This window comes from Lissotriton vulgaris, chromosome 5 (assembly GCF_964263255.1).
Source record: "Lissotriton vulgaris chromosome 5, aLisVul1.2, whole genome shotgun sequence".
Lineage (NCBI taxonomy): Eukaryota > Metazoa > Chordata > Amphibia > Caudata > Salamandridae > Lissotriton > Lissotriton vulgaris.
The window spans coordinates 578,054,440-578,126,528 of record NC_141693.1 but is presented as its reverse complement, the minus strand read 5'-3'; positions in this window follow the sequence as shown (position 1 = coordinate 578,126,528).

The window sequence follows — 72,089 nt, the reverse complement described above, 5'->3', positions numbered from 1 at the left end:
TACAAAATATGTTAAAAAAAATGTTTACATTCTTTAGTTGAATTGTGTATGTATATATTAAATGCAATATTTGATATATGCTTTTGATATTTAATTTGTGGGTATTTTAATGTTATGTGTATGTTGTTATGAACTTTCATTGAGTTTATATAGGTTGGATTGGGAATAGTAAATTATATATGTGTAGTGTTGTGAGTAACTATAAGAATGGTGCCAGTAAAAAGGATTATCCAAGTTGTACTTTTGTGTTCCAAACTTTATTTCAGATTTTTAGACATAACCATAAAGAAAATCAGGTAGTCTTAAAGTCTTTTCTTTCTTCTTCTTTCCCTCTTTCTGCAGGGTCTTCTGAAGTGGAATAGTAAATTATATATGTTTAGTGTCCAGCACCTACAATGATTTATTTTTGATTGGAGTGGGAATAGTAAATTATATATGTTACCCCCACAGACCATGTCAGAAATCTTGGCATCGTGCTCAACTCCTCCCTCTCCACAAACTGACAGGTCAATGCCGTCACCTCGAGCTGCTTCAACACCCTCTGCATCCTCTGTAAGACTTTGATATGGATTCCCCCAAGTCGAGGAAGACAGTTACCCACGCACTCATCACCAGCAGGCTGGACTACAAAAACACCCTCTACCCTTCGCCATCCCTCGACACGAGCAGATCAGCCAACACCTATGGGAGCTCCACTGGATCCCCGTTAAGAAGAGAGTCACCTTCAAGATTCTTACCCACTCGTACAAATGCCTACACTACACCAGACCCCATTACCTCAATGAAAGAATCACCCTCCATGAACTCAAAAGAAACCTCTGATCAGCCAACCTCCTCCTCGCCGAAATCCCATGCATCCACAGAGCAAAAGCAAGGGGAAGGTCCTTCTCCTACAATGCAGCCAAAACCTAGAATGAGCTCTCAATTGACATCAGATGCGCCCCCTCCCTGAACACCTTCAGGGAGACTCTCAAGACCTAGCTTTTTGGCTGAACGAAACTGCTGACCCCCCCCCAGCACCTTGCCACCCTCACGTGTGTGTAGCATGCTTACAATTCCTAGATTGATTGATATGTTCAGTGTCCAGCAGCCTTCATTGAGTTAATATGGTTTGGGGTGGGAATAGTAAATTATATATGTTTAGTGTACAGCACTTTCTCTAACTTATGTTTAATTGGAGTAGGTATGGAAAAATATATATGTTCAGTGTCCAACACCTTCCCTGATCTAATAATTATATTGGAGTGGGAATACTACATTATATATGTTTAGTATCCTGCATCTACCCTGAGTTAATATTGTGTATAGTGGGAATAGTTACAAATGAATTCTTTATTTTGGAGTAAAGTTATTGATGTAAATTTACATGTGTATCAAAAAAATATAAAAGTAAATTAATGTTTAATAAATATTTTATTAGAAATAAAGGAATTAAACAATTATGAATTAAAGACTCAGGAAAATAAATAATATGCTTTGAAGTTTATTTACAATTGTTTTATATATATATATAGAGAAAAAAATAAATGTTTTATTTTTTAATTCATTGCATATTGTGTACATATTTGGTACATTAACATTTAATTTTTACAAATAGTTAGCGATGAACATGTTTCTGTTTTATATACTATTGATGTACATTTTTACAAAGAAAAGATGTAGTTATCCATTGGTTTGTATACAATTTTTTAAGATATTTTTTAGGTAATAGTTGTAGATTATTTATTTATAATATAAGTATCAATTACTTAATTACATAGAGGACCCAATTCCGATGCGGTTAGAAAATCTTCCCGATCAAATCCGTTTAAAAATGGGGTCTGACCAACTCGATCAGGAAAATCCGACCGCTCAGGTATGATGCATCCGGATGCTTCCAGATACAATTTGGTTGGACTTCTATTGGAGCCTAAAGGGTCTATTACGATGGCGGGCGGATTTTGTCCGCCCACCATCGCCATGGGAAATGGAACCGCCCGCTAGGTGTGAGGCGGTCTCGCATTTGCAATTAGGATGCTCCCACCACACTGGCGGGCGCATTCCACATTTTTTGCATTGTGGCGGGCAGTGCTGTCACAGCACCCGCCAAATGCAAAAAAGACATTTATGCATTTGCATGCACAATGTAACATGCCCCGCTCGGTGCCTGCCACGTCATCCATGCAAATGCAGGGGGTACCATAGGTACCCCCAATGTGCCCCCACCGCCCAACATCCTGGGGGCCCGCAATGGGCCCCCAACTAAGGAATCTGAATGCCTTCACCATGGAAAGGCTGCTTTCCGCTGACATCGTAATATGGATGGCGCTGTCTAGCAAACACCGCCACCTTATTCATTGCTTTTCCACCTGGTCGACTCGTCGATTGGGTGGAAAAGCAGCAAAAGGTCTTCCCATTCACAGCCGTACCATTGCCATCATATTATGGCGGGGGAAATGGGAGGCGGGCAGGGGATGATGTCGGGCTGATCGCCATCACCATGCAGGGGTTGGCGATCGGTGGTGATCCGGCCGACATCGTAATAGACCCCTATGTTCCTAACCGCATCGTAGTCTGGCCCTCAGTCGGAAAGACACATTCCAGATCCGAGTCGGAAGTAGCAGTTAGGAGGACTTCCAGACAGCATCATATTCGGGCTCTTATTATTATTATAATGTAACATTTTAAAAAATATCTTAAATTTTTTTTATACATCACTATTATTAATTAATATTTTTAAACATATTTTTATATTGAGTTTAATAAAGGAAACTATAATTATTTTTTTAATTAAGGCAGGTAATTTTTAAACTAAGGAGTCTATTAGGACAAAACCGGCAGTCTGATTAGGACCAACCGCCATAAAAAAAATCTGCGGTGGAACAATGCCACAAAAGACTGCCGGTCGTGGGCGGAGCCGGTGAAAATCCATCCGCGGTGGTCGAATTCATGGCGGAAAAGCCATACCCCCCATATGGCCAGCAGATTGACAGCACTCACAATAAGGTTACCGTTGAGGTGACATCGGAATGATTTGCTGTTTCTGACTGCCGCAATTGCAAACAGTGATGAATGGGAGAGCCAGTGGAAGGGCTGTTGCATACACATGGCTGAGGCCGCTCCGGAACTATTATGGCGGTCGACAGAAAAAACACAACACAAGGCCACCAAGTGTACACATCAAACTAGCCCAGCCCCCAGAAAAACCTTACACACCCCAATGACACATCCCCATGGCAACTAAAAAAATACTAAGCCAAGGACAACGCACACAACACACCTGACAGCAATACTCCATTTTTACACAGCCCCTTCCCTGTCCAGAATCCTTTGCAATACTCTACCCCTGAAGGAACTAACCCTACAGAGCAAGGAAGAGGCAAACCACCACACATCTCTCCATCACAACAACATACACACACACATCACTAATTTCACAACCACCACTCACACCTGCACTTCAAATGTTTTTCACATAACACACAATGGCACAAAATAAAATGCCCAAATTCTCTGACAACGAGTTTTAATTCAAGGTTGATGATATAATCAGAGTAGAACCACAATTGTTTGGTAACCCGGTCCAACAGACACCATTAGCTACCAGAACACAAATTTATGAAAGGATAGTCAACAAATTCAATTCAGTAGGGACCACTCCGCGCTCCAAGAAGGACTTCATGAAGCGGCAGCATGACCTCAAGAGGCAGGTGAAAGAGAGGAACAACAAGCACTTTAAGCAGGCTCAGAGGACTGGCGGTGGCCCTCCCATTCCACCAAGAACATTCACTTCATGAGAGGAGAAGGTGCTTGTCATACTGCACCCAGAGAGTCTCACAGGAATAGCTGGGGGAGTTGAGGCTGGTTATTACAAAGAAATGTCTACCATCACACTGCTATTTACTGTCTTGCAAAACTACAAAGCTACACCTCCTAGGCCCCATTCCATTCATGCGCACCACATACTCCCCAACACATGTTTCACAGATCCAACATTCACTCCCTCTCATTCACCCCAAAGGTAGCTAGCAACATTCCCTGGGTTGCATGGGTAAATACAGCAAGCACTACAACTCCCACCAGGCCCCTTGTCCCACAGCTGAGCAAGAGGGAACACTCCCCCACCCAAGAGCCATATGTAACCATTTACTCTCTCTTCTCCACAGGGGGCCAGCACTCTTGAAAGGGAAGGGTGTCTGTTAATAGGCAGCCAGCACCACAACTCCCACCTGGCACCCCTGTCCCACAGCTGAGCAGGATGGAGCACTTCCACTCCACCCAGAAGCATTTGGCAGCTATTGTACTTCAACCACAAAACTTACAGGTAGGTAGCCATCTTTACAGGGAGGGGTGTTGGTGGGTGTTGGTGGGTGCGAAGACTGCACTACCACTACTATCAGGCCCCCTTGTCCCACAACTCAGCAGGATGGAGCACTCCCACCCCCAAGCCAGAAGCATGTGTCAACCATTGCATTGCTCACTGCAAAGTAACAGATAGGTAGCCATTGTAACAGAGAGGGGTGTTGGTGGGTGGGAAGACTGCACTACCACTCCCACCAGGCCCCCTTGTCGCATAGCTGAGCAGGATGGAGCAGGCCCTCCCACCCACCCAGCCAGAAACAAGTGTCAGCCATTGCATTGCTCACTTTAAAGTAACAGGTAGGTAGCCATCTTAACAGGGAGGGGTGTTGGTGGGTGGGAAGACTGCACTACAACTCCCACCAGACCTCCTTGTCCCACAGCTCAGCGGTATGGAGCACTCCCCCCACACTCAGAAACATGTGTCAGCAATTCCCTTTAAACCTTGCCACAGAACAGGTAGGTAGACAGTGCATTCACCCTGCCATTCTTCTCAAAAAGCATAGAGCCGTATGATCACACCAGCCCTCACATCCCAACAAACTTGGCATAGATCCAATAGCTAATTCCAGTGTGCAGACAGCTAAGCATATGTAACTGTCACCGAAACCAAAGTGTGACTACACAAATCACGGGCTGATAACATTATCGCCGTTTAGTGTTTTAGGGGCATTGATTTTATCGCAATATCATCAAGGACTTAGCACCCGTTTTCAGCACGCCTAACTTCGCATTTCTAATGAGATGCAAAGTGGGTGTCACTGGGTGTACCCCTGATGGACTACCTTGTAAAATATTGCAAAATGTACATTGCGTTATTTACAAGGAGGCCCACGCATTTTTGCAGACGTTATTTTTTTGGCAAAAACCGCGGTTTTCGCTAAAAACTAACATCTGCTAAAATGCAGACTTACCCATACCTGAAAATGGGGGTGGATTGTGCTGATACAACCACAGGGTCATATCAGCAAGGTTATCTCCATTTTCCATGGAAAACACCGCAATCACTGGAAAATTATCGCCATTGTGAAATGCTTTGTTAATACAGCGATAGCATGGCGATCATTGCCAGCGATAGTCGGTGATAAAAAAAGTTATCGCTAAGAGCAGCCAGCGATAATTATCGCTGCCACTTGATAATATGCCCCACATGTTTAAGAAATTCAGGGCACAATCATGCACAGAATGGAATACCATCTATAAGTGCCATGGGGGCAGAGAGTCAAGACCCACATGAAAACCAAACAAGCATGGTCAGTAGTAAAAAGAATGCAAAGCACATGATATGACAAAGGGTATGCATGAGATTACAATGGCTAGTTCATGTTCAGATGTAATGCCTTCCATGCAGAGTAAACAACAAAGATGTTTCACATGAAGTTATTGTGCTGCTAGTCGTTAGATGATGACATGTCCTTGTATCCACACAATCTGTGCAAGGTGCAAGGTATCTATTGACATGTCACACCATGGACAAGTAATGTATGTGCCTCCACATCATGATGCTCAGTACCGTGCAGCCATACAAAGTGAAATTAAAGTAGACTGTGTGGTATATAACATTTACCATCCAAACATCTAACACCCAGAATGTGGGGTGCACTTGTATTTGTTATTTATATAGCGCATATATCACCACAAAGGTCTCATAGAGCTTGCTAGTGCTCAGGGCAGGACAAGAAAAAAACGTGACAGACAGATGTAGAGGACTAGGCAAGAATAGCCAAGTCTTAAGGAGTTTACGGAACTTCTTGTGGTCTGTGTCCAGGCGGAGGGATAAAGGCAGTGTGTTCCAAGTTTCAGGGGCCACCCGGGAGAAAGATATACCACCATTTCTGACTGTGCTGATTTTCGGCACTCTCATAAGGTATTTGCTATTTGACCTAAGGGTTCTAGCCTGTTGGTGTATAGTGACTTTTTTTAACTAGGTAGTGGGATCTGTCATTTTTGAGCGTCTTATGTACTAGACAGCACAGCTTGAAATGGATCCTCTTTTTGAATGGAAGCCAGTGTACAGTCCTTAGGCTGGGCACAGAATGAGAACACGGGGCAGATTAAGGACCAATCTGGCCGCTGTATTCTGCATGACCTGGAGCTTCGCCAAGAGTTCTACATTAGTAGAGGCAAGAAGAGAATTACCGTAGTCCAGGTGGCTAATAATTAGTTCCTGTACAAGGGGCACGGGGAGTAAAGTGGGATCCACTTGAATATTTTTCTAAGACTGCTCATAAGTCCATAGCAAATGCGGACCAGATTGTTAATATGGTCGGACATAGAAAGTTTGGAGTCAAGAATTACACCAAGGTTACGTGCAGCTGTCTTAGGAGGAGGGCAAGGTCCTAGGATGGGAGGCCACCAGTCGTTTTTCCATAGTTTGGCTGCGCCCCAAAAAGCAGAATCTCTGTTTTGTTGGCATTAAGGAGAAGGTGATTATTCGTCATCCAGATGTTTATGGCTATCATACAGAGTTTGAAGCGCTTTTTGGTCTCTGTGACATCTGATCCCATGGTGATTAACAGTTGAGTGTCATCTGCGTAAGACACTGTTTGAAACCCAAAAGATTTAATAAGTTTGGCTAAAGGGGACACGTATAGGTTGAATAGCGTAGGACTCAAAATAGTTCCCTGGGGACACCGTTGTTGATAATTTGGCTATCCAAGGATAAATCTCCTATTTGAACTTTAGAGTCCGTCAGATAGTTCCTGAGCCAATTCAGGGCTACGCATTCGACACCAGATACGCGTAGGCGATCAAGAAGGATGCCATGCGAGATGGTGTCGAAGGCAGTCGCCAGGTCAAGTAAGACCAGTATAGCTGATTGCCTTGCATCCAGAGAAAGTCTGATATTATCGACCATTTCAAGCAGGGCCGTCTGGTGCTGTGGATTGCACTAAATCCTGGAGGGGAGGGGTCGAGCAGTTTATTATTTTCCAGGTAATGGGAAGTTGGCTATTAACCAAAGACTCCAACTTTTTTCCCAAAGAATGGTAGAAGGGATATTGGTTGGTAGTTGGATAACTGCTTGGGATCAGCAGAAGGCCTTTTTAAAATGGGTCTGATGATAACCTCTTTCCAGAGGGTGGGGACTATGGACTGCGACAGGGAATGGTTAAATAGTGCAGTAAGGTGGGGAGGAAGACAGGGACAATTTTGTATAGGACTTGTGCAGAGGCAGGGTCGGTAGGAGAACATGATTTTATATGATTAAGAGCTAATAGTACTGCGTCCTCTGAAACTGCATGGAAGTCAGTGAGGGTGACAGTATGGAAAGATACGGGGTCAGGATTACTCCCACTGGGTGTGATGTCTGATGATTGGGGAAATATTTTTTGAATATCCTTGATCTTTTCGAGAAAAAATGTGGAAAGGGAGTTCACCCACGCCTGGGAAGCAATTAGCGATTGTCGACAGGAGGGAGGGTTGGTGAAATCCTTGATGATAGTGTACAGTTCCTTCTGCGAAATAGCTGCAAGGATGATTCTGTTGCCTAGGTATTCTTTTTTGGCCTAGGCTATGTGATTCATATATAGCCAATGAGTTGTCTTATAGTGCTGTTTGTCACTATTATCCTTTGAGGTCCTCCACTTATGTTCTGCTTTCCTGATGGAAAGTTTGTCAATCTTTAGTTTAGGGGAGAACCATGGGTAGAATTTAATGAGGCATTTGGTTTGTTTCATGGGGGCAATGCGATCAAGAGTAGTCGTAATGGCAAGGTCGAGACCTCTGGCACCATTATTGGGATTGGCTAACTCAGACAGAGGGATGGGGGAGAAGTTGGCAGAAAAAGAATCAGAATTGATCTTGTTCAAAGGTCGACTTAATTTGATTGATTCAAAGGTGGGGTACGCTGAAAGAGTCCTGAAGGCGGAACCTTATCACATAATGATCCGACCATAGAATAGGGAACGGAAGGTCGGTTTCTAGTAGGGGGGAGTTGGTCAGGAGTATATCCAGGGTATGTGCCGAGTGAGTAGGGCCCGTGATACGTTGAGAGAATCCTAAGGTATTGAGACTGTTTATAAGATCATTTGTGTGAGGGTCAGATAGAAGCTCTGCATGAAAGGTAAAGTCCCCTACTAAGAGGAAGTTGTCTGCAGCCAGGACATGGGGACAATAGCCTCTATGAGATTGCTGGAAAAGTTAGCTCTGTTGCCAGGGTTCCGATAGATAAGGGCGCACCTCCAAGATTTGTGATTGGTACTCTCTATGGAGAAAATACAAATTTCTCCCCAGTCTGCCTGAGATGTCTCAATGACATGAATTTTAATGTTGGCCCTAAAAGCAATAGTGATCCCACCCCCTCCTGTTTCTTTTCCGTCCAGCCTGGATAGTTGGCACTCCTGGGGGATGGCAATGGCTATATCGTTACGTTCGATACGATTTCCCATACCATCCTGATCGAACGACTGTCTGTGAGTGGAATCGGCGGTAGAGCACTGGACTGGATCAAAAGCTTCCTCTCCAACCGCACCCAATCTGTCACCATGGGTGAGTTTAGGTCGGAAGAGGTTAACATTACCAAGGGGGTCCCGCAGGGTTCTTGTTTGAGCCCGACCTTATTTAATACCTATGTGGCTTCCTTGGCAGATGTTACTAGAGCTTTTGGACTCTGCCCAGTGTCCTACGCTGATGATACACAGCTGCTCTTCCCTTTTAAACAACTTACCCCGGAAATTATACAATCCTTTTCCGATGGGATGAAGGCAGTTGCAAGGTGGATGTCTTCCAACTTTCTTCAATGTAATGTTGGAAAGACAGAGGTGATGCTCTTCGGGGAAGCCAGGGTCCAATGGTCCCCCGATTGGTGGCCTTCTGATTTGGGCCCAGTTCCTGAGCCCAAAACAATAATCAAGAACTTGGGAGTTAGATTGGAGCCGGAGCTGACCATGAAGCAAAATGTCAATACTACTGAGGGATCCTGCTTCCATGTGATTGGTCTCCTCCGTAGAATTTTTCCTTTCCTCCCTGACTCCCATAGGAAAACCTTAGTTCAGGCTTTGGTTATCAGCCGCCTTGATTATTGTAACGGTCTTCTGGCAGGTGCAAATGAGGAGGTTTTGGATCGTCTGCAGGTGGTGCAAAATACAGCAGCTAGGTTGGTGCTAAACGCACCCCCCAGATCCTTCTCCAAACCGTTACTTCACAAACTTCACTGGTTACCAATACGTCAACGAGTGAAGTTCAAGACCTGCTGCATCATTCATAAGGGCTTCAATCAATTGGGACCAGAGTATTTGGCCAGCAAATTTGTTCCTTATGTCCCTACCCGTGCCCTTAGATCCAGTGACCAGTTGTTACTGAGTGTTCCTAAGATAACTAAATCTAGGCTAGGTGGCAGGGCTCTGTCCGTAGTAGGTCCCAACCTCTGGAACTCACTCCCGCTCTCATTGAGGCAATGCCATAACCACCTTCAATTCAGAAAATACCTGAAAACCTTTCTGTTTAGTTCATTCTAACTAGCACTTTTGTTGGTTTATAGGAGCTTCACAGCACTTTTAACTTCAGTGCTTCCTTTATCAGTTTCCTTACCGGTTGTCATCAGCGCGGAGATACTCCTACGGGAGTTTATTCACAGCGCTATATAAACACGCAAATAAATAAATCGGGTTGAGAGGTTTCATGTAGCCAGGTCTCTGTAATGAGAAAGAAGTCAGGCTTCTCAAAGTTCAGTAAGGCCCATATTTTTATGGCATGCTTTGGGAGAGAACAAGCATTACAATAGAGGCCTGTCAGATGTTTATTTATGGATGCTGCCTGATTAGTATGGCTAAGTTTGGTAACATCTCTAGCTGACAAGAGTTTGCTATAGCAGGGAGATTTGAGGATGGGGAACCATCATTAACTGATGCAAGGAAAGGGGCTATCATGCTTTGGCCGAGTGCTGTGATTAACAAATGCAGATCCTGACTAGAGTATTGTATGATAGCCATGGGGAAAGGAAAATTCACAAAAATGGGCAGCATGGCTGGCAGCGGTCTGGCATCGACGGGCGCAGATGGGCCTGCCTTCCATCGTGCCTTCGGTGCACCATGGATGCGCAGCTGCGTGCGTCCGCTTGGCGCGCCTCCTTAAGTGAGACAGGAAGTGAGCCGGACCGCTGCAGGGAAAGTGACCTCTGGTGTTTGCCCGGGTAAAATGGCAATGCTAACTCCCTCCACTCAAACGGCATTACCATTTCCCTTCTGTTCCACAGGTGACCAAGAACTAACAGCTGCTGATGAGAACACCAACCTGTAGAACCAGTCTCCCCCTCCTCCGGAACATGGACTCTCTGATGCGGACTCCCTGGATTCATTGGATGCAGAACCGGAAGCCAGCCCATTAGGTATGCCAGGGCGCAATCGGTCCCAGGAGCCCACTGTCCCAACTGCCACCACCTCAGCAACAATAACGGTGCTGACGGGGAGGAGCTACGCGGGCATCCAAGATGGTCGCGTGAGCAGAGAGCTCCCGAGACCCGCGCCGCCCTCATCGTTCTATCCTTCTGATATCCTGGTTACTTTGATAGGCTTTTGAAGTACTACTCGTGCTGATGCTGCCGCACTTTTCAGGGCCGGGAACCATCTCTACATCGTCCTTAGTTTCCTGGCCTAACCCCAGACGGGACCGGGGACTCTGCTGCTCTGGATGGCCGAGCAGTAATTCAACAACAACGGTCGCCTGGCATCTGCTCAACCGGTGGTGTTGTCACTTTCACTTTTGGTTTCCATTCCATCTCCGGACTAACTACCTACAGGTACAGTCTGCATTCCTGGCTTCGGTAGTCTCATCAGCTCTACGTCCTGCTCATAGCCCTGGGCCGGCAGTCTGTGATTTTTCACGAAAGTGCTGCTTTGGAGACCAGCGGGTCGCTGACATTTTATCAGGACTGGGAAGACCCATCGGGGTGCTGATTCCAATATGGCGACGAAACCCGAGTTGGAGAAGCGCAGAAAGGTCACTAATCGTGGGGGATCAGTCCAGTCTAACATAATAGATCACTATACTCAGCCGAGGGGCTCCCCCAGTGCTGCTGGCCGCAGTATTGAGGACCCGAGGACAGACCTAATGGCTACATCGGAGGTGTCCCTTCAAGACCTTATGGCCGCCATTACAGGACTCAAGGCAGAGATGGGTCAACAGTACGAGGCCATCGTGTCCAAAATAGACACGGTGGCGGTTGATGTTACCCTTATTCGAGCTGACTTGGCTAAGACCAATGAGAGGGTCCACCACCCCCCACTTCTGAATCGTTTTTGGCCACTATAGGTGTGGCAGGGTATACTCCGACATGAGTCCCTTTCTCACTGCTCCATCAGGATTCAAGCAAGCCGGGCCGAAGACGGCCGAAATGCCAGAAACCGGTCCCCGGTAGCTTGACTCCCTTCTGGTGAAGAATTGGCTTGGTAGTTTAGTCTGCCCTGTTCCCATGATGCACTGGGACAGGGACAGACTGATTTGCATATAGCCAGGTTCTGAGCTGGGATGGGGCAGTGAGATAAATAACGGTGATGGATCAAGCCCTGATCTTTGGACTGGGTAAGAGTGGTCTGCTCAATTCAGACACTCTGTTCATCACCACCCCCCACTTCTGAATCGTTTTTGGCCACTATAGGTGTGGCAGGGTATACTCAGACATGAGTCCCTTTCTCACTGCTCCATCAGGATTCAAGCAAGCCGGGCCGAAGACGGCTGAAATGCCAGAAACCGGTCCCCGGTAGCTTGACTCCCTTCTGGTGAAGAATTGGCTTGGTAGTTTAGTCTGCCCTGTTCCCATGATGCACTGGGCCAGGGACAGACTGATTTGCATATAGCCAGGTTCTGAGCTGGGATGGGGCAGTGAGATAAATAACGGTGATGGATCAAGCCCTGATCTTTGGACTGGGTAAGAGTGGTCTGCTCAATTCAGACACTCTGTTCATCACCACCCCCCCACTTCTGAATCATTTTTGGCCACTATAGGTGTGGCAGGGTATACTCAGACATGAGTCCCTTTCTCACTGCTCCATCAGGATTCAAGCAAGCCGGGCTGAAGACGGCTGAAATGCCAGAAACCGGTCCCCGGTAGCTTGACTCCCTTCTGGTGAAGAATTGGCTTGGTAGTTTAGTCTGCCCTGTTCCCATGATGCACTGGGCCAGGGACAGACTGATTTGCATATAGCCAGGTTCTGAGCTGGGATGGGGCAGTGAGATAAATAACGGTGATGGATCAAGCCCTGATCTTTGGACTGGGTAAGAGTGGTCTGCTCAATTCAGACACTCTGTTCATCACCACCCACCACTTCTGAATCGTTTTTGGCCACTATAGGTGTGGCAGGGTATACTCAGACATGAGTCCCTTTCTCACTGCTCCATCAGGATTCAAGCAAGCCGGGCCGAAGACGGCTGAAATGCCAGAAACCGGTCCCCGGTAGCTTGACTCCCTTCTGGTGAAGAATTGGCTTGGTAGTTTAGTCTGCCCTGTTCCCATGATGCACTGGGCCAGGGACAGACTGATTTGCATATAGCCAGGTTCTGAGCTGGGATGGGGCAGGGAGATAAATAACGGTGATGGATCAAGCCCTGATCTTTGGACTGGGTAAGAGTGGTCTGCTCAATTCAGACACTCTGTTCATCACCACCCCCCACTTCTGAATCAATGAGAGGGTCAAAGCATTGGACCTTAAAGCCACCAGTCTGGTTAACGACATGGGGGAAGCACAATCGGAGATCGGGAATTTGCGGTCCTCACACGATCTGCTGGCCAGACGCATGGAGGAGTACGATAACAGGGCCCGACGGAACAACATCCGCCTGGTCGGGGTACCGGAGGACAGTGGTGCTGCTTCGATCGATTTACTGGTCGAGGAATTAATTGTGACCAAACTTGCTCCCGCAGGCCTTAGTAAGTTTTTTGCGGTTGAGCGTGCGTACCACTTCCCAGGTGGACAGACCAAGCCGGGGGCTCCCCCGAGGCCTATTATTGCTAGGCTATTCCACTTTCGGGACAGGGAGGCCATCCTTCAGGCCTCGCGCAGGCACGGTCCGCTGAAATTTGAGAACAGTTCCATTTCCATTTACCCGAATTTTACTCCTCAAGTGCAGCGGCAACGGTCGAGATTCCTCGGAGTGAAACGTCGACTGAGAGACTTGGGACTTAAGTACGCGATGCTGTTCCCTGCTCGCCTTCGTATCGAGTACAGAGAACGTACTTTCTTTTTTGATCGACCGGATAGTGCTAGTGACTGGCTGGATTCATTGCCTAAGGACGACACTGAGAGCAGGGGCCCCGGAGGCGCGGACGGAGGTGCATCGGCACAGGAATGACATTGGGTCCTGAGGTCCGATTCTGGGTCGTAACTATTTGCGGAGTATTTTCTATATGCCTTCATCGTTAGGCCCAGGGGTGGGGCGGGATGGGTTGTCTCTCCCTTCCTCCTCAGGGGTTCTTTGTGTAGATTTTCTGAAAGGGCGACAGGCACACTGCAGTTTGGGGTGGCTTATGAGTCAGCAGGGGTGCAGGGTGGGGGGTGTTGTAACGGGTTCTTGGTTGGGGGTGGGGGGAGGGGTCTTGGTTGTTTTTTGTGTTCTATGTTCTCTTTCTCACATGGTACTTTTTCGTTTGCATGTATCCTTGCTCTGAGGTTCTGGGAGGGGATGGCTTGGGGGTCTTACGGGAATGGGGGTTGACATGAAGGTGCTGTCTTGGAACGTTAATGGTCTGGGAGACAGGATTAAACGTGGTATTGTGCTTCAATTTATTAGACACCACTCCCCTGATGTGGTTTTACTCCAAGAGACCCATCTGATAGGAAATGATTGTAAAGCCCTGGATCGCCGAGGATACCGACTTGTGGCGCACGCTGGCTTTACATCCGGTTCCCGGGGGGTTGGTATAATGTTGAAATCCTCTTTGCCCCTTGAAATAGATGAAGTCACTCTCGATGATCGGGGTCGATATGCTGCTATCTCGGGGAGATGGGAGGGGAGGCTGATTGTAATTGTTGCTGTTTATGTTCCCCCGGGACTCCAGGCTACCACTTATGCTGACCTTGGCAGAACTCTTCTAGGGCTTCCGGATGGTCTCCTGATCATGGGTGGGGACCTCAATTCGGTGGTATCGGGCGAGTGTGACCGGCTACCCCCTAGGGTTCTGCCTTTGTCCCAGATGTGGCTGACTGAGTTGATTGAGACCTTTGGGTTAGTGGATGTTTGGCGGATGCTGCACCCCACACACACTCAGTACACTTTTCATTCTGGTGCCCATGGCAGCCTCTCAAGGATTGATTACTTTCTGATTCTAACTGCTAACACCTCCTTGGTGCGTGGGGTCGGACATCTCCCTAGGGGCATCTCTGAACATTCCCCCCTGTTACTTGAGGTTTCTGTGGGAGGCTATTCTGGAGGTAGGGTCCCACCTATCCATCCCTGGCACTTTAGGAATCCTCATCTTCGCTCGAACCTGGTTAAGGCGATCGACTGTTATTTTGATGAGAATGAGGGATCAGTCGCTTCCCCTACGACTCTGTGGGAGGCTTTCAAAACCGTTATACAGGGTTCTGCGTTGTCCCTTATTGCGGCTGATAGGAAGGCAAGGAGGGAAACTGTGTCAGCTCTTGAGGCGGAAATAACTACGCTTGAGAGTGAGTTGGGTGGAGACGATACACCTGCAATTTTGCACTCATTAGCGCTGAAACAGGCAGACTATAGAGCCTTGGTAACTGACGCTACTAAAGTGATGCGTATGAATCAGCTAGGCCGGCTTTATGATGTGGGTGACAAGGCTAGTAAGCTCTTGGCGTGGTTGGACAAGGCTGAGAGACTGAACGGTGTGGTGCCCATAATTACCCGTGAGACTGGTGAGTGTGTGACTGATCCGGGGGAGATTGTTGACTGTTTTGTGGAACATTTTCAAACGGTATACAGATCTGTGAGTGACCGCGATGAGGCTGACTCCTGTTTGCTTTTGCGCGATATTGCACTGCCTTGCGTGTCGGAGGAGGATAGATTAGCTCTAGACGCACCGATCACGGTGGATGAGATCGCCATCGCCATTAGGTCCTTGCGATCAGGCAAAGCAATGGGGCCCAATGGTTTACCTATTGAGCTATACAAGCTACGACCGGACAAAATGGCTGCCCATCTGCGCACTATGTTTGTTGATGCATTCGAGGCGGGCCTCTTCCCTTCCGACCAGCGTTTGGCTACCATAGTAGTCATCTATAAGGATGGCAAGCCTTGTGACCGATGCACCTCTTATCGCCCCATCTCGTTGCTCAACGCCGAGCCTAAGATTCTGGCCAAGGTCCTCGGTAATCGTTTATTGGCAGTGATCTGCGACTTGATCCATCCGGATCAGTCCGGTTTTATTCCCCATCGAAATACAGCTCTCAATCTTCGTAGACGCCTCAGCGTTCTCGCGAGAGCTGAGACTCTTACTGAACCCGCTGTTGTGGCCTCCCTGGATGCCACGATGGCCTTTGACACTATTGAGTGGCCATATTTGTGGGCGGCCCTTTCCAAGTTTGGTTTTGGCCCTAGCTTTATTGCATGGGTGCGGCTCCTATATGAACAACCGTTAGCCCAAGTTGTAGTAAACGGCAGAGTTTCTGACTTATTTACACTGGGCCGTGGCACCCGTCAGGGGTGCCCGCTCTCTCCACTTCTCTTTGCGTTGGCATTGGAACCCCTTGCAGCGTGGCTTCGCTGGGAGCCCTCGATTAAGGGGATACGTTGGTCATCGGACCTGGAGGATCGCGTCTCGCTATACGCTGACGATATTCTTCTTTATTTCACCTCGCCTCAGAAGTCCCTCAACGTGCTCTTCGATGTTCTTACCTCTTTTGGTAAGAACTCCGGGCTCGTTATCAATTGGACCAAATCATGTGTTTATGTGATAGCGGGGGTGCTACCTCCGCTACCTCGTAGATTCCCGATCCAAGTGGCAGACGATGGCTTTAAATATTTGGGAATTTTCATTTCTATGGACTCCTCAGTGCGTTTGACCGTAATCTGTATGCTCCTCTTCGTCGCCTCAAGCAGGATGTACGGAGGTGGCGTGACTTTCCCCTGTCTCCACTGGGACGGGCGGCACTTTTTAAAATGATGTCTCTCCCTCGGTTTTTATATGCCTTGCAGAATTTTTTTGACCCTGTTCCCTCCCGTTATTTCGGTGAGGTTGAAGGCCTTCAGAGGCAATCAATCAATCAATCAGTGACACTTATATAGCGCGCTACATACCCGTAGGGTCTCAAGGCGCTGGGGGGGGGGGTGCCGCTACTGCTCGAACAGCCAGGTCTTCAGCTTCTTCCTGAAGGAGAGGTGGTCTTGGGTCAGGCGCAGGTCGGTCGGGAGGGAGTTCCAGGTCTTGGCGGCCAGGTAGGAGAAGGACCTTCCTCCTGTAGTCGCTCTTCGGATGCGGGGGACGGCGGCGAGGGCGTGGTTGGCTGATCGGAGGTGGCGTTTGGGAGCGTAGAAGTTGATCCGGCTGTTGAGGTAGCTCGGGCCTTGGTCGTGTAGGGCTTTGTGTGCGTGGGTGAGGAGGCGGAAGGTGATTCTTTTGTTGACGGGGAGCCAGTGAAGGTCTCTCAGATGTCCGGTGATGTGGCTGGTTCGTGGGATGTCGAGGATGAGTCTGGCTGAGGCGTTCTGGATCCGCTGGAGTCTCTTCTGGAGCTTGGCGGTGGTACCGGCGTAGAGGGCGTTGCCGTAGTCCAGTCGGCTGGTGACGAGGGCCTGGGTGACGGTCTTCCTGGTCTCGGTGGGGATCCACCAGAAGATCTTCCGTAGCATGCGTAGGATGTTGAAGCACGCCGAGGAGACGTTGTTGACTTGCCTGGTCATGGAGAGGGAGGAGTCCAGGATGAAGCCCAGGTTGCGTGCATGGTCTGTCGGTTTGGGTGCGGTGCCCAGGGCGGGAGGCCACCAGGAGTTGTCCCAGGCGGAGGGTGAAGAGCCCAGGATGAGGACCTCCGTCTTGTCAGAGTTCAGTTCCAGGCGGCTGGTCGTCAACCACTCGGCTACCTCTTTCATCCCTTCGTGCAGGTTGGCTCTGGCGGAGGCGGGGTCGTTGGTCAGGGAGAGGATCAGCTGGGTGTCGTCGGCGTAGGAGATTATGCTGAGGTTGTGTTTGCGTACGATGACCGCGAGGGGGCTCATGTAGACGTTGAAGAGGGTGGGGCTCAGAGATGAACCTTGAGGGACGCCGCAGATGACTTCGGAGGCCTCTGACTTGTACGGTGGTAGGCGGACTCTCTGTGTTCTTCCGTCGAGGAAGGAGATGATCCATTCCAGCGCCTTGTCCTGGATTCCGATGTTGCTGAGGCGCTGTACTAGAGTGCGGTGGCAGACCGTGTCGAATGCCGCGGAGAGGTCTAGGAGGATGAGGGCCGCTGTTTCTCCGTTGTCCATCAGGGCTCGGATGTCATCGGTGGCGGCGATGAGGGCGGTCTCGGTGCTGTGATTGGCTCGGAAGCCGGACTGTGAGGGGTCGAGGGATCCGTTCGTCTCGAGGAAGGCGGCCATCTGCTTGTTGACGGTCTTCTTGATGACTTTGGCTGGAAACGGGAGGAGCGAGATGGGGCGGTAGTTCTTGAGTTCGGTGGGGTCCGCTGTTGGTTTCTTGAGTAGAGCGCTGAGTTCGGCGTGTTTCCAGCTCTCAGGGAAGGTGGCGGTGTCGAAGGATGTGTTGATGATGTCTCGCAGGTGGGGTGCGATGACAGCGTCGGCCTTGTTGAAGACGTGGTGAGGGCAGGGGTCGGTCGGTGATCCGGAGTGGATGGAGTTCATCGTGCGGATGGTGTCTTCAGTGCTGATCGGGGTCCAGGCGTGGAGGGTGGTGGTGGGGGGTGGTTGTTCGGTCATGGTGTGCGTTGGTTGGTTGTTGAAGCTGTTGTGTATGTCCGCGATCTTGTTGTGGAAGTATGAAGCGAGGGAGTTGCAGAGGTCTTGCGATGGGGTGATGTCGTTGTTTCCTACGCTGGGGTTGGAAAGCTCTTTCACGATGTTGAAGAGTTCCTTGCAGTTGTGTGCGTTGTTGTCCAACCGGTCCTTGAATGCTGTTTTCTTGGCGGCGCGGATCAGCTGGTGGTGCTTCCGGGTGGCAAGCTTGAAGGAGGTCCTGTTGTCCGGTGTGGGTTCCCTTCTCCAGACTTTCTCGAGGGCTCGGCAGTTCTTCTTGGAGCTCTTGAGTTTGTCGGTGAACCACGGGGCTTTCTTGCTGCCGGGTCTGCTGGGCGGGGTCCTCAGAGGGGCGAGCTCATCCGTGCAGATGCTGATCCACTACGTGAGGTTGTCGGCGGCCTGGCTGGGGTTCGCTGAGCTGGCAGGAGGGTGCTGGCTCAGGGAGGTGGCGAGCTGGTCTGCTGTGATCTTGTTCCAGCTTCTGCGGGCGGCCTGTTGCTGGTGGTGGTGGGTCGTCGTTCTCTTGAAGGTGAAGTGGACGCAGCTGTGGTCCGTCCATTGAAGCTCTGTGGCGTGGCTGAAGTCGGTGTCTGTGCTGGAAGAGAAGACTGCGTCGAGTGTGTGTCCGGCGAGGTGGGTGGGGTGGAGGCAGTTAATTTAGGACGGACGGGCCCGTATCTCCCTATCAAAACTCACGCTCCCATGGTATGATGGTGGTATTGCTCTGCCGGATATCAGGCGTTATTACTGGGCCTCACAACTAAGTGCGATTAACCACGTGACGTATTCCCCAGGGCCCACTCCCGCTTTCGCTATGGATAAACTCCTGTTGCCGGGCGGCAATTTCAATAGAGCCCTATATTCGAAGGCACCACTTCGACTCCTGACTGGACCTACGAAATGCGCCGTGCGTGCATGGAAGGATGCGACCGTGGCTACAGGTTGGAGTGATAGACTGACGTGCATGACCCCGTTGTATGACTCTGAGCGGCTGGGTAACCTGTGGCGGACGAAATGGTTTGACAGATGGGACATGATCGGTATTAGCAAGGTGGAGGATCTTTGGGCCAGAGGCGCGGTGAAGTCCTTTGAGGCCCTGAAGGTAGAGTATCAACTGGATGACAAGGAGTATTTTTGTTATCTTCAGGTGCGTCATGCCCTGCTCTCTGCCTTTCCCCCTGGGACGGAGATCCTCTAGTCGTCCCCGCTGGAAGATCGTATTCTGGACGGCCATGTACCGGACAGTACAATTTCTTTAATTTATAAAAAGCTTATTAACACCAGGGCTGATCTTCTGGTGAAACTTCGGGCCTCCTGGATAGCAGATGGCCTCGAATTGGATGACGAGGACTGGCAAATGGCGATTTCCTCCCCAAAGGAGGTGGCTATTCCGGCTCGACTTCATTTTGTGCAATTGAAGATCCTCCACCGAGTCTATATGACTGGTATGCGTCTGGTCCAGATGGGGCTCTCAACTGATGGATTGTGTAGGCGTGGCTGTGGTATGAACGGCACCTTTCTTCATATTTTGTGGGAATGTCCGGTTATTTCCGCTTTTTGGTCTAGGGTGCATGATGTAATGGGGCGAGTCACTGGGATCCCCCTCCTCCCTGAGGCGAGGCGCTGCCTGCTCAATGTATGGGAGCCTACGGATTGTACGGCCGCTCAGACCTTTTGGATCACCCTGGGCAACATGGTTGCCAAGAGGGACATAGCGCAACTCTGGGGCTTCCATAGACCACCTGGAATAAGCGCCTGGAAAGATAACATGGATTGGTGCATGTTTCGGGAAAAGACAGTTTATGAGGCTCGGGGTCGTCCCAAGAAATGGGGTAGGATCTGGGCACGATGGAACAAATACCGTGGAGACATCTGTACCCCACCACTTGATTACACTGATAACATTCCCTCATCCCCGTAGTTGACGTTCACTTAGACTAGCTATCATTCCTTTTAACATTCCTTTTCGCCGTCTCCCTGCCCCTTGGAGACTTGTTTCATGCTTGGAGATTGATTTCCCCTCCCCCCCCCCTCTCCTGATCCAGACATTGTTTTCACCATGTGAGTGTTCTTGTTGTTTGTTTGAACTTCATCAAAACTATAAAATGAAACCTTCATGACCCTTTCTATGATGTTTTATGCCACTACACCATAATGAACCGACTTATGGCTTTATCCGCAACGTAATGTGATTGATAACTTTGTCTATTGTCATAGCGGCCGGCCCGAATGGGTTGTAGGCAGACGCTGTGTAATGTGCATTTGATAATAAAGGTTTTAAAAAAAAAAACAACTGTGCTGACCCCTGCTGGAACGACCTGTGCAGCCTCCACCATCACCACCGTGCTGCCTGCAACACTGTCCCTGCCTCGGAGGATGCCCACACCAACCCACAATCTGAGGGGGGAAGGGAGAGTACGAGGTGCGTATGGTGATGCCACAGGTCCGGAACAGCAGGAAATGTGGGAGGGCAACTTGGTGCTACAATCTACCAGACACTGGGACCAAAGCCCTGGCCAACATAGCCAGAGTCCTTGGGGCTTATAAATGCACGAAGGGACACACTGGCCAGGCTCTGGAAGATTCACGTGAGCTCCGCCTGCTGCTGAGGTCCATAGACACACAAATGGGCCAAATCGTGGACCTCTTGGGCAGCTTGTGGGTGTCCTGAGAGACAGGCCTGTGGCCACAATAACAGCACAACCTACCTCCAGTGGCCCGCTGGATGACAGACCCTCTACCTTCCCTGCGGCCACAGAGAGGGGTGTGTCCGCAGACCCTGCTGAGCCCACATCAGAGGCCCCCCTGCCAAATGCTCAAGGGGCCATCCAAGGAAAACCATGGGAGGAACAAGTTGCAAAGCACCAGCCAAAGGCCAGTCAAGGGGTCAGCCATGATGGCACCCCTCTTCACCTTCCCATTGACTTTGTTGACTGTCCTCATCCACACTGCCATGTTGATGGCAGGCGTCTGTTGGACTGTGTCACCACATCAATGTGGTGACTACTCTATTGTCTCATCTATCAACACTGACAACTCATTGATTCCCTTTTCACCTTTTTGAAAATATTGACTTCCCTATTAAATATAGCCATTGTAAATAAACACAACTTACACACCTATGTTTTCGTGTCAGAGCCATGTTTTTCACAGGATGTACAATGTTGACTCTGCTTACAATGTACCAGGAGCACTGATTGTTGGGTGGCATAGAAAGGCTGAAGGGACCTAGGAAAACACATGAGAACCATATTCCTTTTTCAAGTGATGGCATCACAGTACTCAAAGTACTCAAATCTGAACACATTACAATGAGCAACAGTACCAACACAGACATTATGTAGCTGTGAATAACTACCCTGTCCCAGAAACATTAGCATCCAGCACAGAGACAACAACATGCATCAGTCACAAAGCTCCCCTAGGCCATTTCACCAAAAACAAAATCAGCAGGCAATGGCACCTGTTGTACGTTTTCACTCACCTTCAAGGGAAGTAGCAGTTGATAAGCTGTTGACGCAGGTCCTCATCACTGGACATGTGTGGGTTTGCAGGTGGGGGCCTCGGCTGCTCATCATCGTCCAGGAGCAGAGGGATCTATTTGCGCAAGGCCAAGTTGTGGAGCATGTAGCATGCAACTACGATCTAACACAACTTTTGGGGAGAGTAAATCAGTGCACCTCCTGTCTTGTCCAGGCAGCGAAATTGGGACTGAAGTAGACCAAATATACGCTCCAACACACAACGTGTCCTGGTATGGGCATCATTGTAGAGGACATCACCCGGGGTCCTGGGATTCCTCAGTGGGTTCAGCAACCAAGGCTGATTGGGATATGCAGAGTCACCTAGGTGTGGGACACACATAACTGTTGTGTAATATAAACAGTGTGGCTCAGGGGTTAGAGGCGGCAGACCCGGAAGCTGAGAGTGGAGAAGTGTGGCTCAGGGGTTAGAGGCGGCACACCCGGAAGCTGAGATCGGCCCTGGACCAGGGTTCAATTCCCCGCCTCGGCGGGTCTTGGGCTAAAAAATTCCACGGACTCGATAATTCTCGCTCCGGTGCCTTCTCGACCCACGGGTTCACACTCTGCGACTCTGGGCAATAGCTTGCTTAATCTCCACAACGGCCCTTCGCGGCGGGATGCCTGGCTTTCACCTTGTGGATACCCTGCCGGGGTTATCTCACAGGGGAATACCAGGACGGGTTCCCTAAGCAAGCGCCGGGAAACCCACTGCGGGTAGCTGTGCTCTATATAAGCTCAAATACATTTACATACATTTAACATTAGCTGAGAACAGCACGTCACACATACCACACACTACTTGACACTTCATACTGACCCACAATCCATGCATGCTCTGTATGCAGATTTGCCATCATCTGTGGTATAATGCTTTTACGCAGGATGTAGGAGTCATGGTCTGATCGAGAAAATTAGGCACAGACCTGTGAGATTATCATATCCTCTTGGTATGACTCTTGCACGTTGATTAAATGGAAATGCTTCCTATTCCCGTAGATGTGCTCTTGTGCGTGTGGTGGAACCAGGTCAACATGTCTGCAGTCAATGGCACTAACAACATTAGGGATGTGGCCAAGGTCATAAGCATCGTCCTTCACAGCCGCCAATTCATGCCTCTTGGGGAAATGGATGTTCAGTCCTTGTAGGTCATCATAGCGGGCAGGACATCACGTAGCACCATGTTGAACATAGGTTGCGACATCCCACCTGCGCTGGACACAGTTTACTGGAATAAACCAGTAGGAAAGAAATGCAGGGCTGTCATCACCTTACACTTTGGTGTCAAAGCAGTCAGATAGGTTCTGCGAGGCCTCAGATAGGCCTCTAACAGAGCACATAGGTCTTTAAGGGTAGGTCGATCAAGACAGAACTTCTGTATGATGTCTTCATCTCCATGTCTGCCTGCACTGTGAATGGACGATGCACATTTTGTCACCTCCTAGGTGAGATGAAAGGGGACACATGTCAAATCCATCCCCTTATGAGATGAGTCCAACATCTTATGTGTTGACTGACACAGTGCCAACAATGTCTGGCATCAAACTTCAGCTTACAGCAGAACTGACATGTAGGGACACCTTGATCTAAACTAGTCGTACACTTGTCCAGTATTCACACAGTGAGTATCGCCAAAACAGATTCAGACTATGTGAATGCCAAAAGGTATGTTTCAACATCTTGTGTCACCAGCCCGGAGAGTAGTTGACACAGCACATGTGTGAGACAGCACCACTGCTAGCTTCTACATAGCTGCTGTACCTACCACATCTTCTTGTGTAAGACGGACAGGGCACACATTAACAACACAATGAACACAGTGTGTGCATAAAGAACAAGTATTAACAATAATTCAGCAATGTACTCTGTGAAATAGGCATATTATGTGGTCAGACCTTCATGATTGTGGGTTGCTTAGCCATCTCACACGTTGAAATGTGTACATATGTGAGAGTCCACCACACCACAGATCTGTGCACATGCACAACAATATGATACGACAAGTGACATACGAGGGAGTCCATGCCCGTGAATGTAATCCTGTGCACTGACATGGCATGTGTAGTCAGCAATGGGCGAAATGTCACGCTAGCATTGGTTAGCACTATCTGGTGGCATGATTAATGCGTCTACTGAACAATGTTGAGAACTGGCCAATGAAACTGCCACAGCATCATGTGCCAATAGGTGCCATAAGCATGCTCTGCCACCAGAATCAAGGTCATAGGCACCAATGTCAGGCGGGCAAATCACAGTAGCAGCCGCCTGGGCCCTGCATTGTGTCACCGCCAATGCCCATGCCTATACAGCCAATGGGAACCGCAATTGCGGTAGCCAAATGTAATTTTAAAAATTGCGGTAGACATGCTCTGCTATAGCGGGCCATTCATTGGATGCAATTGTAAGGTGCATGATCGCGGTAGCAACCGCCTGGCCCCTGCGACGTGTAAGCGCAAATGACCATGCCCATACAGCCAATGGGAACCGCAATCGCAGGTAGCCTAATGCAATTTTAAAAATCGAGGTAGGTGTGCTCCGCTACCGCGCGCCGGTCATTGGGCGCATTTGAAATAACTGACCAGGAACACCAATTGCAGCAGCTTAGTACCACTGAAACAACCCCAGGGGGCTATATATGTGTGGCACCACCACCTGCTGCTGCTGTTCCTGGCTCATGGACCCAAGGATGGCAAGGACTGAGAACATCAGGGCCCTTCCCTTCACCACAGATGAGCTGGAGGTCCTGCTGGACGAGGTGCTTTCACAGTATGGGAGGCTATTTGGTCCTCCTGCTGTCATGGGAAGTGTTTCAGAGTCAAAGTAGAAGAGTGCAGGAAGTGCACACATAAAGTTGATCTGCTGCAGTATGTGCCTGAGAGTGTGTGTTTGTGTTATACACTGCCTAGCATGCTGACTTCAGGGGAAAGGGGGTTGTAGTCTATTTTACGCATTTAACAGGCTGCATATCAGGATGGGAGGGAATGGAGTGTTTTTGCAGCCATACAGTGACACTGCAGGTTTGGAAAGTGGGTGTCATGGCAGAAATTTCCTGTGGTAATGTATGTTTGAGTCCATGAGGTTTTCACAGGCTCATTTTTGATATTACAAAGACTATTCATCCAGAGGGTACAGATGAAAGTGGGTTTAACTTTATATTGCCACCATGGATCGAAGACACAATAAAGACCATAGGCACAATCCACTCCGGCCACAAGCTCCATCGCACCCCACCTACGCAACTTCATCAACCTCTCCTTCGAGACCACGACCTTCCCTGAGAGCTGGAAACACGCTGAGATCAATGCCCTATGAAGAAACCCAAGGTGGGCCAAAGCGAACTCAAAAACTTCAGTCCCATCTCCCTGCTTCCGTTCCTATCTAAGGTCATGGAGAAGATAGTCAACATCCAGCTCATATGCAACAGCATCCTGGACCCCTCCCAGTCAGGATTCTGCAGCAACCACAGCACCGAAACCACCCTCATCGCCACCACAGACGACATCAGGATCCTACTGGACAACGGCGTGACGGCGGCACTCATCCTTCTGGACCTCTCTGCCGCCTTCAACACCATCTGCCACCACACACTACGCACATGACTCCATGATGCAGGGATCCGAGACAAGGCCCTGGACTGGACCTCCTCCTTCCTCTCCGGCAGAACCCAGAGAGTCTGCCTCCCCCCATTCTGATCCGAAGCCTCCGAGATCATCTGCGGCATCCCGCAAGGAAACTCCCTCAGCCCAAAGCTCTTTAACGCTTACGAGGCTCCTCTCACACGCTTTGCCTGACATCATGACCTCAACATAATCTCCTATGCCGACAACACACAACTGATTCTCTCCCTCACCAAGAACCCCCTCTCCGCCAAAGCCAACCTCCACCAAGGAATGAAGGCCATCGCCGACTGGATGGAGGATAGCCTCCTTAAGCTTAACACAGACATGATGGAGATCCTCATCCTCGGGTCCAACTCCTCAGCTTAGGACGACTCCTGCTGGCCCGCATCGCTAGGGACACCCCAGCACCTACCAACCATGCACGCAACCTGGGAGTCATCCTCGACTCGAAACTCACCATGACCAAACAAGTCAATGCTGTCTCCTCCACCTGCTTCAACACCCTCTGTATGCTCCCCAAGTTCTATAGATGGATCCCGACAGACACAAGGCCCTAGTCAGCAACGGACTCAACTTGATAAAAGCCCTCTACGCCGGAGCGCCGACCAAGCTCATCAACAGACTTCAAAGAATCCAGAATGCCTCAGCACGCCTGATCCTCAACGTACTGCACCACGACCACATTACCCCCCCACCTGAGGAACCTGCACTGGCTCCCCGTCGACAAAAGAATTTCCTTCAAGCTCCTGATCCACGCACACAAGGCACCCACAAGACTGGCCCAGCCTATCTCACCAGTCGACTCTCCTTCTACATACCCAACAGGAATCTCTGGTCTGTAGACCTCTCCCTGGCCACCGTCCCATGCATCTGTAGAACCAAAGCCGGAGGCAGATCCTTCTCCAACTCCGCCGCCAAGACCTGGAACACCCTTCCTTTCAACCTACGACAAACCGAAGATCTTCTAATCTTCAGGAGACAACTCAAGACCTGGCTATTCGACCAGTAGCAACAGCACCCCCCTCTCCCCACCCTCAGTGCCTTGAAACTCTTGCGGGAAAGTAGTGCGCTTTACAAATTATTTGATTGATTGATTGATGGATATGTAAGCATTATGCACAAGAGTGAAATGCCTGAGGATGACAGTCTTGGTGGAAATTCACCTATGACACAACAATTTGTTGTACTTCTGAAACATCCCCCTTCCATTTTTTTCATAAAAGTGTACTGAGTCCCATGTGTAGGCACTGTTTGCCCTCTCATATTGTACATGCATGTGACAGTTCTGATAGCCCATGTTAGACTGCCGTGCGAGCCCCCCCTGGCCTGCACAGTTACTGCCCAATTTGACAGGGACCAATCAATGAATGGAGAGAGTGACACATATGGGTTGTCTGCTACCCTATTCATCAATGAACTATCTTAAGCCTGTGGATTGATTACCCAAGACAGACCTTGTGGGAAGGGTGTGAGATTGTAAGATCATGTCCCTAAATGTGACCTCTATGACACAGTGAGCCATTCGCAGGGCAAGGACATTGAGGGGTGTGCAGTGTTGGACACAGTGAGTCCACCCAACACATCATTTACAATGTAATGTATGTCTTGCTCTCTCACATACTGCATCGCCTTCTTCACATTGCTTTCTGTGCTGTCATTCTGCATGTGTACCATATGGTCAGGTACTGTGTCCATCCTCATACCTGCATGCATTTAGGTATGATTATCTCATGCTGTATTGCCTCTGCTAAACATATCTGAATAGCTGTGCTCATGTGTGCATGATCCACTACTGAGACAGAGTGGTCATTAACCAAGTGTCACTGAAATGTCCCTCTCTTGTCTTCCATGCCTGCAGCTCGAAGTCCACCAGCGTAAGGCCATATGGAGGGCCATTGCATCCAAGTTACCGGCTCTTGGTGTCTCGAACCGACGGCACACACGCTGTCACAAGAGGTGGGATGACATCTGCTGACTGCAAAAAATATAGCAGAGATGACGTTGGGGCTCAGAATAGCAGGATGGCTTGTAAGTTGCCTCTGTAGTGGGTGAAACTTTCATGCATTTTGGCTACATGTACTTTAATGTTATCGCCATTGACATTGCATGCAGAGTTGTGGCCTTATGCCATTGGCAGCATTAGGGAAGTCATGGGCATCCACTGGCAGTGAATGGCAGTGTGCCTCAGCTGAGTGTACTTTCATAAATATGCTCAGTTCCTGACCTCGAAATTGTGAGAACTACACATCTGACACCAATGTGCAACTGTAGTTGTGCACCAAAGAACAACATGGTGGATAGAAGGAGCTCATGGCCTATGTAAAATGACATTTAGGAGTCTGTATCTGTGTTGTCCCCTTATGGTGACTCCATATGTGACTGTGACAACATATTTAGATGTTTATCTTTTTTACCTACAGGTACCTAGGTATGCTCACAGGGATCTGTATGGCATGTTACATGGAGGCAAGGGCAAGCTATTTGGCTGTTTCAACTTGACATGGGTCAGTCAAGTAAACTAGGCATGTTTCCATGCATCTTCTGAGGATTGCATAAAGGTTGCACCTGCAGACTGCACAGGTTGGTAAGCAACAGTGGGGTATCATCATCTTGTTTTGTGCTTTGCTTGCATATCATGCTTGTGTGTATGGCACTAAACTTAACCTCCGTCTCTGTCTCTTGCAGCATCTACTAATGGCACAGAAGGACAAATGATGGACACCAGTGGTAAAGCTTCGGGCACAACTGCTACACATGAGCTCACTGACACTGATGTGACCAGCGCCTCGGAGGGGTATAGGAATGCCCTTTAGGAATCAGGCCCAGAAACACCAACCTCAATGTCAATCAACGCCAGCAGTGACTCCTCGATGTTGGAGGGCACAGGGAGTGGGAAATCTGCCTCCTCTTCTACCAAATATCCTCCAGTGCCCACCCTCCCAGCTACTTCCACTATGTCTGCCCGTGCTCGCACCAGTAAGAAGGGAAGCGTGTTCTTTCCTCCAGGCACCGCTGCCCCTGTCTCCCATGCTGCCCTCAGTGTTGAGGCTGTGGATTTTTGCACCAGCTGTGTGTGGTTCAGACAACTCTCCTGAATGCCTTCCAGGACCATGACAAGAAGTTGGCACAGGTAGTTGCCTTCATGGAGGGCATTCATTCTGGTGTGGGTGGGCTACACAGGGCTGTCCAGTCTTTGTCATCCGCAGTGACAGTAGCCATTCAGCTGTCACAGGCTCAGAGTCCAGCTCCAGTCCCTTTGGCAACTTGTCTGCCAGTGGCTACATCTGATGAGAGTAACCACACACCACAGCCCATAGGATCCAGGTACACCACATGGAGCACACAACAGCAGCACCCCAGGGTGTCAAGATCAGTCTAACTAAAAATTGTTTCGCCAAGGTAAAAAACAAGATAAGTCTTCGATTGAGAAAGAGACTGAAATGCTTCCATGCAAAAAACAAACTCAAAATCACCAAGTTATTCCTGAAACGTTATCTTTTAGTTTTGCAAACTTCCAATATGGAAAACGCGGTCACCTCCAGAGTGAAGGGTCAGCGCTTTAGACTTTCAGGGCTCGCAATTACCCAGGTGTTTAAGGCGCGAGTTCGAAAAACGAACTGCGCACTTCAACTGTCTGCCCAACGGAGCAAGTAGCTTTCATTGTCGGCACTCGGTTTTTTCTTGGATTTGTATTTATGCTGCGTGTTTGATAATTAAAAAACAAGCGGTTGTTTGTGTAATCAACTACGGACTTCAAGGGTGAATTCAAGCTTGCATGCGCAACGTGGGATTTGAATCAATTGGTCCCCTCAGCTGAAAGAAAATTCTACGCGACCAAGATTAATAGAATTGTTAATTAGTTCCAGTGGTAGCAGTGGTAAGAGGTGTCAGTCGACGCCAATTTCAAGGCTTCCAACAGTTTACTCATCTCGTAGTATTGCCCTACACATCTTGTGAGAGAAGTTTAGATTGTTAGGTTTAAAAAAGAAGACTAAGAATTATTAGTCAGTTGTTATTTGTCAAATAAGTTGATGCCAATTAGAAGAGTTTACCTTTAAAATAACTACAGATGCACTCAGGGTAATTTTCCATGATATAAACAAATATCAGCTATAGGTAGTAGAGGAACTAAAGAATTAGCTCATGTATGTCTCCTTACTAATTTCAGGCATAGTGACATCATCAATCTACAACCACACATATAGAGAGAATCTATAGCCTGTGATAAAATGGTAATTATAAATCAAAATACAAATAATAAGCTATCTAACTGTTATGTGTAGAAAGTTTATGATGCTATTGTTCACTGCAGGTACTGCGTATTGAATTGTACCGACTGGCTGTTCCACGGGCGTGCTCAACGATCACAATGAACATCAGGCTGTCTCTCTTGTTATCCACTTCCCCTTTCCCCCATATTGGTGCGCTGCCTTGAAGATCTTAGTTTTCGTGTGGTGTTCCGGTGGAGGGGCATTGGGCCAATCATCGACTCTTGTGGTTCTAGTCTTGGCCTTGTGACACAAGGGGGCCATAGCGCAGACACCATCCCCCAAAGAAACAAAAGTCAGACAGGAGCACGAAGGCAAAAGCCCTTCAGGTGACACTCAGGGGCATCAAGCCAAGAAGCAGGCCTCAGGCTCACATGCCTCAAACTCAACTCCATTCAAGGACACTCCCATCCTAAAGGTGTCTCCCACAAGACAGGAACACTGTGGGGGTTCACCTGGTGAACAGGGGATAGAGGGAAAATGGCAAGGCCAGGCCAAGCGTACTCCCAGGTTCAGTAGATCCGAAAATGGTGGGCCATCACCTGCACCTGATGCACCTTCAGTGGAGAGGGTGCCTGATGTGCCTACTTTACTTCCCACTCCATCCAAGATGGTTCTGGGCCAGTGGCGGCTGGTGACATTTGAGAGTGGTGGGCCGTAAAGTTTGTGTCAGAGTGCACCGTGGCAAGAGAGCGCAGCGAGCGAGCCGGAACCTCTTAAGGGGGATTCTCCCCCGTGAAAATTTTGAAAAAAGAGTGGGTATATATTGCATTTTCAAGCTAAAACTCCAAACGTTTTGCGTGGCTGTGATCAAAATACAAGTGGTGAAAGTGGTGTTATCCCCCCTCATCTCCAGCCCCTAGTGGCAGCTGTGGGATTCCTTTTGTCACCTGAGTCTTGTATTATCCTTAGGCCTTGAGCAGAGGGCGAGGCTGACAAGGTGGTATAAGTCCAGATGTAGTACCTAGAGGAGGTAGGTGCTCTGCCTGAAACCTGGCAGCACGCACAAAGAATGAAATGAGTATGGCAGACAGCACGCTGGACACAACAGTAATAGACAGTTGCATTTACCTTCTAATCAAATTCCTTGAAGATTGCAAGGTAGGCAGACTGGGCGTATGTGTCGCTTTAAAACCCACCTATTTCCAATGGCATCCTTCGCAATTGAACTGGCACCCGATAATGCAGTTCTGCAGAAATTAATTCTAGTTAGTTGATAAGCTCTGTGTGTAGGGAAGAGTTATTTGCATGAGGACATTTAAACAAATAACTAGGGTTGCCTAAAATTTCAGATCATGCTATAGAGTTAGATTCGTGTAAAGGATTCTAATAGTTTTACGATGTTGGACAAAAGCTTCAAATAGGAATGGAACTCAAAAAAATGAATCACTTTCTGATGTCTTGTCTATCACCCAAGAAGCATTTTGGGATACCTATGGACATTAGGGGCGAACAAAACAAAATGGGATACCAAGGCATGCAACATAAATGAGAAAGAACATTTCTCAAGTACTGTCTATCGATGTCGATCAATCTTGGGTTCCATGATAAAGAAGAAAATAGAAACATAGAACTAAGATTATAATTTAAAACAACTGTGAGATTAATAATGACAAATTAAGATTGCAAGAACAGTAGAGCTGAGGACTACACACAGGAATATAATGTCAGAGAAACTCTGATACACATGTATGAGAAAAGAAGACCATTATTAATATAGATTATAAATTCAGATAGATGTTCGCTCTGATTTGTTACTATTAGTAACTTCTTTTTATCTTTTTTAAATTGCAAGTCTCGCTACAATTGCACTTCCTTCAAATCCAGTGACCAAGCCCAGTCTTTTTCTCTGTTAAAATAGAGGGGGTCAGACACTGCTTTTCTCATTTGTTAATTCTGTGGTTTTTGGAAACTCAGGATACAAATGTTGCCCCAAACATGCTAGCTGAAGATCCCCATGGTGACCCAAAAAGTCTGTTGAGTGACATTACAACCAACCCAAATGCCACCTCTTCACCCAATAAGTTAGCATTCATAAAACAATGGTATATCTGCCTTTTAGCATGCCAACCTGTCAGCCTTAACAAATAGAAACTGAGATCATTGAGTTCCAACACACCTCCAACCCATCAGCCTCCAGAAAACATTTCAAGAACCACATGATCATTCAAAAAGTCAACCTATCAGCTTTCAGAAAACAAACGCTTGATCCCCAAAGTAGGCACAGGTCAGCCTTTGAAAAGCAGCATAAAGGATAGATTTAGAGTTTGGTGGATGGGTTACTCCATCACAAACATTATACCACTATATGCTGCAGCACTTGTCATAAAGAAGATAAGATATCTGTCAAGTTTGTAACAAGAATAAACTCTGGAAAGCTCAATCAGCTATCCAACCAGCTTGTTATGAAAACCACTCAAGATTCACCTGCTCAGCTAAAGCCACAACATCTATAGAGACCAGACACCCCTCTTAAAATGTGCACCGCTAGTTACCCCAGCATACCTTTATGCAAATAAACCTAAATTAACAATTAGGCTCGTAAACTGCTATTTAACGAGTCTGAATGTAGGATAACTGTCAACTGTACTTACTGGAGAAAAAACTGTTTGAGTGGCTGTAATCCATTGCATAGCAACACACAGTTCCAAGAGATTTTCAATGTAGGATTTTGAAAACTGAACAAATCCTGGATAATAAAAAGGGGGTATGATAATATTAAAGGTATTGAAATAGACCCTTTAACTTCTGAAAGGGTTAATCCATATAAAATATGCCTCATGAAGTAGAGCTATTTGCAGTAACGCCTGTTACCCTAAACATTGCTATTAAGACTAGAGTTGTTCAATACGTACCACACACACTACATTTTTCCAGAATTAGTTTTAGCTGGTTATTATGGGTGGTGTGAGGCTTCTCAGTAAATGCTTATTTGCAGAAGGTGAAGGCAATCGCACAATTCAAAGCATTTTGTCCAATGAACTTTGTGTTTATTTATGGTGATATTTCAGATGCCACAGTATGCTGTGAAAACCGCTTTAGGCAAAGGGACCACTGCATTAACAGATGTTATATCTGAGAGCAAGGTAGGCAATAGATGGCGTGAAGGGCCAAACATATTGTTATCAAAATTTCTAAAAATGTATTAAAATCTGCAAACTGTACATGTGTGGCCAATTATGTACTATTCCGTCTGAATATCATCAACACTTAAAATGCCCCAGTTTATCAGATATACTAGTCTGTTCATCATATTCTCCTCTCCATCACTGCACCTCGTGAAAGCCACTTGAGGGGGCTTCTGGGGAGGCCACTTTGGGGCCGAAAGTGGCAAGAGATCCTGGGAGAAGCTCAAACACTTTGCCAATTACCAGCCCAGGCCCCCTCCTCGCCCAGAGAACCTTCCTCCTCCTCTTCCTCTCTGCCTTCGGTAATTATCATGTGCAACTAAAGGAAAGGAATGCGTGTGAGGGGCTGTGGCATTTCTGCCTGGGTGGTGCTTGGAATCCAGGCTGTTAACTTGAACACTGAAAAAAGACACAGGCCCACCGCCCTGTTAAAGGTAGAGGGAAGTGACCCCCCCCTAAAAAAAGGGAGAGCCCAGTAGGGAGAATGTGTTTTAACCAGACCGTGTGTGTGCACGTAAAAGCAAAATGTATGTGTGAAATGTTCCAGTCTATCACTATGCCCCTACCTGAAAGTAATAAAGTACCCCTTTTATGACCTGCCTTATGTGCGAGGGTACCTCGTACAGAGTGTGTTGCTTTTGTGAATTCTTCTTAAGCTGTAAGGAGATGGGTTTTCCCTTTGCTTGAATATTATAAGCCCCCTTTTATGTTCCCCAGCGTATTGTATAACACCCCCTTTTATGGCATGCTTACATTTCACGACGATACCCCTCTTGTTGCTTATGTTTATATTGTAATGTACCCCCCGTTTGGGACTTGTTTCGATGCTTTAATGCTGCTTTTGTACCCCCTGTCCGACTTTCCCATTTTCTAGGGCCATTTTGGTTACTGTTTGGTGTTTAATGTGCCCGAGGCCAACTCGCACAGTGCTGTGGAATAAAACTGTCTCCATAAATGCACCCCAATCTCTGCCTGCACACAATTTATTCATATTTTATAATCTCAGATTGTATTCACGCGGCGTAAACAGGCGAGGTTTATAATAGAATGTATTGCTAGGAAAGGCAGGGGGGAAAAACATGCATATAAAGCTGAAATTCTGAGCCACCTACTTCTGAATGAACTAGGTTACATCTTCCAGGAATACATACTTATAATGCTGAAATGCCGAGCTAAGGAATTGCCAACTAAAGTATGCTTCTCCTTTCTGCTGTATATACACAGCTGAAATGATGATGACCCCACCAACCTTAGCTGAAATGATGACCTCACCATCGTAACTGAAAAAGTTCTATCCCGCCGGTAAGACTAGCTTACACAGCTGAAATGCTGAGTCCATTTGCACAATTTAAAACTCTTTCAGCACCAGCAGATTTGTTTGAGCCTACTGCCCAAAGAACTTCCCTATCCTCTAGGGTGAGACTTCCTTTTGTGTAATCAAGCTTATTGACTTAATGACGTGGTCACCTCCGCAAAAGGTAGCTGTCCTCTAACAAAAACCTGCAACAGGAACCACATTTTCAATCAATGTCCCGAGTTATCAAATAGACCGGAGCCCGGGGACTGCGGGCGACCCCTTTCGAACGCGCTATCGGATGAAATACCTAAAATAAACCAAACTTACCTGGTCCTCCGTCTGCGCCGCCTCTTCTCAGACTCCCGCGTTGGTGCCTTCAATGTTACTGCGTCACTGGAGTCAAGTGTGGCAAGTGGCGACCCCTCTCTATCTCTCAACCAATATTGATGCTGCTCCAGCAGCGCCAGCATTGGCTTAGAGCAGGGCTGCTCACCGCCCGCCTGCCCATTAGGAGACAGAGGGTTGCAGCGTTGCTCAACCCTCACTCTCCTAATGGGCATGCGCCAGCCACAGGAGCCAGTAGTGCGCCTGAGTGGGCATGGCGAAAAAATTTGCCAACCTTCACCCAGCATGCGCACTGCTTCCTGCTGTGCGCTCTGCGCCACCCCTGGTGTGCTGCATGTCAGTCACCCAGCAGCATGACACCAGACCGCCCACCCCCTTCAGACTCTGAAGGGGGTGGGCGGTCTGACGTCCTACTGACTGACATGATTGTCAGACAGTTCTCCCTCTGCGTCTCTGAACTTAAGTAAACTGTTTACTTAAGTTCAGAGACACCGAGGGAGCTGCGGGCACTGGTGGATTCTGGGGCAACAAATGGACCCACCGCCACTGTTCTGGGCTATTGAATCCCCAAGAAGTGGAGAGGCAGCCCTCCACATTAACCCTCACACAATGTGTCTCAAGGCAGCATGTTTCCACCTCCACGTGCCACAACGCCACCAGGTCCAAGCAGCCCTCCAGCTATCAAAGCAACTGATGCCTCTACCGCAGCTGGTCCTCTCTCCCCAAAGGCCACTCCTCCAACTGGGCCTGACAATCTGCCACCTCCAAGTTTGACTGATAGCCAGGTCTGAGGCAAAGTCCCCCTCTCACACCTATCTCTCCCACAGCGGTGCCTGGACTGCTGATAGTTATCCCCTTAGCTGTGTTGCTGACCATGACAGTGTATGGTGTCACCCATTCCCTGTGCAGGTTCTCATGCACACATGTCCCTCCTTTTCCCTATGGACTGGGCACTGGCCTTGCTGTTTGTAATTTGGATCCCCATCCCCTGTGCAGGTTCTCATGCACACAGTACCTCCTTTTCCCTATGGACTGGCCACTGGCCTTGCTATTTGTAATGTGGATGCCCATTCTCTGTGAAGGTTCACATGCGCACATGTACCTGCTTTAAACTATGGACTGGCCACTGGCCCTGCTTGCTCTTGTTTAATTGTGATGCCTTTCTGTGTAACATGGAATAAAGACAGTTACTCCTGTTGTCTGCTTTGTCAGTGTCCTTTCTAAATTAAAAGTTAACTGTATAGGCATGGTTTCATGTGACACATGCTCTGTATGCCACTTTTACATTGCTTGTTTCACTTTTCCAGATTTCGCCAGAGGTGACAGGCACTTTAGTTCTTCTGGACTCTGAGGCATGAGGGTGCAATGATGGTTGTTTTTGATGATCTACAGTTTTCCTAATCATTCTATGGTCAGGTTTGCAAAGATGTACACATGTCATGTTAGGAGCAACTACCAGCACAGAGGGGAATAATATCCACAGGATTACATGTGGGCTGGCCAGGGTCCAATCATTTCTGTGTGATCTTTCTAGATGTGTGAACAGCAGTGTTGATGTAAGTTCATCCTGTGATGGCCAGTCTTCCTAGTCACATGGGTACATTTGAATGTGTGCACTTGAGTGATCATGAAGTGTCAGCAGTGTTGATGTGGCTGTGCCCCTGCAATGCCAACTGTACACATGTATGACCCTGAAGCCGTGTGCCTGTTTGGTTGTATTGTCAGCCATGAGCTTCAGATTGTGGGCACATGTAGGACTTGTAGGTTGTGCATGGTGCAGTGTGTTGTGTGTCCTTGAACTCCTAGGGGCACTTACTTGTTGTTGCTGCAAGTTGTGAGTATGCAGAGTGTGTGACTACCAAGTCTGTGTTGTGTTTTGTTGATCAGCCATGTGTCTTGTTATTGTTTGTGCTCACTGTGCAGACCTGCTCAGCCACACTGACTTTGTAGGTGAGATTTCTCATGCATTGCTGTCACTTGACCCTTTTTTTGGCTCCAGTATGGTATGTGGAATGTGGAGCCACACCACCCCTATATGTGCTTCTGATGCCTACCCATTGTGAGTGACTCCTCTATGTGTTTGTGCACAGACACTCCTGACCTGTCCACTACTGACGTACACACCACTTCAATTTCATGTCACCTACCCCTTGGCTTGCCAGTGTGTGTGCCTCCCCACCACTTAATTTGTTACACTATGCTTTGTGGTGCTGATCTGTGCACAGGAACAATGTGCTGCACAGGACAGTTTCACAAATAGTTATGTGTGATTTACTTGTACTGGTTTGCAGTCATGGTTACTCATGTGCAGTGTAATTGTTTGTGTTGCACAGTCCTCTGGTCATGTTGTTTGCACCTGGGTGTCCCTGAGCTGTACATCAGTGGGTGTTGGGTAAGCTGTATGTGTGTTTGCTGGGGTACTGCTTCCCGTCCTGAGTGTGATGTTGTCTGTGTGCTGTGCTGATTTGTGTTGTTGGAGTATATGTTGTGGCACTGAGAGGTGTATGCTACTAATTTGGTTGGTTTGCATACTCTGCTTGTCCTTCAAGCAGTGCTGTGAGTGTATGTTGCCTTGTACTTGCCTGGTGTGCATCCCTCTTATGTCCAGCTAAGTTTGCAATGTGATGGATTGGTATGTGCATCAGTTGTGTTTTTGTTTTGGATGTATGCAGTGCTTGGGCTGTGTTGGCTCTTTCTGCTGACAGATGCTCTGTGTGTGTGTGATGTTCTATTTGCATGATATTGTGTATGAGTAGTTTGTGCATTGTGATACATTCTGATGTGTGTTGCAAGTTTAGTGTGCATTACATGTGTGTCTGTCACATGCAGCAAGGTGTATTCTTGTTACCCGGCTTGTTTTGGGTGCAGAATAGCGCTATGTCCTCCTATATTTGACCTGTCACTTGTCTGTATTGTGCATGCTTGTGGTACACTATGACGCCATGTTGACAGGATGGTTGGTGTGGTGACTATGTCTGTGTTAGCTTATTGTCCCATTGGTCTCAGTTTGTGTTTATGATTGTTCTGAGATGATGCAATTCTTGTTGGTGTTGGGGTGTGATGTCTGTGCATTGGCACTGAGTGACAATGCTGTTCTGTCTAGGGTCGCATTGCCTTTCCACTGTTTGGCTGCACATGGCAGGGATTGTTGGACTTCTGTGTATTTTGTTTGTCAGATTTGTGTTTGGATATTGTTTTTGTGTCATGATTGGTTCAGCTATCCTGAGTGTGAGTCTGACATGTGTAGATGCACCCCAGGGTGTGTGATTTGTTGTCAGTGAGCTCAGAGGACATCATTTGCACCATTTGGTGTGTTTAACACTTTTTTTGAATGCTGCAGGTGTGGGTTGGGTAGAGGAGGGGTATGTGTGAAGGTCCAACTTGGATTTGACAGTCAGGAAGTGTGACAAAGATCCATGTGTGTTGTGCTGCTGACATACACATGTCAAGTAGGTTGACACAGATGTGTGGCTGATCACTGTTTGACTCCAGGCACTTTCTATCATTCCTGTGCCTATGCATGGCTTGGCTTGATGTCTCCCTGTGTTGTTGCATGGAGATCAATTTGGTTTAATTCCATTCACTGTGCCACCCATGTCTGATTTGATGGCCTAAGGGCGGTGTGATATGTTCCTTCTCTTGCATGTGATATACACATGCTATGTGGCTTGCTCCATGGCTTTCCAGCACTGTCCACTTCACTTTTGGCTGGCCCATTTATTATCCCCCATTGCTGCTTACCTATGGTAGGAGTATGTGGCAGAGTGTCAGTGTGGGGTATTTGTGAGTGACTTGACAGGCAGTGTGAACAGTTCAGGGGATGTTCAAATGCAGTGTGAGTCTTCATTTTGTAATTATACTCAGTTTGCTTCACATGAGTGGAAGGTAGGTGTGAAGAGGTGGGTTGACCAGCCACTGAGCTTCTGTGCAGGGTGTTTCTCTTCACCCCACCTTCCAAGACAGTTTGTGTTGTCCTTTGGTGTGTGAAGTACAAGGTTTGGCTACACCTGGCAGATTAATTGTGCAGGGGGGCACACAGCATTCCCCCAAATGGGTGTGGGAAGCGTACTGTGTGCAGGGTGGAGATGGAGCCCTGTTAATCTTTGTGAACTCTCCATGCCTGACGCTGGCCCACCCGACTACATTGTGCGCAGGTTTTCCCGTGCCTTCACTGCTTTTGCAGTTGATGGGTGACCCGGATGCGGAGGGGTGAGTTTCTGACAGGTAGGACATGTGTAATAATGAGCCCCAAACTTATTTTGAACTATAACTTGACTCGAGCACATACTAAAGAAAAAAAATACCCACATTTTCAAGATGTAATGTAACATCTTGAAACTGCAAGCACGTGATTCTAGAATCTCTGAAACTGGACAAATACAATACAACTGCAAAGCTGAAAAAGAACAGATAAAGCAATAAAACCTAAAGAATAGATACAATTGCCTGCGTTCCACAATGAAAGATAGAGATAGTAAAAAATGTTGGCATTTAAAAGGCAATGATGAAAGCTACAGATTACAACAAAAGCATTATTAGAATCATTTATATCCTCAATCTACAGGAGCAATTAGTATAGAAAAAATTCAACCCCACCCTGTAAGCCAATAAATATCCCTCTATCAACCCTTGGTATTAGTTTCTTGACTAAAACGTGCAAATTATCCACAGCCCTTGGTCCAAATGGGATACCAATCAATATTTTAAAGTAGACAACAACTGAATGGGCCTCAGGTCTCTTACCACTATACCACAACCGCTTCACAAATGGTAGGCTTCCCCATCCTGGTAAGGTTTAATTATTCAACCAATCTACACAAATGGAAGCAAATCTTCCTCTAGCGAATGTAGAAGTCTGGTTCAAAGTGAACAAATATCTAGATTACATGCAGATGGGAATCCACACTGTTTTGTCAACACACGATAATAGCTTCACCAATGGATCAATAGCTAATGCAGGAATTTATAGTTGCAACAATAAAATATTCTGATGCACAATGCCGAAGCCTGTGCACAATGGAGGATTGACATCAGGACCTGACCTCCAGCCAGGCACTGAACTCAAACCTACCATGGGTTTCCAACCTTCGTCCGTGCACAGTACCAAGTTGGCTGAAGGGTCATAACCTGCTCTCAACACCACATGGGCGTCTATAATACGTTAATTTCCCCAAAACAACAATCTTTAATGTGGTATTCCAGTCATACCTGACGCACAAGCGTCCAACCTTGGGTACAGAAGTACTGATCAAGCCTCTTTGAGAGAAGCTCACGCACTAGCATAATACCACGAGTGGAAATTTGCGTGGTTATTTCTGCAGGAGTTCCGAGGTACGAGGTACCTCATGGGATGGCCGCACAAGGTCCGGCTGGAGGAACGTGGTACCGGTGGCAACTTTCGTTTTTTTTAATTTAGTCTAGGGTTCACCATGGGCCAACTCCACAAGTACCTGAGGGTCAGTTTTCCTAATCTGCCCTCTTACGCCCTTTTATTTTACTTTTTCGGGACACAGGCAGCAATCCTGTAATGTCGACTGCAATATTTTCTTCTGAGTTACAGCCAGACAATCAGACCACTAAGTAGCAAAATGGCTAAAAGGAGAAAAATTCATTGGCAAATGGGAAAGTCCTATACGTTAAAAATATCTGTGTCCTTCTTCAAGCCAAACTCAAGCACTTCTTTGAAAGCCTATTGCTCAAAAACGACTGAAGGAATTTAGGACCAAATACAAAATACACGTGAAGTTCTAACGCTATGTCTAATTGGTGTAATTCATTTCAGCCATTTTTCCTCCACTGCAGAGCAAATTGTTCAATGGAAATGACCATGGGAAGTCAAAGTTTTGGCACCCACCCGTTTTGGTGGTGTGCTCGATAGATAATTACCCATAAACGATGCTGAATCGCAAAATGCATACCTTTAAAAAAATATTAATATACACAGCAAAGTACACAAAAACAGATAATTTGTTTTTCTAAATACGAGTGTTTTCCACTAACATTTGGTCAATTAGCTAACGTGAATTTTATTTTGTAGCACATTCTGGTGATGAATTACACGCCTTATTATGCATCGTTTTCTTTAATCTTGTGCATATATTTTTAATAAAAAATTTGTAATATAGAACGGATTGTAAATATGCAGTAGCACTGCATTAAGGTACACAATCAATCCATTTTATTGATCTATTTTACGTGAGTTTATTTTAGACATGTCGGATTACATCCTGAAAGTACAACTGGATCTGGGTTGGTTTTACATTTTGTATTTAATTTATTTCTTGCCTTTGTTTGGTTCTGTTCTCTCCATCACATGTATAAGTGTTGATCTTGTGTCCGACTGCTCCTGGGTTCAGTTCTCAGTTACAGCTTGTGCCTTACGGAGTTCGATTCAATATGCATAAATTATATGAATCATTCAGTAAATTGCAGTTAGGATGCCTGTCCTTAAAGACCTTGTGCATACAATTCAAGGTAGATGACATATCGTTGAACTATGGAAATTGAGCAAGCTGTAGTTAAGTGATAATGCCCCTTGATAATTGCCTTTGTAGAGGGAGGGCACATGTGATTGGCCATAAGCAATTATGCTGACAGTAAAAGCAGCTAACAGGAACAATATCACAATTAGAACAGAGTAAGCAAAGTCCACATATTGTCAGTCAAAGCGCTCACAGATTGAATTAAGTTATTGCAGCCACATTTCCTTCTTGAAATTAATCCTGCTTCTGCTCGTTGTTTTTTGCTTAGCGCGCTCTTTTCGTTTTCTAATTAAGTGATATAGCACTCAGGATTTGCTACCTGTACGGAAGAGCAGTACTTTTGAAATTATTTGGCTGAGGGTGACACAAATCGTGGAATTCAAATGCCCTTAGCCATCAAATAAGAACACTTGTGGCCCAAGGCTGAAGACAACAGGAAGAGCATTTCACACTCCCAAATGCACAGATTGGCAGGAAAATAACTTTACACTGGTACTGCAGCTCAGTTGAAGGAGTGGAACCGAGAAATATAACAAGATTGCTGCCATTTCCTGCTGCTTTCTAATCTTACAGAAAGTTAACTAAAAGAAACAAGTCTCCGCTGATGAGAATGCTGGCTTTTATAATTATTTGCACATCTTTATGGCCCAGAGAATCATACTGCACTGTGCAATATACCCATGTGTTTACTTGTTTATGAATCCAGGGAAATAATTTGTTATTTACTCTTCTAAAAGTACATATTGATTTAATGGGGAACGTGCTAAAACGTATTTCGAGTTTCATCAGTATGTAATTGTTGAAAAATATCTTGATTTTCCCTGCCCACTGTAACTGCTTTGCCTGTTTTTGTCTATCTCTTATACTGTCTGCCTCTGTCTCTCGATGGCTCATTCACAATTGTATTTATCTTAATATCTGTCTCCGCAATACACAGGCAGTGCCAAGAGATGTGGAAGTTGAAGTTGAAGTTGAAGTTGAAGTTAAGAGATTTATCGAGCGCTCGGTCACCGTGCGGTTTCATGGCGCTGGGGACGTGGACCTGAAGAAAGAGGCGGGGGACAGCTTAAGAAGAGAAAGCTTGAGAGAAAAGGAAAGTCTTTAAGGCTTTAAGAAAGTCCAGGTAGGTGGAGGAAGACCTGATAGACAGGGGGAGAGAGTTCCAGAAGAGCGGAGCCAAGATGGAAAACTTAAGGCCTCCGGATCTTTTCTTTTTGAAATGGGGAACCGAGAGCAGAAACTTGGTGGACGAGCGCAGCTCTCGGTTGGGTATATAGGCTTTGACACAGGAGTTAATGAAGGCGGGAGCAGTGCCAGCCAGGGCCTGAAAGGTCATGCAACCCATCTTGAAGTGGGCGCGCTGTCGGATAGGGAGCCAGTGTAGGGTTTTTAGGAGGGGAGTGACATGATGAAATTTGGGTAGTTTATAGAGTAGACGGGCTGCGTGATTTTGGATAAGTTGAAAGCAAATACAGAACATTGCCATAGTCAAGTCGAGACATAACCATGGCCAACAGAATAAGCTTAAGGGCTGAAAAAGAAAAGAAACGAGAAATTTTGCGGATAGTGCGGAGGGTTAAAAAACAAGAAGAAACCACAGTGCTAACTTGGGAGTGCAAAGTGATATTACTATTAAGCTTGATTCCTAGTGTTTTAACGGAGGATGCCGGTGAGGGAGGGGTACCGAGTGTTGAGGGCCAAAACAGAGGTGACAAAGGGCTGGAGCTGCCACCTGTAAGTACTAACTCGGCCTTATCAGGGTTTAACTTAAGGTGATTGCAGTCTATCCAGTCCTTGATAAAAATCATAACCATCTGGAAATTGTGAATGGAGTCAGGGGATGAAGAGAGCTTGAAGATCAGTTGGAGGTCATCGGCCTAGTTGAATACCGTAACCTCCATTTGCTGCAAAGCAAAAATAAGAGGAAAGATGTAGAGGTTAAAAAGTAGGGGAGAAAGGGAAGAGCCTTGGGGCACCCCACAGCTGACATCCCACAGGGGTGCAAAGAAGCCCTCCAGCTGGACAGCCTGAGTGTGGTGCTGCAGGAAGGAAGTAATCCAGGCCAAGGATGGCCCCCCCCAATGCCATCGCCCCCAACACGGTCGGGAAGGATGAATGGACGATCATGTGGAAGGCAGCGGACAGGTCCAGAAGAACCAGGGTTTGGGGAGTGTTCGCATCCGCTCCTCCTCTGAGTTTGCCTAAGACGGAGAACACCACAGACTCTGTAGAGAGGGAGGGACGAAAACCAGCCTGGCAAGGAGCTAAAAAGCGGCTTTCTTCAATGAATGAGCTGAGGGCTTTGGTGACATGGCACTCGAGGATCTTGCCTAAGAAGGGGAGAAGGGAAATGGTACGGAAGTTGGAGAGGGAGGATGGATCAGCTTCTGGCTTCCTAACCACATGCGTGCGGGGGTTATTTTTGCGCTGTGCGGCTTTTTTTCAAAAGCCGCGTTACATGAGGAGCTCAGCTCGTCATCCGCACACGACCACCGTGGCTGATGACGAGCTGAGCTCGTCATCAGCAGCGAAGGGTTAAGGATGGGAATTATTTTAGCGGATTTGTGCGAGACAGGGACAATCCCTTGCATGAGAGAGTCATTAAGGAAAGTTAAGGGGGGGATAGGGCAAGCAGTGAAGATCCTTCGCAAAATATGAGCCGGGCAGATGTCAGAGGGAGATCCTGATTTAACTTTGACAAGTAATTTTAGAGAAGCTTCTCTGGTGATCAAAGGAAATTGATCTAAACGAATAGGATTGGGGGGGTGAAGGACATTGAAAAGAAGGGGAGGGAGGTGAAATGTTAGACTTAATCAGAATGATTTTCTCAAGAAAATAATCGTTAAGAGAATCGCAGAGAATCTGGGAAGGAACAGGTCTGGGCGCTACTCTATCAGAGGATGCTAATTCCTGGACTATAGAAAACATTTCCTTAGATTGACTTTCAGCCTGGAGGATCTTAGAAGAGAAGTATTCAGTTTTAGCCTGCAGAATGGCTTTTTTGTAGTCTTGCAGGAGAGTAGAAAATTGTGATTTAAGAGAGGGACAATAGTTGCGCCTCCATTCGTGTTCTGCCTGCCGAAGCGCAAGTTTTTTGCCCTTGAGCTCCAGGTTAAACCATCTGTTGGCGTCATGAGCGCGCCTGGTTCTGGCGCGCTTGAGGGGAGCGACCCGGTCGCATTTGGCGACTAACCACTTAGTGATGGTGTCTGCTTGTGTTAGAGGTAGTACCCTATCGAGGTTGGGGGCTGAGGCTAAAAGGGAGGAGCAAAGCGCCGGTATATCTGTATGGTTCCAATTCCGTGCCCAAGTATTACTCGGAAGAGAGGGTTTCCGGGCAAGGCTCTGGTCACAGAAAAAGGAAACAAACGAGTGATCTGACCAGGAGCAGGGGGTAACTAGTAGAGAAGAAATGGGAATTTAATTGACCAAACTTGGTCTAAGATATGACCCTGGGTATGAGTGGGAATATGGATATGAGGGGTGAAGTTAAAATTAAGAAGCAGTTCAGTGAAATTTTTGGACAACAAGTCCTCCCGAGGGTCGGCGGGCCAGAAGTTGAAATCACCCAATACCAACACAGAGGAATTGTTCACAACCAAGGTTGCGAGCAGTTCCTGAACCGCCGGGGTGAAATGTGGCATGGATTGCGGAGGGCGATAAATGAGTACACAGGTAAGGGGAACCTGAAAAGAAATAGATTGGACAACCAAATAATCAACTGAGGCAAGAGAGGGGAATGATAGCATTTGGAATTGGTAGTTAGCATGAAATATTATGGCAACGCCATCTCCAACCTTACCTGCGGGACGGTCGGCCCAGAGGGCATAATGGGAGGGGGTAAGGCGGCCAGAACGTCGGGCAAGGAGTCAAGGCAGAACCAAGTTTCGGTGAGAAACAAGAGATCTGGTTTGTGAGTGATGTTTGAGGGCTGACCTGGTATTTAGGAGAAAAGCAGAGATTGCAGGAGTGGAGGGGGAAGGTGAGGAAGGGCTGGGCAGTACAGGAATAAGAGGGGGGCTGATAGTTGCATGGTATAAGGGAGACACCTGGGAGGGGAAGATAGGGACAGGCCAAGGTTATCAATGTGCGCAAGAGTGGAGGAGCCTACTGGCCAAGGGCCATGAAGGGAGCGCAGTTGCTCTGAGGAGTAAGTAGGCAGACGGATATAGTGAGAAGCCCCTAGCCCTGGCCGGCCGCGGACAGGCACAGACGGGCTTGCCTTTGGCGTGCCGCCAGTGCGCCCGCTGTGCGCTTCCGCTGTGCGACCAGAATGGCATGTGGGCTCTGTAGTCCACCAGATTAACGTCTCAGGCTGAGCTCCGCCCCCCTCGTCCAGGTGTAAAGTGATCAGGTGACTCATATCATCACAGGCCCTCTGCACGAACGGGAAACCGGGCGTCGGATCAGGCTGTGACGATGAGGCACCGGCAACGGGGAGGGGGCTCTGCACAGCGAATACAGGAGGTGAGCCCAGAGATGAAAAAAAATAGCTAGGCTGCTAGGTCTGGTGGCAGGAAGTACTCAGACTGATGTGGGTCAGCAATAGAGAAAAGGCAAGCAGGGCGGCTGAGGGAGGCTGCAGAGACCCAGGCTTACTCACCATGCAAGGCAGAAAAGGCCTTTAATGTGCGGATACCTGCTCACACGTAGGCACAACATTCACCCTGCACTCACACAGGTTGACCGCTCCCCTTCATTTACACAGGCACAGTTTTCATCCTGCGCTCACCATGATTCAACTCAGTCTCTCACCCTGCACACACAGATATACACCTCTCTGCACCCAGACAGCATCTCTCTCTTCCTGCGACCAAAAAGGTTACACTTAGCAACCTGCCCGCCTGCACATTGTCTCCAGGGCCTGTGATGGAGGTTAGGAAGAATAAAAAGAAGACTTTTGTCTTTTGTCTCGTTTGCCTCTGAAGATAATTTACCTCTTCCCTTAAAGGGAGGAAAGAATGTCAGGCATGCCATTTGGCTTTGCCCAAGTGTGGAGAAGACCAGAGATACATTTATAATGGAAAGAGTGCAGGTACCTAAAGCAAAGCTACACCCTGAAACTCACAGCCAGTGCAACTTAGGGCCTCATTTATGGCATTTTGGTGTAGGGCAGTGAAGCACGGCAACTGGCTGCGCAGCCCTACATCAAATTGAAAAGGGCAGGAATCTACAGTTTTAAGCAATATGGTGCATTCCTGTTCTTTCTGCCTGCGCTGGCACCATTTCGGCAGCCTAGTTCCAACGTATGCAAATTTGCCCCATGGTGCATGGGTGCCTCCATTACAGGCAAGATTGTTTATGTGCAGGAAGGGCACCTTCCCGCACAAGAACAATCCTAAGTCACACTTTTCTCTTTCTGAGTGTGCTGCAGAAAGAAGTACACATGGAAAGAGGAAAAAACGAGAAGGGAAGTCATTTCTCCTATTTACGCCTCACCTCATGAGGCTTATGGATTTGGCACTTTCCCAGGTTTACATGTTTTTGTAAATCCTGTGCAGTGTCAAATTCCATGGGTGAGACATGGGAAAACCCACCATAAACCACGAACACAAGCCCCAATTTGAAATCCCACATGTTGCATTATGGTAGGTGGAATATGTCTGCTTCCTGGTTGCCTTGACTAAGAGTGAGGGAGTCTAGCTAAAAAATTGATATATTTTTAACATAGTAGTGGGAAATGGCTGTGCTCATCCATTACTCCACAATCTGCCGCTGTGTGCAAGTCACAGAGGAGTGAGTCAACTTGCTCCTGCCACTGCGCACTGATCATAACTAGGAGTAGGGCATAGAGCAGGCGTTACGGTGGCACTACTTCCTTGTTTTTCTGTAAACCTCCGCCCTATAACAGGTTAAAGTAAAAAAGAACATAATGCCGCCACCTTTGGGAAAGAGGGGGTAGATCCAGGGCTTTAAGTGGGATGAAAAAACTAAGCAGTCTCTCAAAGGGGCGTAGCACATGTTATTAAGGGCATGGCTTAAAAACACATAAGTTAAAAATCTGTGCTTAGCATAGTGTGTCGGCTGACTGGGATTTTACTGTTTCTGTCATTGCTTCCAGATATATAATACAACAAGTACTATTACACATACAATCCAGGACTATTGGCTTTGCAAATGGTTGTTAATTACATACGATAAGTATGCAACAATGATGGCTTTGTTGTATAGAATATTGAAAATTCTGAGACTGTGAAAAAAAATATAACAAGTCTCTTTGAAGTTACCTCAAAGGCATGAAGGGTGGTACTGCTGCAGAGTTACTCAACCGATTGCAAGACTGGGTAGAGGATAACAAAGTTCTATCCGACCTGCAATTCGGATTCAGGAAAGGACTGGGCATATTAGAGCAAGGCTTGAACCTCAGTATTTTGATGGGGAATACACAAGATCAAGTAAGGGCCAATTACATCTGGGTTTCGTAGATCTTACTCCCACCTTCGACTGTGTCATCCATGAGGAATTATGGAATATAGTAGCCAGTATGGGGATGGAGGCCGTGCTAATCCAATTCCTGAGGCAGTTGTACAGCAATGCGTCTTCCAGAGTCCGGTATAGGACCAACGGTGAGTGTACAGAGCCCTGCAGCGTGAAGAGGGGGGTCAGGCAGGGTTGCTTCTTGGTCCCTTTTCTATTTGCACTACACACTAAAGGATTAGAGTAGACAATGCTCGGGAAATGTTGTGATTTACCAGAGATAGCCAGCTGCCCCCTGTCTGCCCTTCTCTATGCTGGCGATGCTGTGATAATGGCCCGTACTCCATTGGCCCTACAACGGGCCCTTGACCCTTACAATGATTACATGAAAAATCTGGGCCTAAGAGTGAACACATGCAAAACTTTTATAATGAGCTGTGGTAAAGGAAATGTGAAGAGCAGAGCCATTTACATCTACAATAAAAAGGTAGCTAAGACCACAACATATCCCTATTTAGGAATTTTATTTGATTCCAATGGATCTTGGACCCAAGCCATTAAAACTAGAAACCTGCATTTTATGCGAGCAAAGTCAGCTCTGGTAAATTTCTTTAAGAAGTAAGGAAAGAAACCTCCAGTGGAACTGCTGCACATTTACAGCGCAAAATGTGTTAGCATGGCCATAGATAGTGCTGGAATATGCGGCTATTGCAATGTAAATTCTATTCAAAAGACAGAGAACACCTTTTTAAGGTTCCTATTGGCAGTCCCACGCAGCACTTCAACCTATATTTGTCACTCAGAATCGGGAGTGCCGTACTTAACCAGTATATTAAAAGTAAAACCGGTCCTCCTTTGGCATCCCATTTGGTCCACAACGAATACAGTATTGATCTGTGAAATCCCAAGAGACAGCCTCAAACTGAATCACGTATTTGAAATACGCTGATTGAAATACATTAAAGATTTAATTAATTATATGGGGCACGTGGGCTATGAGTAACATTTCCAGAAAAGCTTTTAAAAAGCCTTGTATGGCTCACCTGGAGGCAATCAGATTTGCTGTAGAAGCCTCACGACTGATGGTACTCCAAAACCAAATGCTGTTAAGTACCTATGGCATTCAACCTTATTTAACCGATATGTCAAACGACTATGGTAGACTAGTTCTGACTCGTTTCGGACTTAACATCTTCCATCGTTTGGTAAGCTTTCCTTCAACAAACAACTGGTCTAACATTCTTTGCCTCTGCCAGTGTGAGGAGGTTTCCCAGCAAACCACTTTGCATGTAGTAATATTCTGTAAATTCTACATTGCAAACAGAAGGAGATGGATCATTCCCATCTTAAAATTATGGGGCTTGAAGCAATGTCACCCAGCTTTTATTGCACAGCAGATTTTAGACATTGAAAGTTTTACAAGAGAAATAGTCTAATTTTTAAAAAGTATATTCAGGAGTAGGAAACAATTTTTAATGTGCTAATGTTAAATAACAGGACTTAGCACCACTTACTCTTAGTTTTATATGTTACTATGATTGTCAAATGAATTATTTTAATACTGTGTCAAAATGTCTTGTTTATTTTTGCAATACCATGTATGATTTTATGATTTTGTGTATTACAAAATTGAATAAAGCTTGATTTTAAAATACAACAAGTACCACTACACGTACAAGCCAGGACTATTGGCTTTGCCAATGGTTGTTAGTTACATAAGATAAATAAGCAACAACTATGGCTTCGCTGTATTGAATATTGAAAATGATTCAGTTTGGAAATTCTGAGACTGTGAAAATAATATAACAAGTTACCTCAAAGGCATGAAGGGTGGTACACCTTCATGAGTTAAGATGCTTTTTTCACCCTGACAGTGAGGGCAACAAGGGAGTGCCCCAAAGGAACCTGTCTCAGCACCTGCTTTTTAGAACTGCTGGTGCTGAGCACTGGCAGGAGCTGGCCCAATTAAAGTCCTGAACTTATTAAACAATCCCCCTTCCCTCAAATAAGGGGGTTACAAAACTCCAATGTCCCCTCAAAGGGTTCATCAGTTGCAGCCCTTCTGCCCTTGACAGAAACTCAATATAGACCTAAAAGAAGTATTGGGATAATAATACTGCTCCCCATCACATAATTATGCTGAATGCAGCGGCCACCATCCTTCATGAGATAACCACCCTGTTTAGGGACAGATTCCGATCTCGGTCGGTAGGGCACCAAATCGGGTTCGGCACTAGCGGATCCGATTTGGAGGCTGGATTTCGCAACCGAGCTAGTGCGATGCTCGATTCGGACAGCTGGATTGAGTCGGAGCGTGCTGCCCACAATAGCCTCCGGAGGTGGACTTCGAGTGTCCGTGTCGGACCCCCTGTTACCCGCAGCCTTACGATTCGGACAGTCTTCCAACACAGGCATGTACGGTGCAGATGGCACTGACGCGTGCCCACGGTAGGGGGCGCACTTGTCCACGATGTACCCATTCAGTCAATGGAGGCCCATGTACGCGTTGTACGACCGGCTCCCTTTGACTTCTGTGGGAGTCCGCCCGAACCGAGTCCGACAGCATACAGCTGCATCGTACTTGCTTGGTCGGACTGCAGCAGTCCGGATCGGTCGGAAAACACCCCAGATCTGGCTCGGTCAGAGTGTTTTCCGACCCAGATCAGAATCGGCCTCTTAGTCTCAATAAGGGTCTGCCACGTGTTCATTTATTCTTTCTAAGGCAGAGGTTTTCAAACTGTGGGGCTCACCCACCTTGGGGGGCATGGATGGGTTCCCAGGAGGCGCAAATGTTTCTTCAAGTACATGTAAATGAAGATGGCATGGAAGTGCGGCGATGTTTATTAGCTGCATTTCCAGGCTGTCTTCATTTACGTGGGGCTGGAGGTCAGTGAGTGTGCTGCTGTTGGCTAGGCTGGGCAGTGTCTAGAGTCTTATCTCTGGCATGCTTGAGTTTTTCACAGGTCTTTTCAGACCATTTGCATTCCTTTGTAAACTGGTTACCAAGGCTTAGTTTCATTTCTGGTTCCACTACCTCCTGGCCCCCCTACCTATTCCTTACATTTGTATTTTACATTTACTGCTGTAGTGTAAAAATGCATTTCATTTTTTTTCTTTCTAGAAATTTTTTATTGAGCAAAGCCATCAGGAAGCATCCAATATTTACACTTAAGTAATACTTCAAACTTAAAGAAAAATACAAAATCTTTGTTCATTAATCGTTGATTACCAATAGCATCAGCCAAAAAACCATCAACAAATTAACAATCAACAAAATACTCCCAAACCTGTGAAAATGTCTTAATTGCCCGCACCCTTTTGGCATAGGCTTCTTCGAACCGCTTCGTTCGTTTCATCTTCATAAGCCATTTCTCAAACAAATGTATTTCCAATGATCTCCAGTTTTGTCAAATTAATGAATGAGCAACCAACATAACAATAGCAAGAAAAAGTTCCCCAGTTTTCGATAGTATAGCCTCCCTAGTAGCTATCCCGAACAAAGCAGCTGCTGCTGAGGGTCTGTACGTTTGTTTAATTGTCCTGCTAAAATATGCAAATATTTTTCCCCAAAACATTATTAGCTTGGGGCTAGAAAACAAAATATGCATGCCATCCCCCTCCCGCTAGAGTACCACAGCGAAAACAACTATTTGCTACCGCTGGATATATTTTATTTAATGCTTCTAGGTAAGAAATGCCGTTCTTGTATAGTTAGCAGCCCTCAAAACCTTGTTTCCTGTTTTTGAAATCTTTTGCCATTCTTGATAAGAAAAAACACATTGTGTTTGAACTGCAACTTTCTCCAGCATCTTTAAAACCAATGGGGATTCGTCTTGAGAGTTCGTTAAACAATACCAATTGCCCACTCCAGATAGTTTCGATATATATAATGCAGAAGAAATTCTTCCTGGGGGGGATGTTAAATATAAGATTGCATTTTTTTCAAAAACTGAATGATTTGAATACATTAAAAAAAAGGTTTATTGGGACCAAGGCTTTTGGCCTGTACTTCTTCCCAAATATTCATCCTGCCCTGAATACCAAATTTACTAACTGTCCCCCAGCCAGAATTGTTCCATTTTTTCAATTGAGTAGAATGAATATATAAGCCTATATCTCGACACCCGGTTAATTTTTAATGAAAAAATTAGAGAAATCTTTTTGTTTAAAAATAGTACGAAGTCTATTTGAAAAATTCACTAACGTTTTATATCTTGTTCTCTTTGGGAGTTTGGATGTCTCGAAAAAAAGTAGGAAGTGGAGTTCTGGCTTCTTGAATCATTTTGTTGACAAAGAAATGGTCGACCTGATGTGGTTTAGACAATAAACATGCTACATAATCAAAAAATGAAGAATCATAATATAAACGAATAGTTGGAAGTGCCAAACCGCCCAACTGGGCATCTAATTGCAGAGTTGGCAGCTTAACTCTAGCTTTCCTTTTATTCCAAACAAATGACCTAACCATTGAATCGATCCCTTTTAAAAAAAAGTAGAGTTAACCTTAATAGGAATATTAATAAACAGAAATATCAAAAGAGGTAAAATAGACATCTTAATCAATGCCACACGTCTTATTAATGTTAGAGGAAGATTGGTCCATTTGTCCAGCAGTTTCTGAATATTGATACTGGTGGCTTCATAACTATTCTTAACTAACTCCCCATAATTGGCCTGTAATGTAAATTCCCAAATACCGTATGGGAACGATTTTTAATGCCTGTTGTTTTAAATCTTCTGGAAGGAATTCAGGCCCAGTGTTTAACATTAAAATTTCAGTTTTAAAGGGATTGATTTTATAGCCCCCTATTTGTTCGAATTTCCTAAATTCTGCCATTGTTGACTGCAGATTTAATTTCTCTGGAGCTAAGTACAGAATAGCGTCATCAGCAAAAAGTTTAAATTTCACCATTCCGTCGAACGGGGCTCTAATATTCCTATTAGCTCGTAATCTAATTGCGAGAGGTTTAATTAAAAAGGTAAATAAAAGGGGTGATAAGGGGCAACCTTGCCTGGTCACACGACTTATATGTATTAACCCTGGTCGGGCTCCTTTAACTATTAGCTTTGACTGTGCCCCAGGGTAGATGTTTTTTAAGCATAGCTATTACTAAAGACTGGATTCCAAACCTAAAAAGTGCATAAAATAATGAGTCTCAATTATCTTTATTAAAAGCTTTTTCTGCATCTACCATCATGATACAGGCAGATATCTTATTGATATTTAAATAATCTCAAGCTTGAATAAAAAAAAGAGTGTTGGTCGTCATCATGCGACCCGCTATAAACCCTCTTTGATCACTATGTATTACTTCCTTAGCTGCAGAAGAGAATTGCTGGCCCCAAATCTTCACAACAGCTGAGTTGGACATACTCAAGGGAAGTACTCCAGGGATGGGGACGATGGAATTTACAGGATAAGGGAACTACAATCCTTACACTGGGACGTATCCCAAATCTACCTCATGTCACTGATCATACTATGTTAACCCGTTTGTATAGACCTACTAAGATTTTGGGAGATAGCCTCGACCGGTACTGTACTAATCCTGGACCTAGAATTTGCAAAATATAGAAAGCTTAGGCAAGATCACTTAAAATCTTTCTTCAATCAGAAAATCACAACATAGAGATAGTTATGTCCCAAATCTAATCTCATACACTGTACATATTATATTAACCATACTTTTTTTATTTTTTATCTTTAGGGTTGTATACTCAAATTATGTCATATCACTTTGTATAGCCTTACTATACAAGATTTGTCTCGTTTCTACCTCATGGAATGTAAAGCGCTCTGATACCCAAGGGTCTTGTTCGTGCTATACAAAACTCTTTAAATAAATAAATATAGTCGGCATTTAGTAGACTGATGGGCCAATAAGAATTTAAATTATTAGATGGTTTGCCCTTTTTTACTAAACTAATTACTATCGCTCTTTTAAATTCTGGAGATACCGACTCACCAGTTTTAATATGATCAAATAATTTTTCCAAAAAAGGGGTCAACACCTTTGCAAAAAATTTATAAAATTCAATCGGGATTCCGTCCTCGTCACAAGCTTTGGCCTAAATTAAGGATTTAATAACTGCTGATATCTCAGCTTCTGTAATTCTCTTCTGCAGTAACATAGCTACACTCTGAGATATTATGGCTAATTGAAGTGAAGCTAAATACTCCTGGATTATCCCCGGATTAACCGGATATTTGGTGGTATACTTGTTGAAAATTATCAACAAAAATTCAAGGAATGTCAGCTCTGTCAGTTAATAATGTATTTGTTTTGGGATCTATTTTTTCTAAGATACAGGCAGATTCTTGTCGAGCCGTAGTTGGCCAAGCTAGCATCTTTCCAACCATTTGGCTATCTTCATACGCCTTCTGCAAATATGTCTGAGAGCTATTTATTTCTTTTAAGACAAAAAAATCTCTTAATGCCTTCCTGGTCTGTTCCAACTGACCCGATATGTAGAGTCCACAAGTTTAGAAGCATTAACCAATGACTGCTGAAGCTGTGCGATTTGTCCTAAACGTTCTCCAGTTTTCCTGGCGGAAGCATCTATCATCTGCCCGCGGGCTGCAGCCTTAAAATCACCCCAGACAGAAAAAATATCAGCTGTCCCTTAGTAGTAAAATAATGTAGTAACCAGAGTCCAAACTCTTCAAGCCATACTAGATCTTGAAGGAGAAGGCGGTCCATCTGCCACTTGGACCTGCGCTTTTTAGAAGAACCCATTTCTATGCCAACCTGAACATAAGAATGATCAGAAAAAGCATTCACACCAATCTCTGCATCTCGAAGAGACAATGAGCGTGACATCAATATAAAATCAATTTGGGATGCAGTTTGATGTTGGCGTGAAGAGCAAGTATATTGACGAACAGTCTGATTAAGCAAACACCAGGCATCAATTAGCTAAAGATCTTCTACCAGTGCCTCGAAAACCTTCTTAGTTTTAGGTTTCAGTTTTTTTCCTCTTTTCAAAGTATCCATTTTCAAATTCTGAATATAATTAAAATCGCCCCAAAGACAATTTGCCCCGAGACCCCAATCAGGAGTTTGTAGAGTGCATGTAATGCAAATACATTGTCAGTTATTGAACCATAATAACTAACTAAATTCAGAAGCTGTCAGTTTAATGAGACCTGTACCCAAATCCACTACCCCCGCGGATCCCTTTGTTCCTGAAGAAACACCCAATGAAAATTCCCGAGAGAAATAAATAGCAACCACCCGCATTGCAACACCCACAGAAGCAAAACAACTCTCAAGAACATTCCTGGAATATAACATTTTGGGGAGTTTGTTTTCAGATGAGTTTCCCGAAAGAAAATAATTTGAGGTTTTAAAGTAACTAGCCACCTAATCAATCTACCTTATTTACGTCTATTCAATATTCCATTGACGTTAACAGATAGAATCTGACATTTACTGGATAAACTCATTCTAACAGATAGACAAGGAAAAAAAATAGAAACATTATAAGAAACAATATAAGCTGCAGTTCTATACTGAGTTGATTCCTACACCATTTTGCAATGTCCTATAGCACTTGCTAATTTTTTCTGTTAGCCCAAACCACCCTAACCCTTCCTCGACAATAACCCCAAAAACCATCCCTCCCTTAGGAAATGCGGCAGGCCCCGCTATCCACATACTCTCCCCCAGTGCTAGTGCTTGTGCCCTGACATTGTACCAAAAAGTGACCTCCCCCTCCCCACAAAAGCAAAACCGAATCATCAAGATCAAGACTCTGCAAAGTCTTAGAATCCACTATTCAAATATTCAAAAGGAATTTGTTTAAAAGAAAGAGCAACTCTAAATGCTAATCTTCGAGTTTAGACATAAAATAACATTATATAATAAGAAAACAAAAGACCCCAAAAAAAAACCAATTATTTTTCGACTGAAATTGCCTTGAGCAACTCCTGTGCTTCTTCAATGTGTGTGAACAAATGAAACATTCCTTGCACAAGAACTGTGAGTTTGGATTGTTGTGCAATAGAAGCTTGTGCCCCTTGAGATTTAAACAGGCACAATACCTTAACAAACTCTTTGCGTCTCTAGCCGCCGCCACAGACATGTCAGAAAAAATTCTACATTTAGCTCCATTTTCGGTTTCAAACTGTCTGAACTGGATTGCCTTAGACAAAACTTTTTCCTTCATGCGATAGTCCGCAAAGTTAACAAGTATCGTGCGAGGGATCTTCTTGTTGGGAGGAAGAGGAGCAGGAATACGATGAGCCCTAGTTAATAGTAAGTCACCGGAAAACTCAGTTATCACAGCGTCCTTCATGAAAGATTCGACCTACTTGAGTTTATCAGCCCCTTCAAGCCATTCTGGAACACCAGCTATCCGAAGATTAGAGCGTCATGAAAAATTCTCAAATTCTTCAATCATATTCTCCATAATTGCTTTTTCTCGAGAGACTGAATCCACTTGCTGAAGAACACCATTCATTTGATCCTCAAGGGAGAAAATCCGAGATTCAGCCTCATGCACATGGACAGGAAGACTAGCAAGTGATTTCTCTATCTTTCCCAAGCGCTGCTGTATAGATACAATTTCTAACGGTTGTGTTTTCTACATGTCCCGAATTCCTACAAGAATCATGTTTAGCATAGTTTTGATATCCATGTGGTATGAGACAGCCTTCTCATCAAGGAATAAAAAATCAGATTCTTTAGTTCCTTGCTGTAACTCATTGTTATCTGCACCGGTCACGGGATCTGATAAAGTAGTATTGCTTTCCAGCGAGGATTTGGTCTTTGAAAGAGCTGAGAGCATTTGATAACTTAACGAAGCATGCTGGTCTTGCTTGTCTGACTGACCCGGAGCCTGGGCCAGAATGGTACCATTAAATTGAGTTAGAGAGTCATTTACGCTGGTAAGGAGGAGAGAGGGCGGAGACTGAGGTAGCGGAGTTGTGATAGCCATCGCACGGTCAAAGCAGTAGGTTGAAGTGGGACCGAGGGACCCAAAGCTTATTGCAATTCTTCTACCTGTACCTGTGGGGCCTGTCTGCCTGGGAAAGGCGGACCTGGAGATGAGGAGGAAAGTGGCCCCGGAGAAGGTCCTGGCTCTACTGATACAATTTCTTTTGTTGAGTCTCCTGTTGCCAACAGAGTATTATCCTCGAGTGGATCTCAGCTAGGTTTGCCTGTCACTGTAATGGGAAGTAGCATCTTCTTGACAAAGAGAGGGAAATCTCTAGTATTTTTCTGCTCCTGATTTTGCAGAGCGCCAGTACTCCCTGGCAGAGTAACTAAGTTTTTATCCCTTGAAGCTGCTTCTGGAGCCTCCATCAAACTTATCTCTTTTAAGGAGGAATCATCAGTTTCTGAGCTTTGGGAGCTGAAGGAGGACTCACAATGATGCATTTTACTTCCTGCTTTAGTTAAGGTCTGGTTCAGCTTGGCTTTTGCTAAACGTGTTTAATTTTTTGCAGCAATCGCGGCATCCGCTTTAGCTGCTGCAGCAGCCAGCTTCAGCTGTTTCTTCATTGTGTAACTTGTATAGGTTGTGCTCTCTACTTCAACTTCTAATCACCAAATTAAAAATGTACACAAGTCTCTAGCCAAGTTTCTCTCTATTGACACCAATCGCACTCCCCCCTCCTCCTGCTGCTCTCCTATTACCACTGTTTGAATTAGCTTCTTTAGCAGCCTTCCAGCTCTTCAATAGAAAAAATGCCATCTATGTAAGCGTAAAGAGCCTTCAAAGACTGTGTCTTCACACTAAATAGCAATCATAAATATTTTAGTCATGGATAGTGCCGGATGACGAGACAGGTAGAGCCGTCGACGTTTCGACCCCTACATGGGAGGTTTACTTGAGCCCTTAAACAGGGTCTTCATCAGGACAGGAAGTGTAGTAGTGTGGCAAGGCAATTCTAAAAGATAAAGAGGACTAAGTAAATTCGGAACAAAAATTAAATTTAAAATGTATCTGTACAATAAAGAGAAGGGAAGATTTACCATGGTTATTCGGGCCAGCCGGCTCCGAGTGTCAGGAATCTGAAGGACCACCTTCCATGTGGTCAGGTGTTAGTGGGCTTAAAGGTAAACTAAAGAGGAGCAAGAAGAGACTTCGATCAGTAAATTACAGGTGTCAAACTTCACAGCAATACAGCCAGGATGGACTGTATTCCAAAAGGGTCTCACTTACATAGATCTTTCACTTTAGGACTGGAGTCAGTCCATCCATGTAAAAGGACTGCTGGGGTAGATCAGGATATCTTCTCCTAGACTGCCGCTAAATGAGGAAGAGGATGGACGTTTTAGCCAAAAAACTCTATAAGGTCTAACCGTATGAGAACGCGATCCCTGATCAAAAACTTACATTAATCAGGCGGTCGTCGTGGATTTCAATAGTCCAGTATAGTGGCCCTTGGCGGTAAAAGCTCATCATCGTTCTCAAAATCTCTGAAAGATTTAAGTTAATAGAACGGATATTAGTAGGTTCTTCTCAGGAGTATTGAATAAACAGCAAAAATCTGCCGAGGTGTAGAACTTACTGAAAAGTGCAGCCGCGGTCTCTCGTTACAAAGGTGCTCGCTTCTTCTTATACGCGAAGCGAACGCACTTCCGTGTTTCATTTGAAAGCTTAGTGGCATGGTCACGTGGGTGACTAAAAACTAAAGAGATAATACTCGAACTGTGAGACAGCCGGACAGGTGTTTTGAATTGCATGATCGTTCTTACAAAATAGAATATAAAAATTAAATTAATGTGAGCAATATGCAAAACGTGCACCTCTCACGCACGAGGGTGTAAACGTTATTCATTAATACAGTTCTAGAATTTGTTCAGACAAAACACGGAACAGCTCAATTGGGATGTAAATAATCAATAATTATGGTGGGATACAGTCTTACCTAGTAGAAGACACATTATAAATTGTTCAATACTATAACCAATTTCAAATCGTGCACCTCTCCAGTATGAGGGTGTAGACGTTATCAATTAGTTCACATTTGAAACAATTAGAAGTTATTTTGTAAAAGCTTTGACACATGTACATTTTCAATAACTACTATGATCACTGTCCCAATGCTGCAATCTGGGCATAGCTACTGTCCATTTCATTGGGACCATTTGTAATTGAGTTAAATGTGGTCATCCATTTCAATTCCCGGGTACTATGCACTGCCGCCAGATTACCACTCCTTTGACCCAAAGTGATCTTCTCTATGACTAACCATGTCAAATCCTGTGTTAGTCCTCTTTATCTTTTAGAACTGCCTTGCCCCACTACTACACTTCCTGTCCTGATGAAGACCCCGTTTAAGGGCTCAAGTAAACCTCTCATGTAGGGGTCGAAACGTCAACGGCTCTACCTGTCTCGTCATTCGGCACTATCCATGACTAAAATATTTATGATTGTGACCGTAGAATGATTTGTGTACCATTTCAATTGCAACATTGGCTTGAATAATTTATAGCCTTTTCTTAATTAATAATGAATGTTTTGTATTGAAAATGAAACTTAGTTCTCTCTTTTGAATCACCTTACTTTCTTTCATTTCACACCCTACACTTCCTCCCCCTTTCTGTGCTTGGGGCTCTAATATTTTTATGTCGAAAAATTTGAATTGATTGAATAGCACATTGTGATTTAATGACAGTGTTGGCTTTATTAAACATGATAAATTCTGTATTCGGAAATGTTTTGATCAATTAATTGCATACTTTTATGATACGCTGTCTCTCTGGGACCCTTATATATGTATTACTTAGCACCCAGATCCCATCGACTTTTTGGGTAAATAAAAAACCCTTTTGGTAACTTCACACTAAATAGAGTTGTAAATAAAAAAAGTAAGTATTCATTTGTAATGTGACTTCTCTGTCTGTGTTCCCTTTAATTATCAGTCCTGGATCATTCAGGCAGCCTAGAACACACGATTTATATTTGCTGTTCGAAGTACGCACAGATAAGTGCTGAAAATAGGGCTTTAGGTGACTGTTTATTTTTGTTCCGACTGCGACATCAAAATAATGAGTGGGCAATCCTAATCATAAGACTGGAAGTTTGTTGCAGGATTAGCGCATTATGTATTCCCTTAACCCTTGATCCGTGATTAATACCATAATAGCAATAGTTTAACTTGTATCTGAAATCCTATGCCACCATCAATAACATGCTGATTTACTTCAAGTGTCTGGGATTTCAGACAACTCACTCCTCATTCTCGCCCTTCACTTTCACGCTCGCCCTGCACTCATAGCGCATAGTTATGGATTTCCCGCATTTGCTGCAGAATCCATCATCTGCTCCATAATTTGCAGAATAAAAAAACTTGTTTGTAGCTCAAATGGTTCAGTCAGTCAAATTTAACTTTATTTGGTTTATCACAACCATAAAGTATACATATAAAAATACCAATCAGGTATACAATAAAAATAAAATTCATATTCTTAAAATATTTATATTTCTAAAAAACGTTTACTTTCCAGACCCCAGTCTTAAACTTATTCAACTTTTGAGAGTAGAGTCCCCACTAGAGTCATGAATTTTACACAGCAGCATATAAGAATGTTGCAAATGGCACCCATCCAGCTTGTAACTGCCTGCCTGCCTGCAGGTGCAAATTTGTGCAGTAACTTCCACCCTGCTCCGTTTTTACGTTCTTTATTTTCTAACTTAGTGACTTGTATCCAATTTACCCCTGGATCAAGTGTCTCTGTTTTCCAAGTAAGGTAATTTGTTATGTATGTGGATAATCCTCCCCTTGAGTGCCCATACTTTGCAATTTTCTCCGCCATTATGTGATGTTCTTCATATCCAGCAAATTGTCTGGGGGTGACATTCCATGTTTCTTGGAGGAGTACTATATCGAATTTACTCAGAAAGGAAATTGTCTCTTGACCTTGTTCCATTTCTTTGAAACCATGGACATTCCAAGCGCAAATTTGTATTTTTCTCTCTGGTTTCTTGCATACCTCAATGTTTCGAGCTTGCTCATTGCGTCTTGAGTTGCTTCCATCAGGATCGATGAGAATTTAGTACTTGTGCTAGCCAAGACCAATCCTGGTCTTCCTCTGACCCATGGTTTGGTTGTACTGTTTTGTACTATTGGGAGCGGGTTCCCTCATTGTTTGTTGGGTGATTGCTTTATTTCTTGCTCCAATTAAAATAGAGGATGTTTTTCCATTTGTATTTTTGGATTGGGGAACCATGCTGTTTAATAGTGGAAACCTTTGCGAAGCGAGAACTCTTGTTTGCAGCTTGGCTGACCACGCTTAATTCTGCCAAACGTCTGTACCAGCCGGATCACCACAGGACCGCCTCCCGCCTCCCGACTCCCGCTGGTTTTGGGAGACGGCCGCAGAGTTGAGAGCGGGGGCCGGGGAACTACATCCCCCAACAGGCCTTGCGACAGCACCGCCAGCAAGAAGCGCCAGGAGGCGCATAAAAGTCGCGCTCACCCTCCCTCACGGGACACCGGGCGAAGCCCGGGCCAAGGGCGGGCCCGTTTTAGCCCGTTCCAGACTGATCCAGGCTGGGCTGGGCCTACTCCCTTGGTTCTATCTGCCAGACGTCTTGTTCTCCTGCTAAAGGTATTCTCACTAGCCATTGTGACCTTTGGAATTAGCCCCTGAAGTCTGCGACCCTACTAAAATGTCTACGACAAGGGGATCTAGAAGTAAGACTGCCCTCAGAACTGCACTGATTACAGGTCCTATTGATAAGTTTATATCCACCACTACTGAGGCTATTAACCATAATATTTCTCTCTTAGAACGCAGGGTATCCCAGGACCTTGCGATCGCTAGGAGATCTTCATTGGGCCTTATAGCAGCGGCTCAAACCCCGCTCCCAACAGCTGCTCCTATTCCAATTTTAATTCAGACTGGAACTGCAGCAGCACAAGTACATTCTACTCCTAATGCCGTTGATTTGTCAGCCACGAACCTGTCACTAGAACTGGATACGACAGGGAACCTTGAGATCACCCCGGACCTTGAGCAGATTGTGGCTGAAGATTCTGCACAAGTAACTCGACTTAAGGGGGTGAGAGAAGGTGCCGTACCCAAGCAGCCAGTACTCCCAAATAAAGGGACTAACGTCAACCAACTCTCTAAAACTAAGAAAAAGAAAGGTTCAACTACGAAAGTTACCCCTACTACCAATTCTGTATCATCTGTTTTACCTAACTTATATTGTCCCACTTTGGTTAACGTTCAGGAGGGTGGCCCTTGTCAGTCGGATTGTGATTTTTCCCAGCTTTTTGAAAGATTTAGGGACTTACTTATACATCATCTCCAGCCGATGGAACGGAGTATTATGGCAATTGAAAAACAGCTTGCCATACTTCTTGTTAAAACATCCAGCCAGCCCAGGGCAGGAACTGTCAAACCTGGGGGGTATCCTCGGCGGTCTGTTCGGGGGCTCCCTCAGTTAACTCCGACAGACCGTCTGTTACGTTTAACGTACAATCTAAAACAAACGAGTCCACAACTCCCTTATCACTTGCTCAAAATACCTGTGTAAATTGCACGAAATCCAAGCCCAAAACCAAACCCTTACCCCAGACATCTTCATCCAGTCAGCAAACCCCCCCTGCTCCTACTCCTCTAGTTATGCCTACTGACGCTAATCATATTACGACCAATGCGTCCTCACAGCAATCCAACAGTAAACCTTTGGTTCCCCCTAAAACTCATCCCCATGAAGGTAAGAGGGGGACCAGATCTAAACGTCCAGTTCATCTGGCTCCATTTACCGTAATCCTAACAGGAGTACCTGAACTTGCAGCAGGAACAGATGAACCTCACTGGTCCCTCCGGAATAAAATCCTCCAGTGGCTCAGTATTAATAGGCCATTGAAGTCTCCCAACACCAGCAGAATATCATCTGTACGTAGGGTACCATGGGTGGGGAAGAGCCCCAAGTGTATTCAGGGGGATTGCGTCATCGTTCCATGCGAGGATGCATCCACTGTGAACCATATCTGTTCATGGCCAGATCTGGAGAAGAAAGGGGGCATCGACACGCATCGACTCTCCTTTTTTTATCCCCCCACATTTAACTATCACTACCCAATTCCACCGCCAAACTGGGCCATGAACCAAGAACATCCTTGGGATCATGGAGACCCATGGCGAACCCAACAGAACAGGGGTAGGGAATGGGTACCTCGTCCTTGGTATCCCAACAAAAGCCATTTTGTGGGCAGCGGGTGGCAAGGTATTCAGACAACCAACAGATTTGACTGCCTGGAGATGGTTGACTGACATTATGTCCCACCACCGTCAAATCAGCCAGACAATAGGCAGTCAGGATCTGGTTTAAGTGTGCAATCTGTCCTTGCCAGTACACAAGCAGTCTCTACTGTGGCTCCCGCATCTCTTAGCGGACATGTGGTTTCACAGAAGGTCTCTGCACCTGAAGGTATCTCCATCCAATCCCTCCCTCCCAGTTACCATTCCACCAATACTCAGTCCCCCACTAGGAGGTCAGTAACTGGGTACCCTAGGATAATAGCCCAGGCAAATAAGTCTGCAGATCTTACCCTGATCTCCTGGAATATTGCAGGAATTGCAGGGAAATTAAACACCCCTTTTTGGCCCAGGTTTTTAGGAGAAGGATTTGATATAGTCCTCCTCCAAGAGACCTGGAGCCAGGAGCACATATACATAGAAGGCTATTCTTCTTATTGTCTCAATGCCACTAAATCCAGCTCAGGCAGGGCTAAGGGGGGCCTTCTGATACTCCTATCCAACAGATTGAGTAATTACAAAGTCAGAAGCAGTACGGCTGTGGGAGTACATAGCCAAGTATTGAGGATTGAATGTGGTAAGGGAAACTATCTGGTCCTTGTTAATTTTTATAATAACATCTTTGATGCCACCAGAGGGAATATTTTGTTCCCTTTGGAAAAAGAAATTGCAAAGGTCCTGGGCATTTCAAATAAGAGGACGGACATCTTATGGGCTGGGGATTTTAACCTGCAGCCATTCCACCTATCAAAAGGGAATCCATGTGGTTTTGGAATGGAGCTGGATAACCTCAGAGGGGGGGCGGGCAAGAGCGAGGATTTTCCTCATTTTCCACATTGCCACTATGGCTCCATTTTAAATAAACTGTTGTTTAAACTAGATCTATACCTGTTAAACTGTAACAAAAACAATTTGAATGCCATTTGCCCCACTTTCACAGGGAGGGACGCTGGGACATTTATTGATCACATCCTGTTCTCTAGCAACGGTGACTACTTAAATCTGCATGTCAGAGAAGAAAGTCTTAGTGACCATAATAGCATTTGTGTCACCCTTCCTGGAAGGGGTGCCAAACTAGAGACCGGAGAAACCTGTACCACTGATATAGTTCCAAGCAGACCTAATGGCCCGAGGATCAAATGGACAGGGGCCAATTCTGCGGCCAAACAAAGGGAGGTCATAGTTAGCTGTAAAACTGAGATCAGTTATTGCTTAAAAGACGTTATTAATCCTGATCTCTTGTTATTACAATTTATAATATCAACATTGCTATCGAGGGTATTTTCAGCAAGAAATCATCAACCAATAAAACTGTTAAACTGGGATGGTTTGATAACTCCTGTACAGTAGCCTTACAGGAATTGAAGCTTGCCTTAGGGTCCAAACCCCGAGATAGCAACAGAATTAAACAAACAAGGGCCAATTACAAAATGGCTATTTTTAATAGGAAAAAAGTCTTACAGAGAGAAGCCTGGGACAAGCTGAATGAAGCAGTTGAGACTAAAAATAGCAAACTCTACTGGGAAACAGTCAACAGCCCATTTTTAAATACCGAGGGCATTCCGGAAATCACTTCTCATGTTGCATGCGAGGAGTGGATTACCCACTTTACCAATATCTTTAATCCAGAAGGGATACCATTAACCTTAACTCCCGCTGAATTGTCCACATGGACACCTATACCCATGGGGATAACCCTGGAAGAGGGACATGAAGGACTTGCCAACAGTAAGGGGGGGAAGGCCCCGGGCCCCGATGGGGTCCCTATAGATTTATTAAAAGCTGAACCTAACCTGTGGGCCCCCATTCTGGTGAGGACTTTCAATTGTGCAGCCGAAGGTAATATTCCCCCTTCCTGGGGCCAATCGGTTATCATCCCCTTATTTAAAAAAGGTAGCAAATCCGAGGCCTCCAATTATCGACCCATTTCTTTATTGGACGCCTCAGTAAAGGTCATGAGCAGAATTCTGCTCAAAAGACTAGAAACTTGGGCTGAAGATATGAACATTTTAACTAAAGTGCAATATGGCTTTAGGAAAGGCATGGGCACTTTATGCCTCGAGCAATGTGTAAATTTGGATCTTTTAATTAACAAATACACAGTAGCTAAAAAGGGCAACCTTTTCTTATGTTTTGCTGACTTGAGCAGCGCATTTGATTTAGTTGATCACGGTATTCTTTGACAGGTTTTATTGGAGTTAGGGGCACCGAAAGAAATAGTTCACTTTTTGGCTAGGCTCTACGAGAAACGTTCTTGTAAAGTTCGATACGGAACCCTAGGCGAATGTACACCGTTTCTTAAAGTTTCAAGGGGCATCCGCCAGGGATGCGTGTTAGCCCCTCTTTTATTTTCCCTTTTTATCAATTGTATTGATCGCACTTTGGCCACTATACCAGCAGACGCTCCGCTGATTGGAGGCAAACCTGTCACAATCCTACTATATGCGGATGACGCTGTCCTTTTATCCCGCACTCAGATAGGTTTACAGCGTCTCATTGACAGCTTCATGCTGTTTATTCAAAACAGGAGACTCTGCGTGAATAAATCTAAGACGTATGTAATGTTGTGTGGCCAGTCAGCTAACAAACTGAAGTCCAGTTTTTATTTAGATAGTGACAAAATGCTACAAGTCAAATCATTTTGTTACTTTGGAATCACCTATGCCAATGACGGGTCTTGGCAACCCGAGCTTGATAATATCAGGATGAAAATGTTGCGAACCACCAGCAGCGTATTCCGATTTGCTTCCAAGCTCGGATCGAGAAGCATCCGAGATATGATTAACATATACAACATACGCTGTGTTCCCTCTGCACCGTATGGGGCGGGTGTGTGGGGCCACATTGATGGCACTTCCTTACAAAAAGATGAAAATAAGTTTTTAAAAAGAGTGTTATGTGTCCCCCATTCTGCTTCCGTTCAACTAATTCATGATGAAGTCGGGATCGAGTTTATTTCTGACTTAGCAGCCGTTCGTCCACTCTTATTGTGGCGCTCTATTTGGGCTAAGTCAGAGACTCGATTCACTCAAGAAATTATTCTTGACTGTATAGGATTGGACTTCTCATCACGCATCCTTTGGTTGAAATACATTCACTTCTGGTATAAAACTCTATTTGAAATTGACGTTTTCCTTGACCCCGAATTGGCTGTTGATATCCCCAAAAAAGAAATCAAACAAACTTTTTTAAAGTATAAAAAGAAAGGGCGAGACGAGGTATATGGCAAGCTGGCCACTGTGAAGTTCTATAAGGAACTAAATTTACCACCGGGGTTCCAAGCCTACCTTTCAAAGGTTTCCCGTCCCTCTCATCAATTTGTCCTAACCCGTGTTAGGCTGGGTATTGTACATCATCTTGTTGCGTTCCCAGTACAGAAACTTAAATCAGAAACTCCCTGCCCTTGTGACAACATTTCACGCCAGAGTTGCTGTCATTTTCTACTTCTTTGCAAATGTTATCACTTTTTAAGAATAAGGTACCTAAAACCCATTTTTATTAAATACAACATACAGTCTTTTAAGAATGCCCTAGCGCTACTATCATCCCTTGAGAATGTGGACATTTGCTTTTTTGTTGCCACTTATATTTTGAAATGTACAGCTGCCAGGAAATGTATTGTACTGTCATAATTTCATATACTCCTGTCTGTACCTATTTGTCCTTTTAACAGCACTTTGCGACTAAATACGTAACATGCCTTTTTACTCTGGGTCTAATTTAAAATGTATAGCTGCCAGGAAGTGCACTTTGTGCGATAATTACTTTTATTCCTGTCTATACATGTATGCTCCCCTGCCTTTTAGCCTTTTAAACGTTTTTTATTTTTTTTATTTTTTATTATTATAAAATGTTGATATTTGTCTTTGCAGCTACTTTTATTTGAAATGTACAGCTGCCAGGAAGTGTCTAGTGCTGCTATAATTCTACACTTTCCTGTCTGTACTTACTTGTCCTTTAATTATACTCTGCAATTCACAATATCCCATGCTTTTGACTTGGTGTTTGCTTTAAAATGTACAGCTGCCAGGATAAGCACTATATGTGATAATCATTTTTATTCCTGTCTGTACATGTACGATCCCCTCACCTTCTAGCTTTTTATCATATCCTCAATCATATATTGATGCCCAGTGCCTGTCACCCCCCTTATGAAATATTCCGGAGTTCACTTGAATAACTTTGTCTTTTAAAAATAATTTTAAATGCAATGAATTGTTTATAAGTTTATGCTTGTATGATTTTTACTTTCAAATTGAATAAAAGCTTATGACTTGAATAGTGGAAATGGATACTTTATGGGCATAGGGTACTCCAGTATTATTCCCCATCTTGCAAAATCTGTTTTTGTTGAAAAGATGAGCTCCACTATTTCTTTTGATGCCCATGTGGTACTGCTTATTTCCTCTTCTGTCTCCTTATGTGTTTGAACACATTCTACTGCTATGAGGTCATTTGAAGTTATTCCCCTTAATTTAGGAATCTCTCTAAACAACCTCAGTATGTTCCCCCGATTCAGTGTGTCCATTTTTCATTTTGTCTGGAATTCAGGCCTGAATAATAGTTTACAACCTGTCTCTATTGAGACCGTTTGGAATTTCTGTTTCTGGCTGAATTTACTTTTTTCCTCTGTTTGATCGCGAGAGTTGTTTGGTCTTGGGCACTTGACAGTGGATACTTCTGATGGACTGGGCCCTAATAATGTCACTGCTTCTTTGTGATACCATGTTTCTGGCCCAACTGGTATGTGACTTATAAATGGCCTCTCCAAATCCCTTTGTGTGATTCCTAGCGGAGCATTACATATCCTTTCTTTAATTCCCACCGTGATGGTTAAGTGTGTGCTCATTTTCATAGATTGATCTACTTGGGCTTTACAACTCGTATCTTTTTTAATTGTGTTTACTTGTTTTTCCTCATTTCCTCCTATAAGCCATTTTGAACAATTTTGTGCCGACAATTCACATTGAGGTTTTTGTGTTTGGGCATTTTCCTGTGGTTTTTGCTGTTTGAGGACTGATCCTCTTTGGATTTTTACTGGGTCATCCACTTTATTTGTTATTTTATTTGTTGATTTTATTTCAGCTTTCTCTTTAATTTTTAATTTCCCTTGTGAATTTAACAATATTGTGCTATGCCTTGAACTTTTCGGTGGCTCTGTGATTCCTTCTTTGTTTGCCTCTTGGTTATTTGATTCTATTGTGTCTAATTCTTCTCCCTGGTCATTTATGCTCTGTTTCCTCTTTCATTCAAATATATCGTAATTTTGCCTTTCTTGCTTGGTTTTGATGGCATTTTTCCTTGCTTTCCATGCCCGCTTACGCTGCCTTTCAGTTTGGGATTCTAATGTACCTGATGACCTGAGTGCTTTATTTTTGCTTTGACCGTTTTCGTTTGTTTCACTTCCTTCAACTAAGTTTTCGGCTTTTTCCTTCTCAACGAGAGAATTTGTTCTATTTTGCTTTCCAAACTTTAAAGCCACACCATTATTTTCTTGGTAGTTGGGTTCACCAGGTGTTTTTGTTGTACGTGTCACACGTAGGATTTCTGACAAGATGTCTGGTAATGAGGCCAGTTTATCTATTATTTTCCCACAGACACAAGTTTGTTCCATTGGTTTAAATTTCGATTGTTTTCCTTTATTTGTTTCTTTTAAGATTTGAAGCAACATCGTATCCAGTTTCGAATTTATTCCCACTATATGCGTTGAAATTAGATTCATTAAAACCACCTGAACATCCAGTTTGTCTCATTGAAAATTTAGGACATTGATTGCTTGCTGTAAACTTCTTAGTAATGATTCAACCCAGGGGGCAGACTGTGTGTTGATTAGTTGCGTCTGGACCCCTGTAGTAGAATCAAGACCACTGGCGGAGGAAATTGTTATTGGCAAATCTTTTTTTATCTTTCCTTGTGGGGTGCCACTTTCCTCAATTTCAAAATCCAACCGTCTGATAGGGCTGGATGTGAATTTTTTAGATGTGAAGGTAGTTTCCCATTTTTTCCATTTTCTCTAATTTCTGGTTGCTCGGTTTCTTTCATTTCTACTTGGCTATTTTGCCCCAGTTCCTCTGCCTTTTGTGTGTTTACTTCTAGCATCTTCAGTAGTTCTGCTTCCTCAAAAATTGAGAATGATCTTGACCAATCTATCTTTTGTATATCTCCTTGTGATTTTATTTACCATCCAATTTGGCTTTGATCGTTTTGTTAATGTTAAACTTTTTCCGTTTTCTTCATTATTCGCCTTGTCTGGTGTGGACATGAGTTGGCAGATAGGTGCATGAATCTGTGCTGTGGTTTTTAGTAACCAATTTTTAATTGTGGGTTTTTCTTTTGTCTGTGTGCCCAAACAACCTTGTGATTCATTTCTTTTTTTGTGTTGTGACTGTAGTCGTAGTTCTTGTTTTTCTCTCAAAGGATCCCACTGTGCCTGTTTTTGTTCTTCCTGTTTACTCAGTGTGATTAAGTTTATTGGTTTTATTGGGCTTTGTAAGCTTTTTGCTTCTTCAGTTAAAGCATTAATTTCCGACATTTGATCTTTTAAAAAGTGAAATTTGTGCTTTATGTTTTTCTCCCAGAACTTAAAAGGCTCTGGTATGGGGACTGGGATCAGGCTCTTTTGCTCCTTGCTGGCAATCTCCTTTGTCTTATTTTTATTTCCGTGCTTGTTTTGATCTTTTATGGCCGCCCTTCCCTTGCTTTTCTGTATAGGTGCTTGTCGAATTTTTCCAGACTGCATAGTCCTGGATCGGTTAATCTATCTGGTTACCTACTAATGGGCTAATTTTGGACGACTTGGTCTTCCAAAATACGGATTATATCTAGATGTCTGTTTGTACTGTTTCAGTTGCCTCCTAGCGGTTTAGACGATATTACGCGGTGTTTATAGCTCACTCAGACCCTCTGACCATGATACTATTCACTCTAGTCCACTCTAGTCCACTCCCACTTCGCTCCTGCTGCCTATTCTGGAGCTATATGGCTCCCCAAATGTCTTGTAAGCAGGGAGATAGAGAGCCGGGCTGGGCGTCTACAGCGTATATGTTTGTTCAGGTACTAGATCGAGAGGACGCCGCTCTTTGCTCCGGTATTGAAAGGTGCTGGGCTCCCCTGGCCTCTCACCACCTCCCAAAACCCGGCACCCTTAATTATACTGCAAGAACCGTTATCATGGCTGTTGTGCGTATTAATGCAAATCGCGGTTTCGCAGTCAGGCTCTTGGGTTACTCACATCTTTTTGTCCCCTGCCGCCAATGCTGACTTCTGCTGCAGTCTCTGCACCCACACTCTTTTGTCCCGGGGGCCCACTTGTGAGAACGGCAGCACTTCCACAACTGGCACTGGCGCTGGTTACGAAAATGGGGGCAGTCAGCACCGCCCTATTGCTAGCCTGTTCCACTCCACTGCACAAAGCCCTTGCTCAAAATTGCGGGAATGAGGCTTGCGGCGCTGGACACAGAGATAGAGGATGATTGACGCCTCCCAAATCCCGACTCCCGGCTCCGTTTGCTCGCCTGCTGCTCTCACCATTCACCACACCACCACTCCGCCGCTCCGCTCTCAGTCTTGGTTCAAATTACGGGAGTGGGCTTGCGGCTTGTGGTGGTTTTGTGGTGGTTTGTGGCTTGCGGTGGGCAGTGTGGTACCCGATCTCTGTGCTCCCGACTCTGGGCTCCGGGCTCCGGCTCCATGCTCTGGCCCCCTCCTCAACAGTTGCATTACGGCTGTGGCCAGGTAAGGCTGCGGCCGGGTTCGGCAAAAAATCTCCTCACTCTCACTCTCAGTGCTCCGCAGCAGTTCCCATGGCTCCCACAGCTGCTCCTGCTCCTGCTCAAATGGTTCAAAAGTTACTAAACATTCAGCAACACATGTTACCTCACAGTGGAAGGCCCTTTCTAAAGGTTGACTGGTCACCTTTCATGGCGATATGTTTGTGTTTAATGTGGTACTTATGAGGGGGAATAAATGCCAGGACAGTGTTAGCAAGTGTAACAATTGCAAACGAATGCATGTAATGCTACCACAAAATATGCAGCATTATGCAGCATAATTAGAATTTGCTTGCTGCAGAATTTAGTCAACCATGCAGCATAAGTTGGCCTTCTCCTGCCGCTTAATTCCACTGGCCCTGTTTATAGTGCTATGAGATCCCAGCCTGTTGCAGAAAGCACTGTGAATATGTAAGTCATTATTTTAAAACACTTCAAAAAGGGTAGGAGGGTCTCAGGGAATGTTTAAAGACCAGCACAAATAAATTAACCAAATATACCTTAGTACAACAGTAACAAATCCGTAGGTCTACTGGGAAAAAAAGGTAAAAATAAAGAGGCTGCAACTCAATGGTAATCAATGAGAAAGGAACCCCTTTACTGAGGAAAATCCTTTAAAAAGGACGGATTCCCATCACTCACCGAGGTGACATGCTTTATCATTTGGGTTTCCTCCTGGGAACACGCTAGTGTAACCAAGGGCTACAACCTTCTAACACTCGAGAAGGGAGTACATGGATGTTTTTTAAGGGTGTAGTGAAGACATTCAGGAGAGAAAGCTCTCTACACTATCACAGATGTGAAGGGGCAGTTCTAAAAGTGTGATGGACTCAGTACATGAGAAGTGAAAGTGAGATTAAAAATGGATAGCAAGAGAAAAATGTGTTTACTGAGTATCTCTTGTTACCCTCACTAAAAACAGTGCAAACAGTTTTAAATAATAACTGTATTGGTGTAATTAATAGGTCGACATGTTTCAGCCATACAGAAAATTATTCCCAGGCTTTCTTCAGGACCACAATACTTTGCTACTGCGATATGTGAACAACAATACAATAAAGAAATTATGTATTCATATAAGGTAGGAATTAATACAACCATATAACCTGACTTTCAGGTGTTCAGATCCTCTGTCAAGCACAAGATGCAGGAGGCACCTGAAAAGATAATAAAAACACTTTAAACAACCAAGGAGAAGCTGCAGCCATCTTATCTTTAACCATGATGTATGGCAAACCTACATCGGTACACATCTGCAACCGAAATATGCAGAAAAACATTTTAACAAATATTCTCACCCGTGTCTGATGAGGAGAGGACCCACCTCACCTGGCCCCGCTCTAGGGAAGAAAAAAGAACCTAGTAGTGATGTACAGCATCTGAGACTCATCTCAGGGCTGACCACAAATTCAATTTTACAATCCTAAACCTGTTAGATGAGCGTTCAAATGTTTAAAAGAAAGGGAAAGGCCAACTAAAAGTGGTTATACAATAGTCAGTGATACAGGATGGCATTGGCAATTGAAACAGAGCTTGCTGGCACGTGAGTTATTATAATAGTGCACCGTGTTCATAGAGGCTCTGCCTATTGCATAGGCGTAGTCAGACTCTATATTTATATCAGGATAGTACATTCAGAAGGTTCATTTTTAAAAAGTTTCAGCGCGATCGTCTTCCTAAGGAAGAGCGTTTAATAAGGATAACCGCTTACAAGACCAAATGATTTTTTCAGGCAAACTTTGTGATGCAATACTGCTCAATGGTCTTTTAGTAGCTCGAGCTCATGTCCATGAAAAATAGGCTTATGTCTTAAACTG